The sequence below is a fragment of the Triticum aestivum genome, chromosome 2A, assembly GCF_018294505.1.
Source record: "Triticum aestivum cultivar Chinese Spring chromosome 2A, IWGSC CS RefSeq v2.1, whole genome shotgun sequence".
Classification (NCBI taxonomy): Eukaryota; Viridiplantae; Streptophyta; class Magnoliopsida; order Poales; family Poaceae; genus Triticum; species Triticum aestivum.
Window position 1 is genome coordinate 719,080,586 of NC_057797.1, and position 72,089 is coordinate 719,152,674.

The 72,089-nt window shown below is 46.4% G+C and overlaps 4 protein-coding genes across 4 annotated transcripts; all 4 read right to left on the reverse strand.

Annotated features, from left to right (window-relative positions):
- Nucleotides 1-24,671: 24,671 nt before the first annotated feature.
- LOC123186176 (BTB/POZ and MATH domain-containing protein 2-like) lies at nucleotides 24,672-26,016 on the reverse strand. The gene has a single exon (XM_044597960.1). It carries the CDS (start codon nucleotides 25,914-25,916, stop codon nucleotides 24,864-24,866), a length of 1,053 nt encoding a protein of 350 aa, XP_044453895.1. The 5' UTR covers nucleotides 25,917-26,016; the 3' UTR covers nucleotides 24,672-24,863.
- Nucleotides 26,017-31,060: 5,044 nt separating this feature from the next.
- On the reverse strand, nucleotides 31,061-32,146 carry LOC123186177 (BTB/POZ and MATH domain-containing protein 1-like). The gene has a single exon (XM_044597961.1). It carries the CDS (start codon nucleotides 32,077-32,079, stop codon nucleotides 31,264-31,266), a length of 816 nt encoding a protein of 271 aa, XP_044453896.1. The 5' UTR covers nucleotides 32,080-32,146; the 3' UTR covers nucleotides 31,061-31,263.
- A 31,742-nt stretch (nucleotides 32,147-63,888) lies between these two features.
- Nucleotides 63,889-64,410, reverse strand: LOC123190509 (BTB/POZ and MATH domain-containing protein 2). The gene has a single exon (XM_044603163.1). The coding sequence runs from the start codon at nucleotides 64,408-64,410 to the stop codon at nucleotides 64,138-64,140; it is 273 nt and encodes a 90-aa protein (XP_044459098.1). The 3' UTR covers nucleotides 63,889-64,137.
- A 12-nt stretch (nucleotides 64,411-64,422) lies between these two features.
- Nucleotides 64,423-66,550, reverse strand: LOC123190508 (chloroplastic lipocalin). Its single transcript, XM_044603161.1, has 5 exons — nucleotides 66,298-66,550; nucleotides 65,865-65,994; nucleotides 65,415-65,657; nucleotides 64,965-65,255; nucleotides 64,423-64,796 (listed from the first exon to the last, which is right to left on the reverse strand). Exons 1-5 carry the CDS (start codon nucleotides 66,366-66,368, stop codon nucleotides 64,521-64,523), a joined length of 1,011 nt encoding a protein of 336 aa, XP_044459096.1. The 5' UTR covers nucleotides 66,369-66,550; the 3' UTR covers nucleotides 64,423-64,520.
- Nucleotides 66,551-72,089: the final 5,539 nt, after the last annotated feature.

The window sequence follows — 72,089 nt, forward strand, 5'->3', positions numbered from 1 at the left end:
ATATTTCATTCATTGGATATTTTGAGTCTACACCAAGTTTTCTCTCTGGTCCAGTGGCAATTTTACACTACAACCTATTTAAATATTCTTTTAAAACTTCTACCAAAATTAGGGAGGTCAGTAGCATATATTCCATTTGTGCAAAAACCTATTGTTCTTTGAAAAAATTGAGTGAATCATCCTCTTTTTCATTCTGGTCCAGCCTTGTGATTTCTACTGCAACCCTATTTAATTTTGCTCCAAAGATCTTGTGTTTTCTCCTACTTGTAGACAGCCCTACCAAACCCCTAAATCCAGGAGCATGCACCCATTGGATTAATTTTGGTTCATGAAATAATGTCATTTATTTCCTGTCCAGAATTGTAGTTTTGCAAGACTTGCACTAACAAGTTTGTGCATTTCACCAACTAACCTCACCACCCTCTTGTGCATCCAAAGAGACCCTGATCTGGAGGATTTGGCCACCCCAAGAAATGCCTAAGTGCCCTTAGCATTTTGTCAAACACCTTATGGGCATGATCTGTTTTGACATGACTTTTGACATTGCACTGGGAGCTTGCACCCCTAATAGAACTAACATGTCCACTAGACTCCCAGTGGCTCCTGGCCTGTATCTGTTAAGTTCCAGCCTAACCCAAGCTCTGCAGCATGCACTGGCATTTCTTCAAGCACGTCCAGTGCACGCCCAGAGCGCGAGCAGAGCGTGCGTTTGGCGCACGCGTGCAACCGAGCCGCCGCGTCTCACCCTGCACCCGTTCCGACTCGTGACCACCTGCAGCTAGCTGCCACGCACTCCCCGCCTCACCACTACACGCCAGCCCCCCTGGCACCCTACAGCGCCACCGCCAGAGCACTTTTGGCGGCACGCCGGCGTCGGCCGACAGCCCTGCGCCGTTCAGCGCCGCCCAAGCCACCCCGGCTCGCCACCTGGCCCCTTGAACAGCTCAAGCTCATCCACAAGGGTGTCGCCTAGCTCTCGTAGCCGCCACGTTCCCCTGCAGCTACAGAGGGGCGGTTCGCCGGCGTCCTCATCCACCATCGCGGAACCGACCTCGTCGCGCTATAAAAGGACGCCCCGAAACCTTCCGAGCACGCAGGCGACTCTTAAGCCATCCCCTAGGACCCCTTGGGGCAGCCAATCGACCCGGGGAGGTCATCTTCCCCACCTCCGGCAGCAGCGACCGGCGCCATGGCCCCAGCTCTTCCAACGCCACCAGGGCCTCTCCCTCCCATTTCTCTTCACCAAGAACACCTCCTTCCTTCCAAGAACCCAACCCCCTACTCGATTTTGATCGGGAACCACATTCGCCCCAAAACCACTCTGCCACCGAAGCCTCCTCCGCCGCGAAGCTCGCCGCCGGCAAACTCCCTCCGTCCCCACCGGCCTGGCGACCACCGGGAGGACCGCCCTGGAGTGGCGGATCCATCCCCGCCCTCGGGGCCCCGCGAGGAGCCGCCAAGTCGCCGGCGACGATCGCCGGAGCTCCGCCTCCGCTCGGGACAGAGAAAGAAGGGGGAAAAAGAAATAGGCAAACCTGACTAGTGGGCCCCCGGGACCCACTGTCAGTGTCTCACCGCGCCGTCCACGTGTTTAAGTGAAGGCGTAATCCACCCCAGTACGTTTCTCCCGCTTCGAAAGCGTATTCCATTCTGAAACGTTTTTCTTTTTCTGTTTTATTTAAAATCAGATTTGACCCAAAACTTTGACTGGTTATATCTTTTTAAATATAACTCCAAATGAAATGATTCTTTTTCCTACCTCTCTCAAATTTCACCTAGTTTATTTTAAGATTTATTTGAAAAAATTTCAGAACAACTTTTGGTGCTGTTTTTATTTTGTGTGTTAATTCTTTTATATTGCTAAAATAGGATTTTTGAAGAGAGGAGAAATGTTTCAAGTTTTGGAGTGCACCCTGCCTTTCCACACATTGAAGGCAAGCATTCTGAACCCCGGCATAATATTTTTGTGTGTTCGATGACACGTTCATAACATCACCTCACTTTGGAGAAACTTGTTATTTCATGTGATATGATCATATGCATGGTGCATGTTATTGATTTCCATGCTGTTGGAAATGGACACACTTGTGATGATAATCACCCTCATGTGCCTTGCATGCATACCGGCAGGAACCCGGGAAAACCTCTGCCTTGGGTAGGCATGAGTTTGTCGCCGGTCTCCGTCGGGACGGTTATGTCTGGTATGGCATGGCAAGGTGATATGAGCGGTGACTCTGTTGGTTGAAATATATTCGTCATGCTAATCATGCAGGGAATACTTAAACCTCCTGAGTCGACCGTAGATCGAGTCTTGTGCCAGTAACCCCCATACTTGTTTCGTACTACCACTCGTCTCTACAGCAAGTAGAGTACGGTTCAGTAAGTTGTCAACCTCTTTCTAGCACACACCGTACAGAGAGGCCATGGTGGAAGATACCGGTTGTAGCTGGTAGGCAGGCCACCTGGTCCGGGGGCATGGGTGTTTCCGGTTGGGACCGAGAGGGGAGGCCACCCCTTAGAGCGCGCGATATAAATTTGATCCCATGCTACGCGAGGTTGTAGCCTCCCCACTTAGAGTTTGCTTAACAGGTGTCGTGGGTGATTCCAGACACGTGTGAGATAAGCTGGTGTGTGCAAGTTAGGTGTGTTTTCAACAAAAAGACCGTAGACGGAATTAGTCCCGATGGACTAAAGAAATCCGTTACTCGTGGGTAAAGAGTACACCCTCTGCAGAGATTAAACCTATTCGAATAGCCGTGTCCATGGTTAAGGATTACAGTCTGGGATGGGTCAAGTGTCGGTCTTAGTGTCGGTCTTCGGAGGTGAAACTGTTAACCAGAACTGGAACTACTACCTGTGACTTGTGATAATTATGATTATTATTATTGTTGACTAACCCGTGATATTATTGTTATTATCGAGTATCTCTGGGATGGTTCTACCTCCGGGATATTCACTATGATTGTTTATTTTAAAGCCCTTTGTGTGGTGTCGCTCAGACGCCCGACTGTGGCATTTCTTTTAAAGCCCTTTATGTGGTGTCGCTCAGACGCCCGACTGTGGCATTTCTTTTAAAGCCCTTTATGTGGTGTCGCTCAGACGCCCGACTGTGGCATTTCTTTTAAAGCCCTTTATGTGGTGTCGCTCAGACGCCCGACTGTGGCATTTCTTTTAAAGCCCTTTATGTGGTGTCGCTCAGACGCCCGACTGTGGCATTTCTTTTAAAGCCCTTTATGTGGTGTCGCTCAGACGCCCGACTGTGGCATTTCTTTTAAAGCCCTTTGTGTGGTGTCGCTCAGACGCCCGACTGTGGCATTTCTTTTAAAGCCCTTTATGTGGTGTCGCTCAGACGCCCGACTGTGGCATTTCTTTTAAAGCCCTTTATGTGGTGTCGCTCAGACGCCCGACTGTGGCATTTCTTTTAAAGCCCTTTATGTGGTGTCGCTAAGACGCCCGACTGTGGCTTTGCTTGTTATTTATTTCATAAATTTTAATACTACTATGTTATTGCAATTTTATAAATAACTTGCTTGCACGCATCAGAGATTTATTTATCTTTTGTGACTGACGTCATGAGCATAAAATATTTTCAGCACATCATTGTTATATTATACCTGTGTTCATAATGTTTGCGAGTACATTCAAAGTACTCACTGGCTTGTCCCTGGCTATTGTCTTGGCCAGATTTTCTTGCACGAAGAGGAGCGACGCGATGACAGCCCCGGAACCTAAGCAATGGAGATAGCAGCCTCGCGAAGATAGGAGTTAACCTGGTCAGCTGTTCCCGTGGGAAATGGAGTCCCATAGACACTGATGTTTCACAACCCGCTTCCGCCATCAACCACTAGAAACCATTTGTTGTACTCACAGGCCAGAATGGCCTTGTACTACATATTTTGTTTTCTGCTTGGAATTTCTGTATCAAGTTGGAGCCTCATCAGCTAACAGTAATCCTGGGGCTGATGAGCACGACGGTCTTTTCTGGAAATTTATTACCCGGAAAACCGGTCGTGACAGACTTGGTATCAGAGCCAGGCTGACCATTGGCTAATCCTATCTTAGCCAGGTCGAAAAACTTAGGCAAACCAACCCACTAGACCTTAGCCAAACCCCAGCCAAGCTTCCCGTGCAAGATAGCCACACAGTAATCCCGACACTTTTGGCAGTCGGTGCCCAACCTATCAGCCTAGCCTGTCGATCGCACACCAGTGACCGATGGCAAAAATGTCTCATTCGCAAGCGTGCGAAGGAAGACTCCGTCCCCTTTTCCTATAAAAAGGGCACGCTAGCCTCAACCCAGCACAGCACAGTCTCTTCCCCAACCTAGCCACAATGCCTGGCCCCATACGTGCACAATGAGACCACAGCAACCAACCTTGGAGGTTTTGTGACCATCCTCGCAAACCTCACCCGTCGTGCCTATGCGTTAGAGGAGCCACCAGAATATGTTGTGTACCAAGGACCCATGAGCGGTGAAGACCGTCAATTCTGGGCCACTGTACACATCTACGGTAGGGGTATAGCACCCGAGCGCCCCTACAGGTTCACCGGAAGAACAACTTCCTTTGAGCCACAAGCCATACAACTAGCTGCTCGAGAGGCTATAGTTCATCTCAGGCACTTGTCGCCCAGAGTTAACTGTCGCTCGTTCCACTACTACCCCAGACGTGAAGGGTATGGTAGACCACCCCAAGTTGCCAACGGAGATCACGAGACAGATCCTGCATTATTGCACCTGGTGCGCTATGTAAGTGCACTAGAGGAACTGTGCGATCAAATCACTATTGATTTAATTGCAGCTCGTGGAGAGCTGGTTCGTCGAGCCCCGGCGAGAGAAGAAAACGAGCCCAACGCAACCCAGTCGTGCTGTTTGGACAACCGATCGAGACCCCGAGATCAGCTCCAGCCACCAACCGAGATGCTTTGATGACCCCAGAAGTGCTTCGTCGCCTTTTGGGAGCACACTCCAACGGGGTTGTGGCCAACAATCCCCGCGATGGTCATCATCACTACCCCGACCCTGCAGTTCCTCCGCCATCTCCGACTAATCCCGGCAGTGAGACACGTGGAGAAGCCTAGACATCCACCAGGCACGCCCGTTTAGACATAAACGAGGTAGACTAAGCTGTATGAGTAGCACCGAGTTTCAGTGTATCCTCGCTTTGTAATCGTGCGACCATGTATATTAACGCAGCCTGTCGTTGTGCCTCTGTTTTAATGGTAGCCTTGCGTATTTCTTTGTCAGCGCATAGTTGCACATTTTCCGGGCACAACTACCAAAACCAACCCGAGACCAACCACAGTAACACGTCTCTTTATGAGATATGTGTATCTCTGACACTGACCTGACCTCTGGAGCTAAGCTGGCAAATTTATTACCTTCCACCATGGTAAAAATGACCCAGCTCCATTGCTATATAAAGGCCACCTTGTGACCTTACCCAGCAACCCTCACCTTGTGCACCACACTCACAACCTTTTCCTGTCATGCCGAGCCCCAGCATTCATCTGAGAACCCCAGATGCAACCCCAGGTAGCTTTGTCAAAATATTGTGGGATTTTACCCGCAGTACCATGGGTTCTACCCAGCCACCACAGTACGAGCTGTTCAAATCAAGGATCACCCCTTCCACCTCGGAATATTGGGCAGCAGTGCACATCCCTCCCGTAGACTCCAATCAAGATCCAACGGAACTTTCCTTCGTGGGGAAATCTAGGCCAACCCCACACCTGGCCATAGAAGCTGCTGCGAAAGAAGCGATTGCTCGTCTTCGATCCGCAGTACCCTATGCCCGCGAACGAGGATATTATTACTTTCCGAGCCGTGCAGCACCCGGAGAAGTAACGTCTTTTCCCGGTGGGCGTATTGAGAGAGACCCAGTTCTGGCCAACCTTATCCAGTACATCATCGCTCAAGAGCATTTGAACCAACGAGTGATGGATTATCTCCAGAATCTCACTGATCGGAATCCTCAGATTGCCATCGGTAGACCACTGAGGCCCGACCCGAAGAGACGCATACATCGACTGGTCAATCCACTTCCTCCGATAGAAGAGGAGTGTATCCCTTTACCAGAGACATTTTATCAGGACCCCACCCAGTTACCGTTTTCATTTTAGACGTCACTACTGTATTTGTTTTTGCAGCATTTATATTTGCGTGTATCTTATGCATGGTACCCCAAATTTGTGCGACGAGTCGAGTATTTAGTTTCTACTGGTATGAGTAATTTTCTTCGTGATTAACTTGTGTAACCGCGAAAAATCCTAGTATGAGTTTTCTTTTTACTGAATTGCTGCATCATTTATCCCCTCACTACGTGGATTATTATTATTTTTATTCACGCAGCACCACGGCAGCAGTCTCACAACCGCTCGAACGCATATGGAACTTTTGTTTTTCACAACGGCTCTTAGCAAATCTCGAGGACGAGATTTTTCTTAAGGGGGGTAGTATTGTAACACCCCAAAAAAATTTAACCAGGTTTTAGTTATTAAAATTTTGCCAAGAGTTTAAATTTTTGCCTGCAAGTATATTGATTTCAAAACTTTTCTTTTAATATTAAGAAATTTTTCCCAAGTGGATCCTTCCAAAATATATTGGACTTATTTTCCCTCTCATTTAAAAAAAACATCTTTCAATCAGGAGATTTATTTATTAAATTATTTCACTCTGAGCTTTATTCCTTAAAATGACTTTCTTTAAGTTTTGGAGCTCTTTTTGAACTGCAACCATTTGATATATTATTCTAAAAATCCAACCAAAATTTGGAGATGTCATGTGATGTCTCTAAATCACTTTTGTGCAATAATATATTCCATTCATTGAATATTTTGAGCTCTACACCCAATTTTCTTCTCTGGTCCAGAGAGCAATTTTGCACTACAACCCTTTTAAATATTTGTTTCTAGCTTCCACCAAAATTATGGAATGTCAGTAGGATCATATTATTCCATTATATGCAATAATCCAGGGATGATCTTTGAGATTTTTGAGAGAACCAACCTCATCTTCATTCTGGTCCATCATGATAGTTTGTACAGCAACCTTAGTCTTACTTGCCCTCTGGCCCTTGATTCTTTATCCTACTTGTAGACCACCCTACTAAACCCCTAAGTCCAGGAGCATACACTCATTTGATCATTTTTGATTCATGAAATGATGCCAATTACTTCCTGTCCAGGAATGTAGTGTTGCAAAACTTGCACTAGCAAGTTTTCCCCTTTTGTCCAAATAACCTCACCACCCTCTTGTGCATCCAAAGAGACCCTGATCTGGAGTTTTTGACCACTCCAAGACTTGCCTAAGTGCCTGTGGCATTTTGTCAAACACCTGGAGTGCATGGTCAGATTTGGCATGGATTTTAGTTAGCAGTGTGAACCTGATCCTCTGACCCCTTAAGCTTGTCCATTGATCTCCTTGCAAGCCATAGCCTAGACCTGCTAACTCCCAGCTCCAACCAAGCGCTCTGGAGTGCCATGGCATTTCGCCGAGCATCTGGTGTGTGTGCACTGGGCGCGCCCAGAGCGCGCAAATTGCAGCCGCGCACACGAGCCGCCGTGTCGCGCCCCTGTCTTGGCCCACACTGCAGAACCTTGCCACGCACTCCCCGCCTCGCCACAACACGACAGCCCGCCCTGGCGCCCTACAGCGCCACCGCCAGAGCACTTTTGGTGGCACGCCGGCATCGGCCGACAGCCCTGCGCCGTTCAGTGCCGCCCAAGCCACCCTGGCTCGCCACCTGGCCCCTTGAACAGCTCAAGCTCATCCACGAGGGTGTCGCCTAGCTCTCGTCACCGCCACGTTCCCCTGCAGCTACAGAACGGCGGTTCGCCGGCCGCCTTATCCACCGCCGCGGAACCGACCTCGTCGCGCTATAAAAGGACGCCCCAAAACCTTCCGAGCACGCAGGCGACTCTTAAGCCATCCCCTAGGACCCCTTGGGGCAGCCAATCGACCCGGGGAGGTCATCTTCCCCACCTCCGGTAGCAGCGGCCGCCGCCATGGCCCCAGCTCTTCCAGCGCCACCAGGGCCTCTCCCTCCCATTTCTCTTCACCAAGAACACGTCCTTCCTTCCAGGAACCCAACCCCCTACTCGATTTTGATCGGGAACCAGATTCGCCCCAAAACCACTCTGCCACCGAAGCCTCCTCCGCCGCGAAGCTCGCCGCCGGCAACTCCCTCCGTCCCCACCGGCCTGGCGACCACCGGGAGGACCGCCCTGGAGTGGCGGATCCATCCCCGCCCTCGGGGCCCCGCAAGGAGCCGCCAGTCGCTGGCGACGATCGCCGGAGCTCCGCCTCCGCTCGGGACAGAGAAAGAAGGGGAAAAAGAAATAGGCAAACCTGACTAGTGGGCCCCCGGGACCCACTGTCAGTGTCTCACCGCACCGTCCACGTGTTTAAGTGAAGGCGTAATCCACCCCAGTACGTTTCTCCCGCTTCGAAAGCGTATTCCATTCTGAAACGTTTTTCTTTTTCTGTTTTATTTAAAATCAGATTTGACCAAAACTTTGACTGGTTATATCTTTTTAAATACAACTCCAAATGAAATGATTCTTTTTCCTACCTCTCTCAAATTTCACCTAGTTTATTTTAAGATTTATTTGAAAAAAATTCAGAACAACTTTTGGTGCTGTTTTTATTTTGTGTGTTAATTCTTTTATATTGCTAAAATAGGATTTTTGAAGAGAGGAGAAATGTTTCAAGTTTTGGAGTGCACCCTGCCTTTCCACACATTGAAGGCAAGCATTCTGAACCCCGGCATAATATTTTTGTGTGTTCGATGACACGTTCATAACATCACCTCACTTTGGAGAAACTTGTTATTTCATGTGATATGATCATATGCATGGGTGCATGTTATTGATTTCCATGCTGTTGGAAATGGACACACTTGTGATGATAATCACCCTCATGTGCCTTGCATGCATACCGGCAGGAACCCGGGAAAACCTCTGCCTTGGGTAGGCATGAGTTTGTCGCCGGTCTCCGTCGGGACGGTTATGTCTGGTATGGCATGGCAAGGTGATATGAGCGGTGACTCTGTTGGTTGAAATATATTCGTCATGCTAATCATGCAGGGAATACTTAAACCTCCTGAGTCGACCGTAGATCGAGTCTTGTGCCAGTAACCCCCATACTTGTTTCGTACTACCACTCGTCTCTACAGCAAGTAGAGTACGGTTCAGTAAGTTGTCAACCTCTTTCTAGCACACACCGTACAGAGAGGCCATGGTGGAAGATACCGGTTGTAGCTGGTAGGCAGGCCACCTGGTCCGGGGGCATGGGTGTTTCCGGTTGGGACCGAGAGGGGAGGCCACCCCTTAGAGCGCGCGATATAAATTTGATCCCATGCTACGCGAGGTTGTAGCCTCCCCACTTAGAGTTTGCTTAACAGGTGTCGTGGGTGATTCCAGACACGTGTGAGATAAGCTGGTGTGTGCAAGTTAGGTGTGTTTTCAACAAAAAGACCGTAGACGGAATTAGTCCCGATGGACTAAAGAAATCCGTTACTCGTGGGTAAAGAGTACACCCTCTGCAGAGATTAAACCTATTCGAATAGCCGTGTCCATGGTTAAGGATTACAGTCTGGGATGGGTCAAGTGTCGGTCTTAGTGTCGGTCTTCGGAGGTGAAACTGTTAACCAGAACTGGAACTACTACCTGTGACTTGTGATAATTATGATTATTATTATTGTTGACTAACCCGTGATATTATTGTTATTATCGAGTATCTCTGGGATGGTTCTACCTCCGGGATATTCACTATGATTGTTTATTTTAAAGCCCTTTGTGTGGTGTCGCTCAGACGCCCGACTGTGGCATTTCTTTTAAAGCCCTTTATGTGGTGTCGCTCAGACGCCCGACTGTGGCATTTCTTTTAAAGCCCTTTATGTGGTGTCGCTCAGACGCCCGACTGTGGCATTTCTTTTAAAGCCCTTTATGTGGTGTCGCTCAGACGCCCGACTGTGGCATTTCTTTTAAAGCCCTTTATGTGGTGTCGCTCAGACGCCCGACTGTGGCATTTCTTTTAAATCCCTTTATGTGGTGTCGCTCAGACGCCCGACTGTGGCATTTCTTTTAAAGCCCTTTGTGTGGTGTCGCTCAGACGCCCGACTGTGGCATTTCTTTTAAAGCCCTTTATGTGGTGTCGCTCAGACGCCCGACTGTGGCATTTCTTTTAAAGCCCTTTATGTGGTGTCGCTCAGACGCCCGACTGTGGCATTTCTTTTAAAGCCCTTTATGTGGTGTCGCTAAGACGCCCGACTGTGGCTTTGCTTGTTATTTATTTCATAAATTTTAATACTACTATGTTATTGCAATTTTATAAATAACTTGCTTGCACGCATTAGAGATTTACTTATCTTTTGTGACTGACGTCATGAGCATAAAATATTTTCAGCACATCATTGTTATATTATACCTGTGTTCATAATGTTTGCGAGTACATTCAAAGTACTCACTGGCTTGTCCCTGGCTATTGTCTTGGCTAGATTTTCTTGCACGAAGAGGAGCGACGCGATGACAGCCCCGGAACCTAAGCAATGGAGATAGCAGCCTCGCGAAGATAGGAGTTAACCTGGTCAGCTGTTCCCGTGGGAAATGGAGTCCCATAGACACTGATGTTTCACAACCCGCTTCCGCCATCAACCACTAGAAACCATTTGTTGTACTCACAGGCCAGAATGGTCTTGTACTACATATTTTGTTTTCTGCTTGGAATTTCTGTATCAAGTTGGAGCCTCATCAGCTAACAGTAATCCTGGGGCTGATGAGCACGATGGTCTTTTCTGGAAATTTATTACCCGGAAAACCGGTCGTGACACAAAATTAAGTAAAACTATTTAATAGGTAAGCTTGACTTTCCTTTACATCAATTGGGAGTTTCTTTCAGAAAGATTAATCGATATTAACTACATGTTTTGCCCCTAAAAATTTAACTAACTGTTTGAACATACATATATGTGATGGACCACAAACAGATACAGTCCATTGCAGTATTTCTTTGAAAGGAAAGGAACTGCTAAAGGGGGAGTAGTAAACACAATTTCTTCATCTGGATCCATATGGGAAGGTTATTAATAGTAGCACCACCAGCAACACATAGTAAGAACTCCCCCTCTATACTCTTAACTACTCCTGCCTCCCCAGCATTATTATGCATGGACCTGAGAACATCATTCACCTGAAGCTCAAGCACTGCTAGTGCTCGAGCAAAGTTCCCTTTGTTTGTGAACCTTGCGACTCGTGTGCAGATTCCCCTTGCATCATCCTTCAAACAAGGTGTATCCATTGAATGCTGACACAAATATATGGAGACCTGATCGGCATGATCTCCATAGGATCATGCTCGACCCATCTTCTAGTTCACATCAAGAACTGATAACAAAAGTTAGAAGTCATCTCCTAACTGCAAGTTAAGGGACAAAATGGTATCATAATTTCAAGAAGAGAACTGCCAGCACTTTACAAACGAAGATGACACTGCCTGCGCTACCATGACCAGAATCAAATAGCCTAGAACACAACAACATAAAGCAACTTTCAGTATGGCACATTTCACTTTTTGGCATGTTGACTAATACATGGAAACAGAAGTGAAACAAAGAAGATTGTTTATGTTGCTTTGGAAGCTAGTAGAGGAAGAAACATCTAGTGAAGTGGACAGTCAGAAGATTGTTATTCCTAAAAGTGCATCAAGATAATTATATTAGAAGTGTATTAGATTTGAAGGAAGGCCAGTCATTGATCATGCCATTTTCGATGAATGTGTAGAAGGAAAACGGAATCATATGACAAGAAAATGAAATTGATGTATATCAAACCTGCCGTAATTGTTTTAGTGATTGCGGTAGGCATGGCCGCCTGCGCCGTTAGGGCATGAAAACCCTACCATGATTAGCAAAGCGAGATGATGTTCTCTGAGGGTGAAAACCCTTGCAATGAAGACACCAAAAATAATCGAGTGACTGCATCACACAACTTGATAACCTTTTCGCCCGACCTCACCATCATCCCAATCCTGCCCGTGGGCAACCACCGCATAGCGACCTGCCTCCACTCCGATATTGATATATTAAACAATTATATAAATCAATTTTCATACATCATGAAATAGTATAGTCAAACAAAAGGAAGATCATTGCCTCACATACGGATGTCATCAACATTTTCTCAAATAAACAGCAGGTCACATAGATTGTATAGCAATCTCACAAAAATCTATCAAAACTCATAAGAAATCTAGTCTCACATATATGTACATCTCAACAATCTCTCACATTATCATTGGACAATCTCACAACAATCTTAGAGCTAGATCACATAACAATCTCACATCTCAACATTTTTTATCATTTATCATCTACATGACCAACAAAGTGACAACAAGCAATCTTGACCAGAGGCTGGTGGCGAGAAAGATCTTGAACAGAGGAGAGCCTCACCTGAAAGAAGGACGTCGGGAGGAGTTGGAGAGGCCAGCTTGGTGCTCGACAACACCTAAACAAAGAGGGGAGCTTCTGTGCTGCTCCTGCTCGGTGCTCAGCGGTCAGTAGCACAACGAAGCTAGTGCTCCTGCTCGGTCCTCTTGCGAGGGATGGAGGGGAATGACAACGATAGAGGGAGGAGCTCTAGCCCCTGCTCGGGCGGGGGCGGAGTGGCTGAAGGAAATATGCCCTAGAGGCAATAATAAAGTTGTTATTTTATATTCCCTTATATCATGATAAATGATTATTATTGATCATGCCAGAATTGTATTAACAAGAATCTTGATACATGTGTGAATACATAGACATAACACCGTGTCCCTAGTAAGCCTCTACTAGACTAGCTCATTAACCAAAGATGGTTGAGTTTCCTAACCATAGACATGTGTTGTCATTTGATGAATGGGATCACATCGTTAGGAGAATGATGTGATGGACAAGGACCATCCGTTAGCTTAGCATAATCATCATTCAGTTTTACTGCTATTGCTTTCTTCATGTCAAATACATATTCCTCCAACTATGAGATTATGCAACTCCCGGATACCGGAGGAATGCCTTGTGTGCTATCAAACGTCACAACGTAACTGGGTGATTGTAAAGATGCTCTACAGGTATCTCCGAAGGTACTTGTTGAGTTGGCATAGATCAAGCATAAGATTTGTCACCCCGAGTGTCGGAGAGGTATCTCTGGGCCCTCTCGGTAATGCACATTACTATAAGCCTTGCAAGCAATGTAACTAATAAGTTAGTTACAGAATGATGCATTACGGAACGAGTAAAGAGACTTGTCGATAAGGAGATTGAACTAGGTATGATGATACCGACAATCGAATCCCGGGAAAGTAACATACCGATGACAAAGGGAACAACGTATGTTGTTATGCGGTTTGACCGATAAAGATCTTCGTAGAATATGTAGGAGCCAATATGAGCATCCATGTTCCGCTATTGGTTATTGACAGGAGATGTGTCTCGGTCATGTCTACATAGTTCTCGAACCCGTAGGGTCCGCACGCTTAACGTTCGATGATGATTTGTATTATGAGCTATATGCTTTGGTGACCGAAGTTTGTTCGGAGTCCCAGATGAGATCACGGACATGACGAGGAGTCTCGAAATGGCCGAGAGGTAAAGATTCATATATTGTAAGGTTGTATACGGACACCGGAATGGTTCCGGGGTGGTTCGGGGATGTATCGGAGTACCGGGAGGTTGTCGAACCCCCGAGGGAAAGTTAATGGGCCTATTGGGCCATACTAGAGAGAGGGAGGCTGCCCCATGAGGTGGGGCGCGCCCCCCAAGCCCAAACCGAATTGGAATAGGGTTGGGGGGCGCGCCCCCCTTTCCTTCTCCCTCTCCCCTCTTTCCTCTTTCCCCCTCTACATTGGAAGGAAGGTGGGGGCGAATCCTACTTGGACTAGGAGTCCAAGTAGGACTCCCCCCATGGCGCGCCTCCTCCTAGGGCCGGCCTCCTCCTCCTCCCTCCTTTATATACGTGGGCAGGGACCACCCCAAAGGCACACCAAGATTTGGCTTAGCCGTGTGCGGTGCCCCCCTCTACAGTTTGCTCCTCGGGTCATAGCGTCGTAGTGCTTAGGCGAAGCCCTGCGTGGATCACATCACCAACACCGTCGCCACGCTGTCGTCCTGATGGAACTCTCCCTCGACCCTCTACTAGGTCAAGAGCTCGAGGGACGTCATCAAGAGGAACGTGTGCTGAATGCGGAGGTGCCGTACATTCGGTACTTCGATCGGTTGGATCGTGAAGACATTCGACTACATCAACCACGCTAACATAACGCTGCCGCTATGGGTCTACAAGGGTACATGGAGACACTCTCCCAGTCTCATTGCTATGCATCTCCTAGATAGATCTTGCGTGAGCATAGGAATTTTTTTGAAATTGCATGCTACGTCCCCAACATTGCCATCATGAGCCAGGTCTATGCGTAGATGATATGCACGAGTAGAACACAAAGAGTTGTGGGCGATAATAGTCATACTCCTTACCACCAACGTCTAATTTTGAATGAAGCGGCCCGGACCGACATTAAATGACCACGCTCATGAGACTGGTTCTACTGACGTGCTTTGCACACACGTGGCTGGTGGGTGTGTGTTTCTCCAACTATAGTTGAATCGAGTTTGACTACGACTGGTCCTTGTTGAAGGTTAAAACTTCACACTTGACGAAAAATCATTGTGGTTTTGATGCGTAGGTAAGAACGGTTCTTGCTAGAAGCCCGTAGCAGCCACGTAAAACTTGCAACAACAAAGTAGAGGACGTCTAACTTGTTTTTGCAGGGCATGTTGTGACATGATATGGTCAAGACGTGATGAGTTATACATTATTGTATGAGATGATCATGTTTTGTAAATTATCGGCAACCGGCAGGAGCCTTATGGTTGTCTCTTTATTGTATGAATTGCGAACACCATGTAATTGCTTTACTTTATCACTATGAGTTAGCGATAGTAGTAGAAGCAATAGTTGGCGAGATGACCACGACGCTACGATGAAGATCATGGTGTCAAGCCGGTGATGATGGAGATCATGATGATGCTTTGGAGATGGAGATCAAACGCACAAGATGATGATGGCCATATCATGTCACATATTTTGATTGCATGTGATGTTTATCTTTTTATGCATCTTATTTTCCTTAGAATGACGGTAGCATTATAAGACGATCCCTTACTAAAATTTCAAGGTACAAGTGTTCTCCCTGGGTATGCACCATTGCGAAAGTTCTTCATGCTGAGACACCACGTGATGATCGGGTGTGATAGGCTCAACGTTCACATACAATGGGTGCAAGACAGTTTTTCACATGCAGAATACTCGGGTTAAACTTGACGAGCCTAGCATGTACAGACATGGCCTCGGAACACTGGAGATCGAAAGGTCGAATGTGAATCATATAGTAGATATGATCAACATAGAGATGTTCACCATTGAAGACTACTCCATCTCATGTGATGATCGGACATGGTTTAGTTGATTTGGATCACGTGATCATTTAGATGACTTCAGGGATGTCTATCTAAGTGGGAGTTCTTAAGTAATTTGATTAATTGAACTTTAGTTTATCATGAACTTAGTCCTGATAGTATTTGCATATCTATGTTGTAGATCAATAGCTCAAGATATAGCTCCTATATATTTTTGATATGCTCCTAGAGAAAAAATGAAAGATGATAGTAGCAATGATGTGGACTGGATCCGTGATCTGAGGATTATCCTCATTGCTGCACAGAAGAATTATGTCCTTGATGGACCGCTAGGTGACAGACCTATTGTAGGAGCAGATGCAGACGTTATGAACGTTTGGCAAGCTCGGTATGATGACTACTTGATAGTTTAGTGCGCCATGATTTACGGCTTAGAACCGGGACTTCAAAAACGTTTTGAACGCCACGGAGCATATGAGATGTTCCAAGAGTTGAAATTAGTATTTCAGACTCATGCCCGTGTCGAGAGGTATGAGACCTCTGAAAATTACTTTGCCTACAAGATGGAGGAGAATAGCTCAACCAGTGAGCATGTGCTCAGAATGTCTGAGTACTACAGTCGCTTGAATCAAGTGGGAGTTAATCTTCCAGATAAGATAGTGATCGACAGAGTTCTCTAGTCACTATCACCAAGTTACTGGAACTCCGTGATAAACTATAATATGCAAGGGATGACGAAAACGATTCCCGAGCTCTTCGTGATGCGGAAATCAACGAAGGTAGAAATCAAGAAAGAGCATCAATTGTTGATGGTTAACAAGACCACTAGTTTCAAGAAAAGGGCAACGGAATAGAAAAGGAAACTTAAAAAAGAATGGCAAGCAAGTTATCACTCCCGAGAAAAACACCAAAGCTAGACCCAAGCTTGAAACTAAGTGCTTCTACTTCAAAGGAAATGATCACTAAAAGCAAAACTACCCCAAATATTTGGCGGGTAAGAAGGATGGCAAAGTGGACAAAGGTATATTTGATATACATGTTATTGATGTGTACCTCACTAGTGTTCGTGGTAGCCCCTGGGTAGTTCATACCTGTTCGGTTGCTAAGATTAGTAACTCGAAATAGGAGTTGCAGAATAAACGGAGACTAGTTGAGGGTGAGATCACGATGTGTGTTGGAAGTAGTTCCAATATTGATATGATCATCATCGCACACTCCCTGTACTTTCGGGATTAGTGTTAAACCTAAATAAATGTTATTTGGTGTTTGCGTTGAGCATGAACAAGATTGGATCGTGTTTATTGCAATACGATTATTCATTTAAGTCAGAGAATAATTGTTATTCTATTTACATGAATAAAACTTCTATGGTCATACACCCAAGGTGAATGGTTTATTGAATCTCGATCATAGTGATACACATATTCATAATATTGATGCCAAAAGATGCAAAGTTGATAATGATAGTGCAACATACTTGTGGCACTGCCGTTTAGGTTATATTGGTGTAAAGCAAATGAAGAAACTCCATGCTGATGGACTTTTGGAATCACTTGATTATGAATCATTCGATGCTTGCGAACCATGCCTCATGGGCAAGATGACTAAAACTCCGTTCTCTGGAACAATGGAGCGAGCCAATGACTTATTGGAAATAATGCATACCGTTGTATGCGGTCCGATGAGTGTTGAGGCTCGCGGCGGGTATCGTTATTTTCTGACATTCACAGATGATTTGAGCAGATATGGGTATATCTACTTGATGAAACACAAGTCTGAAACATTTGAAAAGTTCAAAGAATTTTGGAGTGAAGTAGAGAATCATCGTAATAAGAAAATAAAGTTTCTACGATCTCATCACGGAGGCGAATATTTGAGGTACGAGTTTGGTCTTCATTTAAAACAATGTAGAATAGTTTCGCAACTCACGCCACCTGGAACACCACAGCGTAATGGTGTGTCTGAACGTCGTAACTGTACTTTATTAGATATGGTGCGATCTATGATGTCTCTTACCAATTTACCACTATCATTTTGGGGTTATGCATTAGATACATCTGCATTCACATTAAATAGGGCACCGTCTAAATCCGTTGAGACAACACCGTATGAACTATGGTTTGGCAAGAAACCAAAGTTGTCATTTCTTAAAGTTTGGGGTTGCGATGCTTATGTGAAAAAGCTTCAGCTTGATAAGCTCGAACCCAAATCGGAGAAGTGTGTCTTCATAGTATACCCAAAAGATACTGTTGGGTACACCTTAAGGCAAGATCTTTGTTGCTAAGAATGGGTCCTTTCTAGAGAAGGAGTTTCTCTCGAAAAAAGTGAGTGGGAGGAAAATAGAACTTGATGAGGTAATTGTACCTTCTCTCGAATTGGAAAGTAGCTCAACACAGAAAACCGTTCCCGTGATGCCTACACCAACTAGAGAGGAAGCTAATGATGATGATCATGAAACTTCAGATCAAGTTACTACAGAACCTCGTAGGTCAACCAGAGTATGTTCCGCACCAAAGTGGTACGGTAATCCTGTTCTGGAAGTCATGTTACTAGACCATCACAAACCTACGAACTATGAGGAAGCGATGATGAGCCTAGATTCTGCAAAATGGCTTGAGGCCATGAAATCTGAGATGGGATCCATGTATGAGAACAAAGTATGGACTTTGGTTGACTTGCCCGATGATCGGCAAGCCATAGAGAATAAATGGATCTTCAAGAGGAAGACAAACGCTGATGGTAATGTCATTGTATACAAAGATCGACTTATCACGATAGGTTTTCGACAAGTTCAAGGAGTTGACTACAACGAGACTTTCTCACCCGTAGCGATGCTAAGTCTGTTTGAATCATGTTAGCAATTGTCGCATTTATGAAATCTGGCAAATGGACATCAAAACTATATTCCTTAATGGATTTCTGAAAGAAGAGTTGTATATGATGCAACCAAAAGGTTTTGTCGATCCTAAAGGTGCTAACAAAGTGTGCAAGCTCCATCGATCCATGTATGGACTGGTGCAAGCATCTCGGAGTTGGAATATACGCTTTGATAAGGTGATCAAAGCATATGGTTTTATACAGACTTAAGGTGAAGGTTGTATTTACAAGAAAGTGAGTGGGAGCACTACAACATTTCTGATAAGTATATGTGAATGACATATTGTTGATCAGAAATGGTGTAGAATTTTCTGGAAAGCATAAAGGACTGTTTAAAAGGAGTTTTTCAATAAAATACCTCGATGAAGCTGCTTACATATTGGGCACCAAGATCTATAGAGATAGATCAAGACGCTTGATAAGACTTTTGATTAGTACATACCTTGATAAGATTTTGAAGTAGTTCAAAATGGATCGGTCAAAGAAGGAGTTCTTGCCTGATTTGTAAGGTGTGAAGTTGAGTAAGACTCAAAGCCCGACCACGGCAGAAAAATATAGAGAGAATGAAAGTCATTCCCTATGCCTCAGCCATAGGTTCTCTAAAGTATGCCATGTTGTGTACCAAACATGCTGTGTACCTTGCCATGAGTTTGGCAAGGAGGTACAATAGTGATCCAGAAGTAGATCACCAGATAGTGGTCAAAATTATCCTTAGTAACTGGAGGACTAAGGAAATATTTCTCGATTATGGAGGTGATAAAGAGTTCATCATAAAGAGGTATGTCGATGCAAGCTTTGGCACTAATCCAGATGACTCAAAGTTAATCTGGATGCGTATTGAAAGTGGGAGCAATTAGCTAGAGTAGCTCCATGCAGAGCATTGTAGACATAGAAATTTCCAAAATACATACAGATCTGAATGTGACAGACCCATTGACTAAACTTTTCGCACAAAGCAAAACATGATCACACCTTAGTACTCTTTGGGTTTTAATCACATGGCGATGTGAACTAGATTATTAACTCTAGTAAACCCTTTGGATGTTGGTCACATGGCGATGTGAACTATGGGTGTTAATCACATGATGATGTGAACTATCGGTGTTAAATCACATGGCGATGTGAACTAGATTATTGACTCTAGTGCAAGTGGGAGACTGAAGGAAATATGCCCTAGAGGCAATAATAAAGTTGTTATTTTATATTCCCTTATATCATGATAAATGTTTATTATTCATTCTAGAATTGTATTAATAGGAAACTTGATACATGTGTGAATACATAGACATAACACCGTGTCCCTAGTAAGCCTCTACTAGACAAGCTCGTTAATCAAAGATGGTTAAGTTTCATAACCATAGACATGTGTTGTCATTTGATGAATGGGATCACATCATTAGGATAATGATGTGATGGACAAGACCCATCCGTTAGCTTCGCATAATGATCGTTCAGTTTTACTGCTATTGCTTTCTTCATGTCAAATACATATTCCTCCGACTATGAGATTATGCAACTCCCAGATACCGGAGGAATGCCTTGTGTGCTACCAAACGTCACAACATAACTGGGTGATTATAAAGATGCTCTACATGTATCTCCGAAGGTACTTGTTGAGTTGGCATAGATCAAGAATAGGATTTGTCACTCCGAGTGTCGAAGAGGTATCTCTGGGCCCTCTCGGTAATGCATATCACTATAAGCCTTGCACGCAATGTAAGTAATGAGATAGTTACGAATGATGCATTACGGAACGAGTAAAGATACTTGTCGGTAACGAGATTGAACTAGGTATGATGATACCGACGATCGAATCTCGGGCAAGTAACATACCGATGACAAAGGGAACAATGTATGTTGTTATGCGGTTTGACCGATAAAGATCTTCGTAGAATATGTAGGAACCAATATGAGCATCCAGGTTCCGCTATTGGTTATTGACCGGAGATGTGCCTCGGTCATGTCTACATAGTTCTCGAACCCGTAGGGTCCGCACGCTTAACGTTCGATGACAATTTGTATTATGAGTTATGTGTTTTGGTGACCGAAGTTTGTTCTGATTCCCAGATGAGATCACGGACATGACGAGGAGTCTCGAAATGGTCGAGAGGTAAAGATTCATATATTGGAAGGTTGTATACGGACACCGGAATGGTTCCGGGGAGGTTCGGGGATTTATCGAATTACCGAGAGGCTATCGGAACCCCCACGAGAAAGTTAATGGGCCTATTGGGCCATAGTAGAGAGAGGGAGGCTGCCACATAAGGTGGGGCGCCCCCCCCCCCCCAAGCCCAAACTGAATTGGACTAGGGTTGGGGGGCGCGGCCCCCCTTTCCTTCTCCCTCTCCCCCTTTCCTCTTTCCCCCTCTACATTGGAAGGAAGGGGGGCCGAATCCTACTTGGGCTAGGAGTCCAAGTAGGACTCCCCCATGGCGCGCCTCCTCCTAGGGCCGGCCTCCTCCTCCCCGTCCTTTATATACGTGGGCAGGGGGCACCCCAAAGGCACACCAAGATTTGGCTTAGCCGTGTGCGGTGCCCCCCTTCACAGTTTGCTCCTCAGGTCATAGCGTCGTAGTGCTTAGGCGAAGCCCTACACGGATCACATCACCAAGACCGTCGCCACGCCGTCATGCTGACGGAACTCTCCCTCGACCCTCTACTGGATCAAGAGCTTGAGGGATGTCATCGAGCTGAATGTGTGCTGAACACGGAGGTGCCGTACGTTCGGTACTTGGATCGTTGGATCGTGTAGACGTTCGACTACATCAACCGCGTTAACATAATGCTTCCGCTTTCGGTCTACAAGGGTACGTGGACACACTCTCCCCGTCTCGTTGCTATGCATCTCCTAGATAGATCTTGCGTGAGCGTAGAATTTTTTTTGAAATTGCATGCTACGTCCCCAACAGTGGCCACCACCCACCCAGCAGATCAGAGATGCCAATGCGAGGAAGAAGACTCTGGGGACAGCACACGCAACAGCAAGAACACCGCCGCCCTCTCTGCGAAACAAAGAAGAGGGCAAGCCCGCACAGCCGCCGCCGCCTATGCAATCTCTGGAGGGCACGACGGAATAGGAGGAATCAGCGACACGTAGGGTAAACGAGGCCTCACATGCCATGAGTCAAAAAGCCCATTTACAACTGACCATACCCAAAACAGGGCCCACATACCGCCTTAAACACCGCGATGCACCAGATCGCTCCATTTCGAGGGAGCTTATTATCTGTAGCGATATCCCGTTCAGACAAATATATGTAGCTTATGATCGCTCCACTCGTGACGTCGTCGTCTTACGTTTCTAGGCAACTGCCGCGACGGGGCAGGTTTCTCTGATCTTTACGTCAGGCGGCAACGACGAGTATGTTTTGCCAACTGATTTTTCCACCACGGACGAGAACTGGCGGAGCATGAGGACAATGCATGATTGCCGGAGTGTCTTGAAATTGGGATTTTGACAGCGACCTTCGCTGTTTGGAGCCATTCGTGGCAACCGGCTCTTATCACTGCTCGACTGCCTGCTTGTGCGAGCATGGTCTTCACTTACATGGCATCTCATATTGTGACTGTTCTACACAAGTGGTGGTGGCAATACAGGGTGACTTCGTTTTGGTTGTGCTTCTCAAATATCATTCTCGAGCTTCGAGATGAAAACCCGATGTATGACTCTAACTGGTTCTATCTGGCAATGGCAAAGTTTTTTGCGTTGTTACCTTGTTAAAGACATTGCTCAAATTTGATCTTCAAGATGAAAACTTAATTAGGATTTAACTTTCGGTGGTTGGTTCTGGCGATGGTAGCACTTGAGCGTATTTTCCTTTCTAAGGTGTTGTTGTTGAACAATCTCTCTCGTTGTACTTTTCATATCAAGAGATCATTGGTGTGGACATGGTCGCTGTTGTAGCTTGAAGATCACTATTTGGATCAGGTTGGAGTTTGTTTTTACTCCACCTAGCCATAGCTTCAATCTGCAAATTATTTTTAAATGATTCCACTGCCATAAGTTATATTCTACTCCCTTCGCTCGGTTGAATAGGCCCCTCTTGTTATTTACGGTACCCTGGTACTCCCTAAGGGCCCGGTGGAGTACCAACTAAATTCATCCGCTGATATTAAAAGGTACTATAGAAATTTGTTTTTGATTAACTTACGCCTGCTCAATTTCTGAAACCCCCACAACGATCCAATCAGCCGCCGCCCGCTTCACTCTGAATCGGCTATCACCGTTACGACGAATCGGCCGGCGCCATTGCGATTGAATCAGCCGCCATTGCCTGTTACTTATTACTAATTCCCATTTTCAATCAAGGGTGTTGCGACGATAGAATCGGGAGTATTGATCGCAGCTGACCTGATTAAGAAATACTTATTTTGGATTGTTCCTGGCTGCATGATTTTGTGTTTCTCTAGACCAATGAAGCAAAGAAATAGGGATTAATCAAGTCGAATGATGCTAATTCCAAAATCAGGTCGCTCCCAGATCTGCCTGATAATGGATGAATCAATCGGAACGAGATCCTCTAACATCACGAAGGGATGTAGGGAAGCTACAGTACTCTAACATCCCTTCTTCACATCCATATGATTAAACCTAAAATGACTTGAATTAATTTGCAAATTACAAATCTACTGTATACATTTACAAAAATTACATACAAACAAAATTATGGTACAATAAAATTAATTTCAGATTTTATTTTTATGAACAGTAATTGCGCGTAGTGTCTTTGCTACAGTGCCCGTGACATCCCTTCTTTGTTTTGCACTGAAATTACACCGTAGCTTCATGACATCCCTTCATGATGTTAGAGGATCCATCTCCAAATCATAACTCTCTCTCCCCGGATTTACTCTCACCCACGCAAATAACTTGCCACAATTATCATATCGGTGCATGCATGCAAGATAGATCTGATTGCAAGAATAACATATCATAGTCATTCTCGCGGCAGGGAGCGCCATGGTGGAGGTGCGCTGGAGTCCCGCGTGAGTCCCTGCGACTGAATCGCGGCAGCGGCTGGCTGCCAGGAGCGGCAAGTCCAGCCCTTGCCTGCGGTGCCTGTGGATCTTGGTGGTGCTGGTCTGGAGTTGTCTTCTTCGACCGTGTAGGAGTTGGATGGTGGTCTGCGTGCTCTCGGCCGTGCGAGGGGTCGGTGTTCCATGGCGGTTTGATCATGACAGCGAGGTGCTGCGGCTGCGGCGGTGCGCCCCTACATCGACTATGTGGCCAAATCCGGTGGTAGGGGTGGGAGAGGTGCGACGGTTTGGATGAAAATCCTGCTCGTCTTCGGTCGGAGCTGACGACGACGGCGCCCGTGGTGCCGTTTTCCTCCTTGGAGGCGTCGTCAAGGTGTGTCGGCATCTCCCCTTCTTGATCAGGTTGGGGTCTCCGGGCGAAAGTCTTGGTCCGTTGCAGGATCGGCGATGGCGGCGTTTGGCGTCGTTACTCTGTTGAGAGCATCGAGGGTGGAGACTTGGCCTTATGGTCATGTGAGGTGGTTCTCCGGTGCTTGCTGCTGGTTCGAGTTGATCTTCATGGGCGCTAAGTACACAGCTGCCGGTGCTCCAAGAGGATGGCTTTTTCCGGTCCTGACCGAGTCCCGATATCCACTTGTTGTCTCCTTTTAGGCATTCAAGGGTGGATAGTGCGTTGGCAAAGTATGGCCGGCTGAAGTTGTTGCTCTTTGTAGTGTTTGGCGTTTGTGTGACGCGGCTAGATGATTGGTTTAGGACAGGCCCTTTGCGTTGTGTTTGTACTTGTTGTGGTGGCTAATCTTTTGATTAGCTTGGGTGTGGAGTGATTGCTACACTTGTTGTTCAATAAGTTGTGGTGTCTTGTAATTCAACTTCTGCCTTCTATAAAAATATGGTACGCTTAGGCGTACTCTCGAAAAAACATATCATAGTCATTAATTTATTTACAAAAATACATGAATCCATATCCTGAGTTTGACTCTCCTAAATGACGAATCTACCCTTAGAATTAGGTACTCCCTGATTTTCAGTTGTAGTACTCCTTAATGCTTACAGTGGAGTACCCTTTAAGTATATCCGTCGGATCTGAGAGAACGGATGGACCATATTAAACTAAGGGTACTGTAAAAGATTTTTAAATTTAAGTGACAGTAAAATGTAAGCAATTATGTGACAAGAATTGTACCAAGGAAAATCTCTTTTAAATACAAATCCAACAATGTAATTTTTGTAACATATAATATTTTATATTTTGTTGGTTATATAGATGGTTAAAATTTGACGCCTAGTATGAGGGTGTACAATAAACATGGAGTGCGAGAGTAGTTCTATCGTAAATCATTTGTTCTGTTTGTAAATTCGGGAATTGCAAGCTAAAAGTATATTCAACTTTCTTCATTTTCTTAGGACTGGAGCAATTTTAGTGGCAGGATTAGTGCGGGAACTAATATATGGTAAATATGACAAAATGTTCTAGTACTCTACCTGTCAACCAACCTCTACAAGAGATGATTTATATTTACAAAAAAAAAAAATCTGCTCCATGGAAACTACTTCTGGCTTTGATTACTTCCTGGCGAGGTCCTCGGGGCTCTTTTCCAAATCAAGCATGGGGAAACTTTTGATGAGGTGTTTGAACCTGTCGGTCGCGATGACTGCAATCATTGATTCCTCTGACGACAGAAACTCGAGGCAGGCATCCTTGAGCCGCTCACATATATACTGATCCGCCAGTGCCAATGTGGCCATGACGGTATTAGCATCAATGCGCCCGCACAACTCTCCTTGGCACATCGCCTTCAGCCTGCCTAGCCCGTACCGATCAGCTGCGGCCAGCAAGTGCTCCACTGCGGCGGTGCTATAACCTTGGCCGTCGCACGGCGGCAACGAGTCCGTGTAGACGTAGTGAAGAAGGATCTGGAAGATGTCCGGCTCCATGTCGGCGACCTCCATCGTCGGACCAAAGATCTGAGCGTCGAGAAGCGGCGCCCGCATGGCCAGCATGAACCTGTGCGCCCTGAACCGCCGGCCTCCCACGAGGATGGTGACGTCCGCGCCTATCCCGTCCTTGAGGGTGCGCTCGAGCTGGCCGGGAAGCTCCGTCGGAGGGGCCGCGGCAAGGCTCGTCCTGCACTCCGCGGGCGGTTCTTTGATCACGGCGACGACGCACCTCAGCGTCAAGAGGTGAGACGACGATCTCAGCTTCGATTTCTCGACGAATTTGTTAAAGCCAAAGCCAGTGGAGGATTCTGGAGAGAAGACGTGACTCCCTACCTGCCTGGTCTCTTGTACATGGCCTTGATCGTCCAGCATGGTTAATGTGAACATTGCCCTCACCTCGTACTTGGCCAGCTGGCAAAGACAACACAAGTAGGCCCCCGCGTTGCCGGCAGCGTCCTCCTTGCCTCCGTCCGGGTAGAACCTGATGTTCCAATCGTAGCCGCCGACGGTGAACGTGCTCGACCTAATGTACCTCCCGAAGCCCATGCCGTCGAGCAGCGGGTAGTTGGTCACCACGAAATCGTGCGTCGCGCCCTCCGTCACGCACCTCGACGACGTCTCGGCTACCCGGAGGCCTTCGCCGTGATCAACCGCAGCGGCCGCGTTAACCTGCGCCATGGCTAACGTAAACGCGGGTGTTCCTGCTGTTGATCAACGATCCTTTTTCCGGGAGTCACCGTATATATACATGGAGAGGATTGTTAGTGGTTGGAGTACTTTACAGTAGAAACATGTTTCCTTTCGGAAATCATCCCGATTAAGCTAGTCGTGTCGTAACCTTCCCCAACTGACTTTGCGTTTGCCTTCCACGATTGATGTTGGACTTGGATTCCTCTCGGAGTTCTAGTTTAGCACGATTGTTTACCGCTTTTCCAACCGGGCATTAACACACACACACCCTCCATTACTTTGCAATAAGCACGCCACGCTGGGTTCAACGTGCAAGACGGGCGTACGCACTAGGCCCCGCGCGACCGCCTCGTTCCCTACACGCCTCCATCCCCTACCTCCAGCCGTATTTCTCCACAGGCGCCGCATCCCCATCTTTTCCCCGTGTTGCGACCGAGCCACCACGAGCTCTTTCGCCGTGCTCCCATGGCGGTGACCACATGCTGCAACCACGGCGGCCAAGTGTGCCTGACGGCGGTGACCGAAGGTGACCATGGGGGCTGCAAACATGCCGGGAAATTTTGGAACCAGCAAGGATATGCCATGCCTGTCTGCCACCATGGCCGGACCCGCGCATATACAAGTGTTGCAACTGTCATCTAAAACAGCTTCAACAGTTGTTGAGAAAAGCTTCAACCATAGATATAGAAAGCTTTAACGGACACTGCTCAACGAGGAAAAGCTGCAACCATAGCTGGATTTTGCTACTATCTGTGAAGTTTTTTGCTACATCCATCAAGGTGGAGCTGCGGCCTCGCTATGGCGGCGACGATAATTTGTTGCAACCATAGTTGGATTTTGCTACTATCGACCAAGTTTTTTGCTACATCCATCAAGGCGGAGCTGCGACCTCGCGGCGGCAGTGACGACGATTTGGTGCAACCTTAGTTGGATTTTGCTACTACCGGTGAATGTTTTTGCTATATCCATTCAACGGCGTTGACTGGCTGCTGGCCGTCGTCGAGGCAATTCCGTGTAGCGAGCATCAATAGCGAGGGGCGGTTGCGGAGCTACAACCTTCGCCGTTGAGAGTTGGAACCGCAAGTGCAGTTGTAGCATGTGTCAAGGCGACGACGAGAACGGCCGGCAAGGGTGGGGACCTGCGACGAGGATGACCAACGAGGGAGGGGACCGATAGTGAGGACTGCCGGCGAGGGTGGGGACCGACGGACAGTCGGGAAGGGTGGGGACCAGCGATGAGGACGGCCGGCGAGGGTGGGGACCGGCGACGAGGACGACCGACGAGGGTGGGGACTGGCGACGAGGACGACCGACGAGGGTGGCGACCGGCGATGAGGATGGCCACCAAAGGGGACAGGAAGAGCGCCGCACACCCTGAGTGGGAGATGTGGATCCAGCCGAGGAAGAAAAAGCTGGCTGGCGAATATATTTTTTTGGCCCGAATCCAATGGCCACGCGGCTCACATCCAACGTCTGGTGCGCGACCGGCTGAAACTTTGGCCGACGCCTAGCAGTTGCCTAATGGAATACGATCTAGTCCAGATATATTATAGCTAAAGATAAGAGGGAAAGAGGGGAGAGAGCTGGAGCAGGACTAGAAAACCTGTTGCGGTTGATTTGCCATCGAGAACGACCATTACAGGGAAAAGAACTAATGCCACTAACAGAAGTGTTCAGAGTATTTTTTTTACATTTTTTTGCTGGTAAAGTAGAGTTCAGTGTAATGTTTTTTCGATAAAAGATGATTTTATTAACTCAAAATGTAGCATCAAGTGGATACAAAGCATTATGAGTAACACCCGACCTCTGCATAACTAGGTTGCACACAGCCGAACACCAAAAGTCTGACAACCAGAAGAAAACAAAAGCCGACAAATCGGCAATAGCAGAGTCCTATAGACCGACATTGTGCCTATGACGAAAGGTGAGATGGACCAATCCGAAGGTTATGCTGCCATCCATGTTGGGCAAAAACCTCCGGAGCCACCTACTCCAACCGCGTCCACACCGCCTTGAACAATAGTTGGACCTCCGCTCATTGTAGTATAGACCACGTACAAAGCGAGTATGTACAACAGAAAATAGCCTGCAAAGGAGAGGTATTTTTGTCATTAAAAACAAAATCATTTCTACATAGCCAAAGCGATCATAGTAAGGCATACGCTCGCACCCTTAGCGTTTTGGACCTATTTGATATACCGTCCAACCAGTGACCAAAAATATTGGCAACATGTGAGGGCGGATATAAACTTGACGTTATTTGGATGATTGACCACGTAGGATGTGCAAAGTTACATTGGAAAAAGAGGTGTCTGGTTGTCTTATCATGAGTACAAAAGCAACACTTCTTACTCCCTTGCCAATTGCACCGTGCGAGGTTGTCTTTGGTTAGGACAACTCCATTACGGAGATATCACATGAAAATTTTAACTTCTCATGGTATCTTCGACCTCCGAATTTTCTTCTTGTTACTCACCGGTACCTCAGAATGCGTGAGTATACGATACATAGAGTCTACAATGAAAGACCCTGATTTTATAAGGTTCCAGCGAAACACATCCCGACCTTGTGTGAGGCTAATTGCATCCAGACGAGACAAAAGGATTGGGAAAGTAGTGGTTGAACCCTCTCCCGGTGCCTCTCCCGGTGCACCGACGAAAGAAAAGATATCAAAACATTTCAAAAAAATCTGAAACTTTCTGGAAATGATAATCAACAAATGTTAAAGAGGCTCACCAAGTTCGGTCATCGAACGACATCCGAGGGAAACTGTACAAAAAAACAAAATTACAAATTTTGGTCAAACAATGCACGTACATTTTGAGAAATTTTCAGTAATTTTGTCTTTTTGTACAGAGCTCCTTAGATGTTATTTGAACACCAAAATTGGCAAGCCTCTCTAACATTTGTTGATGCTGATTCTCACAAAGTTTTAGATTTTTTTAAAAATATTTTGATATGTTTTCTTGGGTGGTTGCATCGTGGGGGCATCAAGGGTGGGTGTAGAAAAACCACACTTCAAAAGATTATGCGATGACATAAGTCGGGGAGCCAGTCAAATCCCGCCTGAACAAAATATTCGGAAGGATGAATTGAGCACCTGCGCAATAGTATTATTCTTATCACGAGCAAATGTTGTACAAGGCTGAATATTATTTTCGGAGACTGGCATCGCCTAGCCAGATGTCTTCCCAAAAACGAATCGCCGACCCATCCTTGATCGCGAAAGACCCAAAGCGAAAGAAATGTTTCTTTACTGCCATCAGGCCAGCCCAAAGTGTGTGTTGCCGGGTTTTCAATATGCCTGAGACACCACCTTTTAGCCTAGATACTTGTTTAACAAGAAGAAAACACAGTCTACAGCAGTGAACAAACAACACACATAAAAACCATCCGGAGCAACAACCAAACACGAGCCGCACTAAACACTACGCCTGCGGATGCGCAGCACCACCAGCAGTAGCTTCCATGAGCGAGACCAAAGTTGTTTTTCGATCAATGATGCTTTTTTATTGACTCATAATGTAGCATTGAAGAATACAATCATAATGAGTACAACATCCGGCTTCTGCATAATTAAGATGCACACAGCCAACACTAACACACATAAATAATCAGGTCCGCGTGGAGCAAAGTCATACAAGACCGAAGCTATGGCAGACGGAGTGATAAAAAGAAAAATTCCTGAAGCAATTCGACAATATATGGTGGTGACCATCGGCACCCATCATCTATTGACAACACAAGGAATACGAGAAAGGTTCTTCAAAATCGACGCCTCCAGAAAGGAAACGACACATAAGCGTCGCCGTCGCCGGGTTCAACCACCAAAGGTCAAACCATGGGTTTTCATCCTGAAGATCAAGTTCGAGCAAACTCCAAACAATGCCTTCATCAGAGTAACGACGCAAAGAACGCCGTCATTGTTAGGTACAACCAACTAGGGTTGAACCTAGGGTTTTCACCCTGGAACTCGAGAGCGGGTACTCGAGAAGTACTACCCAATCAAAGTCATCCTTTGTTGTCTCCTCCATTTTTCGCAATCCCTGCAACAGCATATGTGCAAGAGCCGCTCACCATGACGAAGCCTTTAACGGGGAAAGGACATCAGCACCATCAAAATCCTGAGATTCTCTGGTGGCGCCGCATCATCCTCACAAGTGGCAGCTGATGGTTGATCTGCATCAGACGACACCATCATGTGACGCCACTAATTCCACCGTCCTCGCCTGTGGCAGCATGACCGCGAACGATCCAATGCCGGAGTGACATGACGCTCCAGGCCACAATCAACAACAGCGAGACCAAAGTTGTAGCTTCATTCATCAGCGTCTGCACCCCCTTGCGCCTTTCAGCAGCCTTGCTTAATATTTCACAAACATGCATATCTTAAAAATAACTTCAATATAGGATACATCACCACGGGAAAGGCATTGAAGCACCCGGGTGCCACACACCCCTATATAAAAATAACATTAAAAAAATATCTGAAATTTTAGGATATGAAACTTGAGTCCTGTTGTACATCCATGTTCATTTTCATGGGAATGGTTGCCTGTGGTATCCGCGGGTAGGAATTACGGTCCGACATGCGTTGCATTCAGTTTTTCTCTACACATATAATTTTTTTTCTTTTTTACTGACATACATGCATTGCATTCCTGTTCGCTTCGTCTCCCTTCGTTGCTTCACCTCCCGCCGCAGCCTCTTCGCGTCCTTCTCCTGTGTCTATATAAGAGAGGTCGCTCCTTTCCATAAAGATACAACAGAAGCTTCTCTTTCTCTCGCCACAAAGTTCCGATCACTGCGCTGTTGCTACGTTCTTCCCCATCCCGTCTTGCAGCGTGCACCGCAGGTCGGGACAGTAGGCCTCCGGAACCGCACCTTTTGAGTCCTGTACGGAAGAAGGGTGATAAGGTTTTTGGGGAGCGCTCCGCGCGACTACTGGCTTCTTCATCACGGACTCCGACGACTACTTTCCCAATGACGACTTCTTCCCCGATCTCCACGACCTCCTCGACGACATGGCAGGCGAGAACACCGACCCCAAGTCCAGCGCTTCTGCTGCTGCTGTCCCGTACGTATTCTTCTCCTTTCTGTTAGAGGCCCTGCTGCAGTTCCTTGTTCTAGTATTTGCCCTACATATGTTAGACTCTATTTCATATATGCAACTTGCTATACTGGTTGCTCTAGATATGTTCAGTTACAGTTCATATATGAAGATGTTGTTTACCTTTTCTTTGTCAAATTGCATGGCTTGTTTTGTCACTGTTATATTAGTCATGTTTTATCTAATATTTCTACTAATAAAATCATTTGGTAAATTGCTCATGTTTCAACACAACCTCTCCAGCCCGTACCGGTCCGCGGCGACTAGCAAATGCTGCATCGTGGCTGTATCGTAATTGTCTTCGCCACACGGCGGCAGTGAATCCGTGTAGATGTAGTGAAGAAGCATCTCGAAGATGGCCGGCTCCATGTCGACAACCTTGATCCACCGCATGTCCTTCTGCGCCATCGGGCCAAAGAGCTGAGCTTCGAAGACCGGCGACTGCGCGGCCAGCATGAACTTGTGCGCGCTGAACGCCCTGCCGCCCACGAGGAGGGTGATGTCGGTGCCTCTCCCGTTCTTGAGGGCGCGGTGGAGGCGGCCAGGCAGCTCCGGCGGAGGGTCCACGATAAGATTGCTCTTGCACTCCGACGGTGGTTCTTTGATCACAGCGAGCACGCACCTTATCGTTAGGAGATATGACGATCTCAGCTTGGATTTCTCGACGAATTCGGCATAGCCCCAGGTTTCCTTCTCACCGAAGATGAATCCCGGTTCCTGCCTGATTGCATGTACGTTGCCTTGATCGTCCAGCATGGTTAAGGTGAAGCTTGTCCTCACCCCGCCCTTGGCCTGGCTGAGATAACACAAGTAGACTGACGCGTAGCCGGCTACTTCCACTCCGTCCGGGTAGAACATGATGCTCCAATCGTAGCCGCCGACCCTGAACGCACTGGAGATTACGCAGTTTCGGATGCACATGCCATCGAGCAGCGGGTAGTTGATCACCACGAAATCGTGTGTCGCGCCGTCCACGACGCACCTCGACGACGTCCGGATGCCTTGGCCGTGATCAGCTGCGGCGGCCGCGTTGTGAGCCATGGCGGACGAGAACGCGGCGGCTATACGTACGTGTTCCCGGCCAATATCAATCCACGATCTCCCGTCCAGCACGCACGGGTATTCCTTTTCTGATGTCGTATATATCATCGGCGGTTCTCGTATGATTCTAGGTGTGGTGCGCCGTACGGGTGCTGGACTTGGCACCTCCCCGGAGTTTTACTGTTATACGATTGCTTCCATGTTTCTTGATTTATTAAAACTGCAGCTTCAGCGTGGAGAACCTATCAACGATCGGTGCAACAGCGGATGAGTTTGCGTTTATATTTGACTCATTCCAGAAAACTTGCATTCACTAATGATTTCACTTTATTCAGATTTCACTCATTTTAAATTCATCAAATTTCACTCAATTTAAAAGTAGATTTCCCACATTTCAAAAAACAAATTAACTCATTAAAAATGGTTTTGGTGAATTTTGAATGCAGATTTCACTTATTCAAGAGAAAATATTTTACTCATTTCAAAACTGATTTCACTCATTTCAAAATATATGTCACTCATTCAATAAATAAGATTTCACTCATCCTATATATACCTAAGAAGTTCATCCGCACTATTTTATTTATCTTAACATGTTGTTGACGTATAATGTGCTGCCTAGTCTCTTTCATCAGATCGGGCTTTTGGTTGCATTGACTTGAGCGTGCACTTCTACATGGCCAAGAGGTCTTGAGTTCAAGACCCGGCTGGCGCAATTAAATTGCAGCCCACTTTCGGTCCACGTTTAGACCCGCGGGAGCTACACGTGAGGGGGAGTGTTGACGTATAATGTGCTGCCTAATCTCTTCCATCAGATCGGTCTTTTGGTTGCATTGGCTAGAGCGTGCACTTCTACACATGCAACCTATCCACCTCATCACATATGTCTCACACATGCCACCTCCCATTTAAATGCACATCTCAGCCATCCACATCATCAAGCGCATGCAATCAATCAGCTTCCACAACATGCACACCCTCCACAGCATCAAGCGCCCACGTAACCATTTAACTTTCTACTTTCTACTACATGCATGCCCTCCGTATCCTCAAACAACATGAAAGTCATCAACATCATTAATTGTTTTTACTTTTCAACAAAAAAATAATTGAACTTGAATGTCACAAGACAATACAACATGCAACCACCCTCCATTTACCCCTAGGTAGTGCGGTACTAGTCTCATTTATTCTAAATTTGTTTTTTTATAAGTTCATTGCTAAAAATATCCACAGGAACGCGCAGGGAGTTATCTAGTTTTATAAATATTTTACTCTTATTAAAAAATGGTTTCACCCATTTTGGAAAAAATTGATTTAACTCACTTCAAGAAACTATTTTCACTCATTTAATGAAATCGGTTTGACTCATTCCAAAATGTACACTTCATTTATTTTACAAAAACAGAGTTCACTTATTTCAAAAACTAATTTCACTCATTTTAAAAGTATATTTCACAAAAAAACACTCATTTGAAATATATGATATATGTGAAATTATTTATTTAAAATGTAATGTACCTTCATTAAACTCAGTAAGTGTCGCATGAAGGGGGGCCAACCAGCTATGCCACATGGTGCAAGCTGGTTGGCCGCGGTGAGAAATCTTTTGGATCTTTTTAGATGAAGGTGAGGATTATTTTTTAAATGTATTTTTTTAGATGGATGTGAGGACCAATTGTATTTTTTTAAATGGAGGGTTATGCAAAGTGACGCTCGCTAGTAGCCTGGGGTGGTAATTTTTTTCTTTTTCCTTTTTTACTTCTTTTTCTAGATGAAGGTGAGGTTTTTTCTGAGATGTTTTTTTCGATGGAGGCAAGGACTCTGTATTTTTTTAAATGAAAACGTGCGCACAACTTTCTCTCAAGCGGCGCCACATGGTAGCGCCCCAATCACTAGTATGGATGCATGCATGGCATATATTGATCGGGCTAGCTTAGCTAGCCAAGTTCGAGATATATAGAAACAAGGGTTGGTTGGAAAAATGCAATTGCAACTTCACCTCTGACAAAAAACCACTGCAATATAATTGTGCAGATATCCATTAGATGTCAATTAACCCTAGAAACAAGAGACGGCGTATCGCGTCAAGGAGCCCTAAGAGGAAGGCGATGCCGGGCCGCTCCACATTTGTCCTTGGTCAACCCACAGGCAATTTAGATTCAGGCCTGGCCAACGCTCATGAAAGAGTGTAGCACATCTCTAAACACACATACCTATGTACATGCATACAGTGGCGGAGCTTCACGGGGCCAAAGGGGGCACTTGCCCCCCCCCCCCCTCCCCTCTCTGGGAAAACTACCCCTAATTATTAGGTTTGAATACCAATTATTTCTCAGAGCTCATGCATAACATATCTTCTTCACCCCCTCAACTCTGATTAGCCCCATCATGGCTATTTTCATCACCATTAATGAGGGTTTTTTTTCACTTACCAGTCAAAGGTGTATGACACTGCACCTGGAGCAAACATGATTGTGACCGCAGCCGCAGCGCGACACCACTCTAGGTGCCAGGGACAAAAGTGAGCCTTGCACCATGTCTTCTTTTCTCACTAACTGGATCGATCGAGCTGCACCTGCATAGGGTCAACGAATTCCACAACATTCATCCAAACAGTATCTAGTCCTCCGAGAGAGTACACATGGATATAGCCATAATAAGCTACCAAGAGTAGATTAGCACGTACGTAATTAACCATGGTATATATTGGTTTCTAATAGAACATTATCAACCAAAGAACATAAAACATAACCATGATCAAAAAGTGCTACATATCTTTTTAGGCTTTAACGAAATCCATTAGAGCTTGATCAGGAACTTTAGTAAGTAACCATACTGATTCGTACGTAGTGGAACACATTAAATCATAAGTGATCCCAGTCCAAGAAGGCAACAGAGAGCTAATCATTAAACCTAAGTGGTCCTGATCCCCTTTATATTCTGATCTGATGAAGCAATATAGTTTTGAACCAGACCTTTTGATCTCGAATATATGTAATAATCCAATGGACTGCATGCTGCAAAGTGAGCTGACCTGGTGAAGCGTCCAATGTCAACAAGGTAGAACTCGGAGGCTAGCGTTGGGACGTCAGAGGAGGAAGACGGGGCTCTTCTCAGTGGCGGAGCTTGATGAAGATCGCTGAGGAGGCTAATCAGAGTTTTCCTAGTCCGGAATTAGTTGTCACTAGAATGGATGTATCTAGACGTATTTCAGTGCTAATACATCTATTTGAATGACAAGTAATTCCTGATGGAGGAAGTAATTGCAACCATTTTTAAAACATGTTCCACCCATTTTGAAAAGACGAATTCTCTCATTTTATGAACAGAAAATTCACTCACTTCAAAAACTAATTCACTCATTCAAAAATAGATATCACCCGTTTCAGAAAAAAAAAACATCCACTTCAAAAAAGAGATTTCACTCATTTCAAAACGCATGTCTCAATTTAAAGAATTCACTCACTTAAAAAATTATTTCACTCATATCAAAATATATACTTCCCCAATTGCTATAACACTGATTTCACTCATTTCGAAAAAAATTGCACACATTTGGAAATACATTTTTCACTCATTTTAAAATTTCATTTCTCTCTTAAAAAATGCTGAATTCACTCATTTTGTAATCATCTTCAAAAAATATGGCTTAACTCAAAAAATATTTCACTCGATGATTTTTTTATTCCAATTAGTTTATACAAATATATTTCAAGAACTTACTCATTTCAAAAATAAATTTCAGTCATTTAAAAAAGCAATTAGAAAATTTTATTACTCATTTATAAAATGATTTTATACATCATAAAATCTTGATTTTTATCCTTTAAAAAACTGATTTCACTCATTTCAATTGAAAGAATTGTTTCAGTTATTTCAAAAGCTAACTTCACTTGTTTAAAAACATTAATTTGTTTTTTAAGGACGTTGGTATATGTAAAATATAAGTTAAATTGAAATGAATGGAATAAGAAACATCGCCAAAAAACATTGAAGTAAGGAGGTTCATAGATATCATATTTCATTTTCAGTTTATTTCAGAAATATCAGATTCACACACTGAAGTACCCAGCTTGACAAATAAGAAGTTTCACACTGAAAAGGTTGAGTGAAATAAGGGTTAAATCTCACATTTAAAAGTGTTTTAAATATATCCAAGACTTGTCATTTTTTTAAATATGTGAAACATGTTGTTTTTCTCAATATATGAAACATATTAATTTTAAACTAGTTGAAATATATTAAAGATTGATCTTATTCTATAGGTCATGTGACAAGGAATTTGAATATATAAATAATTTCAACAACAAAATTTTAGTGTGAGAGATATTGACCATCTAAATTTGTAAAAAAAAAATCGTGGATTTCTTTGGGATGGATAGAGAGGAGATATGTTGTGAGAACGTATCAGGTGCACCTGGTCCTCCAATAGATTTTTGGGCCATTAGATGAAAAAAATGCAAGGGGCCAGATTTTGCCACTATAACGTATTTACAGAAGCAATCATAGGGTTTATTACATTTGACCCACACTCCACATCACATTCCTCCATCAGTAAATTTGTGTGTTTAATTTTTTGGCCAAATTACAATGGTTATATATTTTGAACCGAATGTTTGATTTTGAATCCATTTTGACTTTCAATTTTGTCTTGATGAGATGTTTGAAACAAGATCAATGTTGAATATGTTTTTCAATGATTATTACTTTTTTTATTAAACTCCACTTGATATTTAATTTAAGCATGTGCACGCGACATGTGGATGGATTGGCAGAGTACGAAAACATATAGAGTACATCTATGTTTCAATAGAAAACATATACATGGTACGGTTATGTTTTTAAATAAAAAATTCAAAAAAATAAAATGTATTCAACATTGATTTTTTTCGAACATCTTGTCAAAACAAAAATGGCACTCAAAGGAAAAAACAAAAATGTTGAAACTCCACACCGACTTAATGAAGGGAGAGGAAAGTGTGGAGTGCGCATTGTTTTTAACAGAGTATGAGGACCATTTTACAAATGTTCCACCAATCCACGTTCAGCCTACTCCCTCCCTCTGTTTCGTATCCAGCGACTCAAATGCTATTGGTGCATCCGATGCACCAATTAGTATGGTGCACAGGATACGTTCTGGAGATGATGCATGCATGCGTATCCTCGACTCGCAAAAAATAGTACTCTATTGCTGACGCTGATGTTGATTTGACTAAACATGGCTCATATTGAGCTGCGCTAAATTGACTAAAATCAAAGGTGCAAAAAATCAGCCTTTTGTCCCAAACAAGTTGAATAGGCTAGAGATGAAATATTAAGATCTCGCAATCAATTCATGACTCTAACAAAAGGATAGCAAACTTCCACGCAACCCTGACCATAGCGAGTTATTTGGTGATACTCCAATCCTTCATGTCTCTCTTAACGGGCTCCTCTCGTGTCAAATTTGGTCTATACCTCGTCCTTTTTTGATATTCTCCGCACGCTTTAGCCATCCGCTATGCACTGGACCTTCTGGAGGCCTGCGCTGAATATGCCCAAACTATCTCAGATGATGTTGGACAAGCTTCTCTTTAATTGGTTCTACCCCAACTCTATCTTGTATATCATCATTCTAGACTCGGTCCTTCCTCGTGTGGCCACACATCCATCTCAACATACGCGTCTCCACCACACCTAACTGTGAACATGTCGCTTTTTAGTCGGCCAACAGTCAGCGCCATACAACATTGCGGGTCGAACCGCCATTCTGTAGAACTTGCATGCGTATCCTCGACACGCAAAAAATAATACTCTATTGCTGACGCCGATGCTGATTTGACTAAACATGGGTCACATTGAGCTGGCGCTAAATTGACTAAAATCAAAGGTACAAAAGATGGGTTACTGCAATATAGTGGTATACATACGGTGTGGGCCTCGTAACACACGAATCTCAAAGCTATTGTAGGGTGGATCCGTGGATGCCACACCACTAGGTACTAGCACGCTTTTGACGTTGAAGCTCAAGCCAGAATGGTTTGTTTCATCTTCAAGGAGCGGAAAAGAGGGAATTGATAGTGACTTAGGTTGGGTTGTCTGAATCAATCTTACAACGAATAGCTCTTTTCCTTTCAATGGAACACTCAATAGATTTTGCTAAATAAGGATAACTGCAAAGATAAGCTGAGTCATCCAAAAATCCAGGAAATATTTCCTTGATTTTCTATAGGGTCGTGAGTGGAAAATATATATTGGTTTTTGCCCCAAAAAAACATAGCACATTTTGAACTATAAGGTTACCACCAAAAAATGATGGACCAGTGCATTACATTTTTTAAGTTGATGGACTAAAATGTTTCCACCAAGCATGTTCATGGATCCTACTGCAATTTCCTCACCATACTAAATATTTAAACTGATCATAAGTCATCGTGAAAAAACATTACTATTATGTTGTCCACACATTTGTATGGGCTATAGTATTTAAAGTAGATAAGAGTAATCCTATATACATAAGAAGTTGATCCCCACTATCATGTTTATCTCAACATGCACACATACCACCTCATCAAAGGCCCACCACTACATGTATGAGGAAAAAAATCCATTATTAGTTGATCTCATGCACTCCATCCATCTCAGCATACATGCCACCTCATTAAAGATCCACTCAACATGCATGAAAAAGGATTTCCATTACATTATGCCACTTGTATTCAAAATATTTTTTGACTACAATAATCAAATAAAGTATATAATATTTATTTTTAGCTTTAGTTCATACTCCCTCCATTTCAAAATAAGTGTCTTAACTTTGTGCTAACTTTAGTACAAAGTTGTATTAAGGTCAAGACACTTATTTTAGGACGGAGGAACTATATTATTAATTCAATGATGGAAGCTTAATCAAATCATTGAAATATATTGCAAATAATTCCGGCAACAACGCGCGAGGTATTCTCTAGTTTTAACAATAAGACCATCATAGAAATTAGCATGTGTTAATTATAAAAAGAAGGCTTCATTGCTCTACCAACCTCATGCAAGAGGTGATTTACAAAAGAAATTAAAATCATCTCACTGAAAAATTTCAACTTGACGGATACTTCCTCTTGATGGGTAATTTTTGCCCGAGACTCTTATCCAGCTCCAGCATGGGGCAACTTGCCATTAGGTGTTTGAACGCGTCGGTTACCACGACTGCATCCATGACTTCCCGCGACGACGATATAAACTCTAGGCATGCATCCTTGAGCTGGTCAGAGTTGTGGTGAGTTGCTAGTGCCAATGTGCTCGTGACTGTGCTCGCGTCGATGTTTCTGCACAACCTCTTTTCGCACATCACCTTCAACCTGTCCAGCCCGTACCGGACCGCGGCAACTAGCAGATGCTGCAGTGTGGCTGCATCGTAGTCACCGTCACTGCACGGTGGCAGTGAATCCGTGTAGACATAGTGAAGAAGCATCTCGAAGATGGCCGGCTCCATGTCAACGATCTCTATGCACGGTGTGTCCTTATCCATCATCGGACCGAAGAGCTGAGCGTCGAAAACCGTGGACTGCACGGCAAGCCGGGCAACTCCCTGCCTCCCACGAGGAGCGTGATGTCGGTGCCTCTCCCGTTCTTGAGGGTGCAGTGGAGGCGGCCGGGAAACTCCAATGGAGGGTCCACGATGAGATTGCTCTTGCACTCCGTGGGCGGTTCTTTGATCACCGCGAGAACGCACCTTATTGTTAGGAGGCGAGGTGACGACGATTTCAGCTTGGATATCTCCATGAATTTTCCAACTATATCGGGAGCGCGCCTTGGCGCGGAGTGCCGGTTCCAACGTTAATTTCTTGCTTAGTGGTAGCCCAGACTTAGCATATGCATTCAAGCATTAATTTAATAGATGCTCAAAGAAAGCAAGGTACACACAGGTCTATTACTGATGGTATTGGCATAAATCCAAAGACATGACAGAGCACATAACATATACAGGAAATAAAATATATGATACGACACAGTAAACGGATTAGAAAACCGACATTAGAGCCATAGCTTAACTGGTTCAAAATTACATCAACCACGGAGTAGTTAATCCATCAGAAGCACCATCTCATGGCACTGACTATACATCGTTAGCAACCAAGAGCTAAACAAACACCACACAAAATAGAAGGCCAATGCTGATCATAGTACCAACGGTAGCTGGTCTTTCACAAGCACCATATTAAAGTTTCCTGGGGTCGGTGTAACGTAACATTGCATTGCAAGCAATACGGCACGACAAAAGGACGATGGACCTAGGAAGAAGCTTCACCATCTAACACATGTCGAGACATCCATTCGCTAGACTATCAATGCGAGAGCACATCTAACCAACACACTGTGGTCCTGCAATAACACAAGTTCAAGTAAGAGCCAAATCGTGTACAACATAGGAGGCGACCGACGATATAAAAGGTACCTAGCTGGCACACCAAAATAATGATCCGCCTAGGGCCGTTTGGACTAAAGCTTGGCCCTTTTAGTCGCGGACGTCTCGTCTTCATCCGCCGCCAGGCTTTCAGTTGATTTGCTTCAAGAACAAATAACAATTATGTACAAGAAGTAGAAAAATTATGCATATATTGTTAAACACTCGTATCAACCCACACCAAGATACCTCAACGTATCATCAAGCTCACCACCGAGACCAGCAGAGCATCATCCAGTTTTTTGAGCCCCTAGCAGGCATAAACGAATATTCCTTGTCAACTGACCATCAAACAACCATGTGAATAGGTTTGGATGTATTTTCACCAAGCAAACGAAAGGAAATACCTGAGCACGGCCATCGGAAAATAAGGGTTTACACAACACAGACTTAGGTAGACCACTTGCTGGCACTCTCTTTATACCGACACTGCAGGTCACAGACCCAACAAATTCACATCACATATCTAGAATCGTTTGTTTACGCCATCTTGGATCATTTTTGTTGGAACAGCTCATACCTTTTGTTGACTGAGGCCGGGGAAGAATTACTCTTCTTTCCTTCAGGGGTGGTAAGTTCATAGAAAAAAAATACATGCGGTAGTAGATCAATACGGTCAAGGAAAATGCATAGCTGTTGTCTGTCTCTGGAGGACAATCTTTTCTACAGGAGAGAACTTGCCCTGGAGCCTTTAGCAATAAGAGCAAGAACATAAGCATATGATCAAATCAGGCAAAGGACATCACATAATTAGTGCGGAGATAAACGGATAACATGTACCTCTTATGGAAGTCTATCATCTCAGAAGTGTCATCATTTATGTACCACCGACACGCTGCACTTCCTCTCACACCCCTTCGACCTACAGACCACAACCAAAGACATAGCACGTCACATAAACAGACATGGGCAAAAGAGTAGCCATCTGGTTAACCTAACAAGAGTTCTTACCTTCATAGGCCTTCACCAGAGTTCCAACAAATAGTGCAACCACTGGTTCAATCGAGCCCAGCTCGATAATGTAGTCTCCCTGAAAGGTTGTAGCACGTTCGCCCCAGAGCACAACAGTTATATGGCACCCATTGCACAAAATATAAACAAAATATACTGAAAGCAATGGCAGGCTAATAGAGACAACAACACAAACAACAAGCACCTGACAGGGCAAGATGGCATACCTTAGGTCCATGATACTGATACAACGCTTTGTGGAAGGCTCGCTCCTGTTCGAGCTATGATACTGAACAACATCGGATACACCAGTGATGACGTTGAGCACATATAGACAACCAAAGAAAAGGAAAACATCTTACGGGCACACACAACAAACAAACGAAGACAATGATCGTAGGCAACACACCTGTGAAGAATTCAGGTGTCTCGAGAGGTGCGGGGAGGCGTGACAGTTTAGTGAGTGAGTAGGTGCAGAAGGGAAACTGAGCTTCTGGATCAGTATTAGGATCGGCCGTACTGAACCTATTGAACCTGAAACTGAGCTTCTGGATCAGTATTAGGATCGGCCGTACTGAACCTATTGAACCTGATCATGTGTATCGCATAGATAGGCTTGAAACAAGGTTTGTTCAGGAACACCAAGAACTGTGAAATGTCATATGCACATCCTGCCTTCATTTTGCCCATAAACTTAGGCACAAGCTTCTCACCAATCTCACCATAGATGTGGTTTCCCTGCCAAGAAACAACATGCATCAATTACCAAGCATAGAAGGCTGAAGAAAATTACAACCAATGCAGGCGCCGAGGCTGGAGAAATCATATACGTACTTGGGCATCCAAAAGGACCATGTCAGTGTGTTTAGTAGGACCGTCATCAGCGTCCCCACGGTGCTGCCACAAACGCGAAACATACACACGGATGGTCAAGTTCCTGTCCCGACAACAAGAGACTGCAGACCAGCCATCGCCATCTACAACAAAAGGGTCATCACCAAAACACACGACCACCGTTAAACTAAATAAACCAGTATGACATAAGCCACGCCAATACATGCAAACACTCAAAATATCAACCCCACCATACGGAACACACTTATTCAGCCATCGCCAAACGCCGTGTAACAAGATATCATCCAACTCACAAAAGCATGCCACTGACTACCAAAATGAAGACATGTGTCGTATACAAACCTAGGTCATCCCTGCGGCCCGAAAGACCTCAGGAAAAACAATGTTTTTGGTCTCAGAACCACAGTTGCCATTAGCATCTAATATAAGGATTTTCAAAGAAGCTCTTGAAGTAACACGAGACACTGCCACATACAGCTGCCCGTGCGTAAAAAGAGGACCCTTAAGATATATGCCAATAGCAGACAGGGTCTGTCCCTGGCTCTTATTGATTGTCATGGCATAGCACAAACGAACAGGAAACTGGCGTCGCCTAAGCACAAAGGGTGCGTTTCCTTTCTTCGCCAATAACTCAATCCTGGGGATATAAACGGTATCACCCACATTGGAGCCAGTCATAATAACAACCTTGATAAGCCGGTCGCCCAATTCTTTTACGATCAGCCGGGTACCATTACACAAACCATTTGCCTGGCTAAGGTTTCTAAGAAGCATAATTGGAACACCAACCTTAAGAGTCAGCCTATGGTTTGGGAAGTTTATAATTTTAGTTGCATTCAGGTACTCAACTGGATAATAAACTTCTTTGTCTCTAACAGAATCTGCAGAGTCGTCAATAGAATCAGCACTTAAATAGTCCCTGCTATCAGTAGGAACCAATCTAATAATATAGTCATTAATATCCTCAGCATGGTCGTTGGTAGGAGCTAAAATGGCTCTCTCTTGCAAGTAGCCAGAGTTTAGGTAGTTGAGTAAAAAATCACCATAGACAGAAGAAACAATAGCAGCTATTGGGTCACCGGTCGTACGAACCAAGAGGTCGTCCGGTATCTGTATCCAAGAAGCCTCGACATCATCACCTCGCTTTGTAACAGGCAGCTTCCCCTCCCCCAGATCTAGAACCCATCTGCTAAACAAGGCAACATCTTGCCGCGCCTGAATATCTGCCCCAGGGACAAATAAGCGCATGTTAATAGAAAGCAATAATTTCCGAACAGAGCGCCACAGCGGGGAATTTGTGATCGCTTCATCAATAATCTGAGGCCTAGTACCTCCCTCAACGACCGGTAAGATTTGTCTAAGGTCACCATCCAAGACCATTACTATTCCACCCAACGGAACATCTGCAAGATCTGGATTACCCATAGAGAGGACATCATGCAATGTTCTATCTATGGCCTCAAAGCATTTCCTGTGTGTCATAAGCGCCTCGTCCCAAATAACAAGCGAAGATACCATCATCAACTTACAAAGCCTAGAACCTCTTTTAATATCGCATTGTGTATTATCCTCAAGAAGAATATGTATTTTAAAGCGAGAATGAGCAGTCCTCCCACCAGGCAACAACAGCGACGCAATGCCGGACGATGCAACAGTAAGCACTATCTTCCTCTCATCCCTAAGGAAAGCACATATTGCACTCCACAGGTAAGTCTTCCCAGTACCGCCGTACCTAGAGACAAAAAAAGCCTGGTTCCCCCGCCTGTACGCACCCCACAATCGTCTTATAAGCAAACAACTGGTCCTCATTTAAACTATCAAACATAACTAAGGACTGTTCTGCTAAAGCACATGCATCATAAGACAATTCCTCACGGATTAGATGATTATCATCAGAGTGGGGCGGTAAATTAAAGTTTCTTATATCAGAACCGTGTTTCAAAAAAACGTCGGCCAGCTCATCGAGAAGCATATCTCTTAGTCTCTCAGGAGGAACAACATAATTTCGATTACCCAGGGCGTGACGCAACCTATACTGGATATCATCGTACATGCTAACACAACAACGTTCAAAGAAACCCAGTTCATCCCTGATAGAACAATGCATGAGCATGGTCACAAACAGCTGCCTAAGCCAATGCCCAAACCCCCAGATAACTGCTTCATCAAATGTTGTGTACCACTCACTATCATCTCCTAATAAACCACGCATAGCGCAAGCCTCTTTAAAGGTGTGATAAAGTCGACCAGCATACGTTCGGAGATCTTCGAAAGACCTAGCCCCCTTAACAATCATCAAAAGCATGCGTAAATAATACAATCCACCACTCAAAGGATGCACATAATATACGCGGCCAATCTTTTCACCCCTACCCCTTGGATGCCATGACCTACTTTTAACATCCCATGTCCAAGAAATTGGAAAATCACAGTATGTCAATGACCGAGCTTCTTCGAACATCTCATTCGCAACAAACCATTCGGTAAGCATAGTCTTTTGCAAGAAGTCAGAACCAACAATTTTCGTGAGGTCAGCACCAGCACGATAGTAGACAGTATTCATGCCAGGCATATGAACAGTGAGCCTTTGAACCGACGGCATTTTAAAGTGTATCTCAAACCCAAATATGCGCCATAATGCATCATACTCACATATATAACGACATATCAAATACTCCTGAACATCGTCCACTGTACGACAACCAGATTTAGTCAATTTTTTTAACCTTGCTAACATGACCTTAGAGTAATCAGCACCCCTGGTGACGTACTTGAAGAGGTATTTCATCACTTGTGTCTTATTACACCACTCTACATTTATATGACCCTGAAATTTCTTGAGCATCGCCATATTATAAGGAACAACATGCCTATTGTCAAGAAAGTGACCATTTTTATAAACCCTTCGACCGTCGTTGCGACGTCGATATAAGACAAACCCGTTATCGTCAATGACAGTAGCATCTCTAAAATCCTTTGGAAAATATTTAGAACAAACACCTTTTTTCATGCAGACACATTTATCGTTCATTTCACCACATGGACCGTGCATCATAAACTCGGAAACTAAAGCATACCCTAGAGGATCAAGCAACGCATCGGGTATCTCAGCAGATATTAATGAATTAATATTTTCAACACCAATCTCACCGTTGCCCCCTATCCACCAGACAAGTATATGCGTGTGTGGCAGCCCACGCTTCTGGAACTCAACAGTATATAGGACTGAAAAGGAAATAAAAAAGATAAGTCAGCGACTTGCAAGCAAAATAAACAAAAGGCCGGTGAGAAACACCGACCACACACAAAGCACAGCAGCACATAGTACCAGCTTTAATGGGGCCAAAAGCCCGGCCTGACTTGATCTCATCCAAGTACTCGGCAAGCTTCATGTGATAGACCCTAACAACAACATCTGCCCTATCAGAAGGTGCCTGCCCTGGCTCTAATGCAGTGGTGATCTTGGGCCACTTGGGATTACAAGTGAAAGTGGTAAATACGTCTGGTGCATCATGCACCCGACAAATGGCAATGCCATCATGGAAGTTCTCATTAAAATAACGACGACCACTCATGTGACTGGAGGGCACAATGGTCCTCTTCCAACAGCATCGCCATCTACACACCCATCACCTACTGCATCGGTGATACCCTGCATATGCTCTGATCTGAACATGTCCTGATTTCTTATGATATACCACAGTCTACTCTCATCGATGCACGCGCATGCATCAACAACGGACTGGGAGGAGAGGAGACCATAGCATATATATGGATTGGGTTGATCACCTTTGTAATGGCACATAAAACGATAGTAATCTTGCATGGTCATCCTATTCCGACTATTCGTGTCCGAGTCACCACCCCCAGAAGGATACAAAGAAGACGCCTCAACAAATGGACTTCCAGGTGCAGGATCAGGATCTACGGCCCCATCATCATCACCTTCTTCAGGAACAATCAGGTGAGGAACATCAATCTGGAACCCCCTCTCACCATAAGGAAAAAGCAATGGGTATTGCAGAGGCATGAACGCAGCGTTCAGAGAAGATATCTGCTGCAAACCATCAGAACGACTGCGGACAACAATATCCTGGGAAGACGCCTCTAACGTGAACCCACCACCGACAACCAAAGCAGCTTTCCCATTAGTTGTAGGCAAGCTAAATTGTGGACTATCATCATCTGAAGGCCCTATAATACGAATCGAGATATCCTCGATAGGTTCATCACCGCGATCCTCTATCATCTTACTCTTCTCCCTAAAGGTCTGTACCAATGGGTTAGACTCATTAAGCATATCTCTAAGGCCAACCACAATACTCTCATCGACCCCCCAGTAGGTTTATCGTCTGGATTTAAAGCATTGATCCTATGTATAATCTCATTAGCGGGGTCATGTATGTACAACTCAGCAAACTTAGGAGCATCATCACCGTTGGGCACCAGTGAACCAATACGATGAGACACTTGACCACTGATCTTGAAGATCTTAGGCCCACGGCTGCCACCAAAAGAGTGTTCAACGGTAGCACCCATCGAAGTAAAAGCGAACATACAATTGTACTCACGTATAGCCCGGATGAATTTTTAGCACGAGAAGTACCATCAAATCAAAGGAGCTCCCGGAGATAGGCCGGGTGAGGGAGTCCTGGATTAGGGGGTGTCCGGATAGCCGGACTACACCTTCGGCCGGACTCCTGGACTATGAAGATACAAGATTAAAGACTTTGTCCCGTGTCCGGAAGGGACTCTTCTTGGCGTGGAAGGCAAGCTTGGCGATACGGATATGTAGATCTCCTACCATTGTAACCGACTCTGTGTAACCCTAGCCCTCTCCTGTGTCTATATAAACCGGAGGGTTTTAGTCCGTACACTACTAGAAAAAGGGCTATAGATGGGATTGACACTAATGGCGCACCAGACAAGCGGTGCGCCATTAGTATATACTAATGGCGCACCACCTTCTGATACGCCATTAGAGCTGAAACTACTAATGGCGCACCTGGCCCAGGGTGCGCCATTAGTATCAAAAAAAAATTGAACTAGTGCGCCTGTCCAAACATACTAATGGCGCATCCAGACACAGTGCGCCATTACTAGTTACAACTAGTAATGGCGCACCTGTCGGAAAGTGCGCCACTAATGTTGTTTTTTTAATTATATTTTTATTCCTTTTTTTGCAAAACTACTAATGGCGCACTGTTCCACCGTGCGCCATTACTAGTTTAAACTAGTAATGGCGCACTGTGGAACAGTGCGCCATTAGTATGTTTTTTTTTGCAAAACTACTAATGGCGCACCACCAGAAGGTGCACCATTAGTAACCTGGATTACTAATGGCGCATTTAGAGTTGGTGCGCCATTAGTAAGTGGGCAGCAACAAGATATTTTGGACATCCATCCATCCATCCATCCATCTCTCTCTCTCGCTCGAACCCACCCAAACCCTCGTGGCCTCCTCTCTTACCCCCAAACCCCTCTCTCCCACGCCGCCCGGTACCGGCGAGCTCCGGTCGCGCGCAGCACGCCGGCAAGATCCCCTTGGTCCGCATCTGGCTTACCTCCATGCAGATCCGCAGCTCCCCCACTGGCTAGGGTTTTGCATCCCCTTTTGTTCGCCGGGATCCGCCATGGCAGGCCACGGCGAGGCCATAGGTGACCGGATCCGGCACTGGTAAGCCCCTCCCCCTCCTTCTTCGCCCACCATCTCCTCCTCACCTCACCTCATCTTCTCTTCCTTCTCTGCAGGTCGCCATGGGCGTGCCGACGACGACGGCAGGAGGGGCGCACCTCCGTGGGGCGGGACACCGCCATGGAGATGGATTCCCTTGTCCGCCACCACGCAGTGGCACCATGGAGCCTCCCAGCGCCCCAAACCCTAGCGGAGAGAGAGGAGCTGCTCCTAGTACAGCACGCCATGGAAGGGATTTTTTTGGTATTTTTGTTGTTGTTTCTCTTCCCGATCTAATCATGTGGAAGGCCCTTTTCCTCACCATGATTTATTCATCTCCCCTTCCTCTATTTTGTGCAGGTTGCTCTAATGGCGAAGCTTCTTCTGCAGGACACCCTCCACCCCTCCCCTGCATCCACCTCCTACCCCCATACATGGTGAGCTACAACCTCTCTTTCTAGCCCTTGCAAATCTGATCTGGAGTGGACATGAATTGCAATTGTCATGGACACTACATAACAGCAAGTATTGGTTCAGTTTTTGTGTGAAATTCGATTGTCATTGTGCTTTTTGATGCTTGCTTCAGAAAAATAAAATCATGGATAGATACAAGATGGAAACGGTGAGCTTCCTTTCAAGTTAGTAATACTAAAAATCATTTGGCTCATCAATTTTTCATGTCTTGTGTTAAATCCACTCCATTGCAATCTGGCTATGTATGGATGGTTTGGTACAATTTTCCATGGATGAGTATAGTAGTTACGTACACATGTGCTTTGTAGTTTTAGTCCTTCTTGTGTTGCTGCACTTAGTCTAGAGATACAACAACATTAGTTAGGTCATGGATGGATGGATCAATACATACAGCTAGCACTGCTAGCAACAACAACAAAATAACCTTGTGATTGATTCTGTTGACGCTAGCATGCTCTATTAGTTTTGGAGCCCAACCATGGACTGTATGTACTAAGCTAGCTCAAGCACACACACATGCAGCTTGATTTATTTCTGTAGATACTAGCAGCAGCACGCGTGTCTCCTATACTAGCTTGCTTAATTTCTGTACTAGATCAACGACACTAGCACTTACTTGTTTGTTAGATTTGGAGCAGCAGGCATCCTCCATGGACGATGACGACAACCAGGTCATCCACCGCCACGACGACACCCCGCACATGGTCCAACTCGACTACAACATCCACCGCGTGACGGCGGCGTGGTCGTGTGCGGCATCGACCAACCTCCTCTCCCTGTGAATCCGTCTCCTACTTGTAGCTCCCGCTCTTGTGCTGCTATATTAGTACCTTGCTCTGTTTCATGCGTATGGGTGATTTTGTTTGTGCTTGTGTCATGGAAAAGATCATTCCTATTTATTTGTGCTCTGTTTTCTTTATTATCACGAGTTGCAAAATTAGTAGTGGGAAGTAAACTTTTGTTAACTTGTTGGTTGAACCAATGGAACTACTGTTATATTTGATTTGTTGCTCAACTAGTGCTGCAATGATGGGATCGAATGATTGCATGACCCTAATGTTGGCCTATCATTTCAATTATCTTGGTCTTATAGATGTTATTGTTCCTGTCATATAGCACATGCTAGTTTCTTTATTGGTTGGCTGCTGGTTCTGTTTGTTCATATGCATAAGTGCTACTGTTTCTTTGTTATCTTATAAAGGATATAGTCCTTCATTTGTATATAGCCGTAACTCTCTTATTGATCAACATATACTGATTCATCTCTTTACTGCAATTACTCTGTGTACTTCATGATTTGCTCCTGTAGTGGTATAAAATTATAGTTTCTCTTTCAAGCTGGTATCTGTGTTTGATATATACTAGTCTTTATCTAAATATCATGTATTGGTATTTCTTGTATGGTTTAGTACATCATCTACTGGTGGTTTAGTTGTATATTGTACAGGACATAGTCCTGACGGTTGCATGTAGTGATAATTCTTTCTTTGCATTAGCTATTTCATATGTTTCAGATAATTTAGATGCATGCTTATACTCCTATCTATACCAGGAGCATGTGTTGTGCTTGTGTACCTATATACAGAATAGTACCCATGTGTAAGTGGGTGTATGTGTTCTGCTTATAGCAGATGTTTAGTAAATGTGCTATCAATGGCCTATTTCTTCTTGCAGGTTATGGACTATATCTTTCCTTGCCAATTCCCTCTCTCTTAAATCTGATTTGAACAGATGCTGCACTGGTCTCTTCACTTTCTTTCTTTCTCTCCTACTCTTACTGATAAGAACAGGTGCTCCTTAATCTTGCCATGCCAATGATGGTGTCCTGAGGCTCTCTTCGTTACTTAAAGATGTTGCACTACTTGATCCAATGATGCAATAGTCCTAGCACTACTAGGCTGCCTGAGGACAATCCCTACTTCAAACCCTACCTCTGGGCTAGTTGATTAGTAGTGGGTTTGTTGGATTTCATCTGAAAACTAACCCAAGCTTAATTGAGGGATCCCCTAATCATGGAGTTAGTTCTAGTTTGAGTTGATCTTTGGGTTTGGCTTTGATCTATACTTTGCTGGCTCTACTTCTGTCTTTTGGGTTATTGGCTCCATTTATGCAGTGTTGGCTCTCTTCTACTATTTCTTTGATCAACTTAATCTGATTGGGGTTTGACTAATGTTTCCAAACTCGTAAGTGCTAGCTCCTACAACAAAGGCATTTTGCTAAGGGGGATGCTACATTTAAACCTTGATCAAGTTTTTCATGTTTGTTGTTTCTTGTTTTGCAGGTTGATGAACTGGAAGAAAGAAGCAGAAGATGAAGAACTAGATAGTTTAGTATAGGTTTAGTTTAGGACTTTTTCTAGATACGCCCGCTATCTAGCGGGAGAGGGGAGGGAGCATTGGAGGAACCGGATGAAGACGAGTTTCATCGTGATGATGCTCATCGTGATGACCGCAGCTCTCTTCTATGTGATGGTAGTTTAGATGATCGATATCGACTTGTAATGTGAAGACAAACTCGCTACTCATGGTCTCGAGACTTGTAGTATAATGTTCTATCTTTGTTCGGTCTTTTTAATTCAGAGACTAATATGATGAATTGTATTCGGAGACTAATATGATGAATTGTATTCAGAGACTAATCTTCTATTGTATTCGATGAATCTGTTGTTGATGTGTGATGTCTATATTTTGTCCAATTATACATTTTGTAACCTGTGCAAAAAACAAAAAAAAACCTAATATTCATACTAATGGCGCATCACATCACAGTGCGCCATTAGTATGCCAAAGGATACTAATGGCGCATCATTAAACAGTGCGCCATTAGTATGCCGAAGTTACTAATGGCGCATCTTGTTGTTGTGCGCCATTAGTATGCCAAATCACCTGAGTATACATGGCCCCCTAGGAGGCATACTAATGGCGTACTGTTGTATATACTAATGGCGCATCTGAGGTGCGCCATTAGTATACCAGATACTAATGGCGCACCTGTGGTGCGTCATTAGTAAAATATACTAATGGCGTGGCACTAATGGCACACCACTAATGCGCCACTAATGGCCAAATTAGGTGCGCCATTAGTAGGCCTTTTCCTAGTAGTGGTAGGACGAACAACAATCATACCATAGGCTAGCTTCTAGGGTTTAGCCTCTCTGATCTCGCGGTAGATCTACTCTTGTACTACCCATATCATCAATATTAATCAAGCAGGACGTAGGGTTTTACCTCCATCAAGAGGGCCCGAACCTGGGTAAAACATCGTGTCCCCTGCCTCCTATTACCATCCTCCTAGACGCACAGTTCGGGACCCCATACCCGAGATCCGCCAGTTTTGACATCGACATTGGTGCTTCCATTGAGAGTTCCTCTGTGTCATCACTTTTAGGCCCGATGGCTCCTCCGATCATCAACGACGATGCGATCCAGGGTGAGACTTTTCTCCCCGGACAGATCTTCGTATTTGGCGGCTTTGCACTGCGGGCCAATTCGCTTGGCCATCTGGAGCAGATCGAAAGCTACGCCCCTGGCCGTCAGGTCAAATTTGGAAGTTTAAACTACACAGCGGACCTCCGCAGAGACTTGATCTTCGATGGATTCGAGCCGCAGCCGAGCGTGCCGCACTGTCACGATGGGCATGATCTAGCTCTGCCGCCGAACAGTGCCCTGGAGGCCGCACCCGCATCAGCTCCGACCCTTAATTCGGAGCCAACTGCGCCAATCGAGGATGGGTGGTTGGACACCGCCTCGGGGGCTGCAATCTCTACGGCAATTGAGCCGAACACCAGTCCTATTCTTTGCGAAGCCCGTGACTCCAAGGAGCCGGACTCCTCTCTAGACTCCGAGCCCTCCGCGCCCTTACCGATCGAACCCGATTGGGCGCCGATCATGGAGTTCACCGCCGCGGACATCTTTCAGCACTTGCCCTTCGGTGATATTCTGAATTCACTAAAGTCTCTCTCTTTATCAGGAGAGCCCTGGCCGGACTATGGTCAACAAGGTTGGGATGCGTATGATGAAGAAATTCAAAGCCCACCCACCACCCACTTTGTAGCCACTGTCGATAATTTAAACGACGTGCTCGACTTCGACTCTGAAGACATCGACGGTATGGACGACGATGTAGGAGATGAACATGATCCAACGCCTATAAAGCACTAGACAGCCACCTCATCTCATGATGTATACATGGTGGACACACCGAAAGGAAGCGACGACGAGGAACACAGGGATGCAACGAGGGATCGTTCACTCGAAAAGCAATCAAAGCGGTGATGTAAGCGCCGCTCCAAGCCCCGCCTCGACAGAGACAGCAGCCATACAGACCCAGCCATAGAGCAGGACGAGCCGGCGGACGACGAACATGCCTTCGAGCAACCGTCCGAACAGGGCAACTTGGATAAACAAACCGAACACCCCGTCCCCGGCGAAAGCAACAGTCCGGACGACCTTACGCCAGATAGGCTCATGGAGCAAAAGAATCTCCACGAAGGGCTCGTCGCTACTGCGCATAGCCTGAAAAAGCAGAAGCGGAAGCTCAAAACTGCGGAAGATGCACTCAGAATCAGATGGAGCAAAGTACGCAACACCGCAGACAAATATGGCAGCAGTCGCCACACAAAAAGCTATTCAAAGCGAAAGCTACTGCCTGAATTTGACGAGGAGGCCTTAGAGCCCCCGCAGTCAAAAAATAGGAAAGCCACCCTGTCGGATAGACGACCGCATGGCCAGCATGGAGCGGCAAGCGGCGACGCACACAAGCCGGCACGCGATCCACCAAAGGATCTGCATCAAAAAGATGGCCCAGCCAGATCTATCTACGGGCCAAGGAAGCAAGCTCTAGTAAGCAATGCAACACAACAAATATCTGAACATCACAGCACACCCAAATACAGGGGTGCCACACACCCCCTATGTTTCACCGATGAGGTGCTGGACCATGAATTTCCAGCGGGGTTCAAGCCCGTAAACATAGAGGCGTACGACGGAACAACAGACCCTCGGGTCTGGATCGAGGATTATATCCTCCACATACACATGGCCAGAGGAGATGACCTCCACGCCATAAAATACTTACCCCTCAAGCTTAAAGGGCCAGCCTGGCATTGGCTCAAAAGCCTTCCTGAAAACACCATTGGAAGTTGGGAAGACCTTGAGGATGCTTTCCGGGAAAATTTTCAAGGGACCTATGTTCGCCCTCCGGATGCAGACGATCTCAGTCACATAACTCAACAGCCCAGAGAGTCAGCCCGGAAATTCTGGAACAGATTTCTTACTAAAAAGAATCAGATAGTCGACTGTCCGGACGCCGAAGCCCTAGCAGCTTTTAAGCATAACGTTCGAGACGAATGGCTCGCCAGACACCTCGGCCAAGAAAAGCCAAGAACAATGGTCGCATTAACAAGCCTCATGACCTGCTTTTGCGCAGGAGAGGACAGCTGGTTGGCAAGATGTAGCACCAGCGACCCAAGTACATCCGAAGTTAGGGATGGAAATGGAAAACCCCGACGCAACAAGGACCAGTGCCGGAATAAGAGAAACATCCCAAAGAGCACGGCGGTCAACGCCGGATTCAAAAGCTCGCGGCAGAATCAGAGAAAGCTGCCCCTCAAGGATAACAGGGACGAGCTATCCAACTTAAACAAAATCTTGGACAAGATATGTCAAATACACAGTACTCCCGGGAAGACTGCGAACCATACCCACAGAGATTGTTGGGTTTTCAAGAAATCCGGCAAACTCAATGTCGAACACAAGGGGCTCGACACACCAAGTGAGGACGACGATGAACCCCACAAGCAGAGCACCAGGAAACAAAAGGATTTCCCACAAGAAGTCAAAACAGTAAACTTACTTCACGTGACGAACAGAATGGCGCCAACAGAGATACGCGCCATACGACCTATCCCAAAGGAGTCTCGCCAATGGTTGTTAAAACTGATCATCTTCGACCATCAGGATTACTCTAGAAGTATCCGGAACGCATGCTGGACTGCCTTGGTATTAGATCCAATAATCGGCGGACTCCACTTTACAAATGTCCTGATGGACGGCGGCAGTGGTCTAAACCTGTTATACCAGGACACAATCCGCAACATGGGGATAGACCCAACAAAAATTCGCCATAGCAAAACCTCCTTTCAAGGGGTAACGCCAGGCCCGGATGCCCGTTGCATGGGTTCTCTCCGGCTAGAAGTTATGTTCGGCTCCCCCGATAACTTCCGTCGCGAACAGCTAACTTTCCACATCGCCCCATTCTCAAGTAGCTTTCAAGCACTGCTGGGACGCGAAGCTTTCGCCCGCTTTAAGGCAATACCGCATTATGCATCTCTCACGCTTAAGATGCCCAGTCCATGAGGTATCATCTCATTAAAGGGAAAATATTGAGTGTTCCCCCCGCGCGGAGGACAGTGCGGCTGCCTTGACAGCCCCACAATAAAGCGGCTTCACCAGCCAAAGCACCTAGACAGGTCGTCAAGATCACGGACACGGCTAGACGAGTCCGGCATAAACATACAATTGATAAAGGATTAATAGCCGTATACCCCTGTACTAGGGGCTCCGCGCATATAAAACAAGAGACAATAAAGCTCAATTTTACCCATTTCAATTTATACTTGTTTATTTAGTATAACTCATGTTCGGCACGATCTTTCCTAAACTAAGTTCCTCTCTTTTACAGATGAACACCATGCTACGCCCGTCCAGGATACGGCACAACGGAGACACAGGCGCCGACGTGCAGCAGGGACCCGTTCCAAGGATTCTTTTCAGATTAAGACCATGTGTAAACCTTTTTTACTGTCTCTTGTTGATACACATCCCCTGGTTTCTTGGTATAACCAAGGAGGAGGCTAGCGTTTTGGCATGTGGCCACGTTAGAGTTTTGCGCGTACCTGGACACTAGGGGCTTATTACTAAGGGTGTTATCCCGCCCGCCCTCATAAAGACCGAATACCTTAGGGAGTGTTCGGCGTCACGAGTTTGGCCTTATATGCATCAGCTCCGAATCATGTCCTTGGTCAAATGTTGGGATTGCCCGGCTCTTGTGTTTTGCTACCTTACGTTCCGCTCTATCGGCTAAGGCGGCACCAGAAGAACTACTGCGATTGTGCCCCGGTTCGGCCAGGCGAGCACCTCAGTAGAGAAAGCCGAAAACTGACTGTCATGATATAGCGTGAGACTGGCCAACCACTCGGTGACTTACCGGAATCTTTAGGATTCCTCCGCATTAATGAAGGGCCGCTTCCCGGCCAGGCACATACGCGCCCCGGGTTCGGGCGAGCGCAGGCGCCACCAGGGGCTATATAAGTAGCCTCACTGTCAAACTCCTATGGCTAAGTGAAAGTGATAAAGCATCATAGTCCGATTGCCTAGTTCGTTGCACTATCACCTCCTTTGTAGGACCAAGACGTTGGATTAAGTGTGAAAATGCGCCTTCTACGAACACCTCCGCATTATGTGCGTGGGGGCTGAAGCCGACGACTACCATCTTTCAGATTATATATACATATATGTTACACGGCCGCACAGGAGGTATTATAATACTTGCAGGCACAAGTATAACAAGCTTCTACAATTTATCAAAATATTGTTTTACAATAATATATGCTATTCGAATATAGTATCCTTCGAGCACTGCATCTCTATTAAACGAGCGCCTTGCAGAACTTCCTGAAAATAGTGCTCGGCAGGTACTCGGCTTCCATCCGAGTCTGGGGATGCAACAGCGGTGGCCTCCATTTCCGCCCAGTATGTCTTCACATGGGCAAGAGCCATCCGCGCACCCTCTATGCACGCTGACCTCTTCATCGCATTGATATGCGGCGCCGCACCAAGGAACTGCTGCACTAAGTTGAAATAAATTTTCGGCTCTGGCCTTTCTGGCCACAGATGACTCATGACATACTTCATGGCGAGTCCGGACAACCTATTTAGCTCAGCCCATTCGGCCAAACGATCGGCTAATGACAGTGGACGCTCCGGATTGTGGAACTGCGACCAAAAGAGCTTTTCCACTTCGCGATCTTCTTGATCTCGAAAGTGTTCGGCCGCATCTGTGGCACTCGCTGCCAAATCCAGATAGGTGTCCGCCGTACTCCACATCCGGTCTAACGGAGCATGTTTCGGATCATAGAACTTCCTCCGCAGCATAAAGGGCTTTCCAGCCGCGATCTCTCCGGCCTGACGCAGCTCCTCCTTCATAGCTCTCATTGCAGAGCAAGCATCCTTGGCATCGGAAACGGCCTTCTCCAGGTCCGTCTGTTCCGCCCGATCTTCTTTTTCAAGAAGCTTGCAACGGTCGGCAGCGTTCTTCAGCTTCACGGCCATCTCGGCCATTTCCTTCTTGCTTCGGCAATGAGCAGCTTGTTCGACTTTCAGCTCTTCAATTGCCTTTCCGGCAGCCGCATCACTTTTCCTGGCTTGCTCCTTGGCTCGGGCAAGTTCCGCCTGGAGATTCTCAATGGCAGCAGCACCATCTGCATCAAGCACACACATTGTAAGATACTGGCATAAAGCTCCTCTTACCAGGTGCCGCCGGAGGAATTACATACCTTGTGCCTCGTCAAGCCGCTTGTTGACAAGCGCAATGTCGGCATCTTCCACGTCAAGTTGCCGCTTTAGCTCGGCAAATTCGTCAGTCCGGCTTGCCACCGAACACTTCGCCACCTACGTATGAAGGCGGCATATTAGACCTGGGATTATGATCCTCTGCGCGCCGTCACTTTTGACAACGCACAGAGTCTCAGGGGCTACTATCTACACAGGGCGCATCTTATTTATGCGCAACTGTCCAAAAAGGGTACATTATTTCGCGTACCTCAAAACCTGTCAGCAAACTCCTGACGGCCTCGTGCAATCCGCTCTCCACGGATGAAATCCTCTCAATCACCGTACCCATCAATGCACGTACGGTGCTCCTCTGAGATAGATGCTCGCCCTAGCAGATCCTTCAGCTCCTCCGACCGCGCACCAGACGGCGCCGGACTCGCCCGATGGCCCCTTTCGAAGGCCGGACGCGGAGGGATTTGCGGGGCCATATGACTACCTTCCGGCCCTGCCGGATTCAGAGAAACCCTCCACGATGATACCTCAGGGTCGCCCGCCTCGCAAGGCGGTACGGCAGGGGGAGGCATTCCGCTCTCCATCATCTCCGAAAGAAGATCCCCCGAAGACGAGCTCTGCTGAGAAGGGCTAAGGCCCGAGCTACAAGGTAAATTTTCGATTACTTTTCTCAGATATAAAGCAAGGATTTCTCTCGTTTCTTAAAAAGAAAACTCCTCTCTACTTACGGCTCGATGGAGGGCTGATCCCCTTGAGGGCATAATTCGGCCGAAGTATCCCCCAGCACAGGACCCTCTGGCGAAGATTTCTTCCCCCGCTTTGAGGTCATGGTCTCCGGGTCTTCAGAGGCGGTCCTCTTCTTCCCCTGAGGAGAGGAATTTTCGATTCCTCCCTTCCGGACAACCTCCTTCAAGGAGGCTGTAGCTTCCTTGTCCCCTCCCTCGCTTTCCTTTGAAGGCACGACCTCCAACATCCTGACTAGCACGGGACCCGGCATGGTCTCGGGGAGGGGGCCGGACACCTGATTAGCTTTGCTTTCGCTATCCACTCATGTTTAAAGGACAACTCTTTTAGGGGCAATTTTATGATAAATATACAGATAGCGAGTCGGGCACAAGGCTACTTACTTGAGTATCCGGACGATTGCAGCTCAGACCTGCGTCCTCCGTAGAATCCGGACACACTACTTGTGGTCCAAAGAATAATTTGTACATCTCCACGGGCATCATGCCAAGAAAATGTTGGAGAACTCGTGGTCCCTCCGGGTTGAAATCCCACAGGTGGAGGGGCGACGTTTGTAGGGCAGAACTCGGAGAATTAACATAACCTGCGTCACCATGACCAGACTGATGTCTCTTTCTAGGAGATCTCGGATGCGGCCCTGCAACAGGGGCATGTCCTTTGCCGACCCATAGTCCAGCCCCTTATTGACCCATGACGCCAGTCGTGGCGGGGGACCCGAGCGGAAAGCAGGCAGTGCCACCCACTTGGTGCTCCTGAGAGATGTGATATAAAACCACTCTCGTTTCCATAAGCTGGGCTCCCCTTGAAAAGAGCCCTCGGGCCATGGAGCACCAGCATTCTTGCTTATAAAAGCACCTCCGCACTCCGCGTGCCGTCCCTCAATCATCTTCGTCTCTACTTTGAAGGTCTTGAGCCATAGTCCAAAGTTAGGAGTAATATGGAGGAAGGCTTCACACAGACGATGAATGAGGAAATATGGAGGATGGACTCCGGAGCTAAGTCGTGAAATTCCAGCCCATAATAAAACACGAGCCCCCTCACGAAGGGATCCGTCGGGAAGCCTAGCCCCCGAAGGAAGTGAGACATGAACACCACACTCTCACCAGGCTTGGGAGTGGGAATGACCCGCCCTTGAGCAGGCAGCCTATGCAAGATTTCCCCGGTCAAGAACCTGGCCTCTCTCAACTTCAGCACATCCTCCTCCGTGACGGAGGAGGGCATCCATCGGCCTCGAAGGTCAGAACCGGACATTGTCGAAGGTCCGAAGCGCCTAAAATCTGGAGCCTTGGGTGTTGGAACTCGAGGCGAAGGGCGAACTTGTTTGAGATTGAAAGAAAGGAGTAAGGCCTTGGTCTCTTTATAAGAGGTTGAATACCAAGGGCCCTCCCCGTGACCGTTTGGGACTCGCCTTTGATCGAGAAAACATACCAACGGGTACGGTTGGGTTACCCACGCCCGTATTGATGAGAATCCCGAAATAAGGGGACACGATCTCTGCTTTGACAAGACGTGCCAAGGAAACCGCCTCGCTAAACGCGCTGAGGTGGGATAGTAAAATGATTCGAATAAAGACTTGGCCGTGGTGTGATGTCACGCTACGGAATACGTCAGCAGATTAGATTTGTGTAAATATTATTCTCTCTATGGCAATATGTGGAAACTTATTTTGCAAAGCCGGACACTACCTTTCTGTTCAAAATCTTCTATGAAGTACTTGGAGGAGGAACCCGCCTTGCAATGCCGAAGACAATCTGCGCGCCGGACTCGTCGTCATTGAAGCCTGGTTCAGGGGCTACTGAGGGAGTCCTGGATTAGGGGGTGTCCGGATAGCCGGACTACACCTTCGGCCGGACTCCTGGACTATGAAGATACAAGATTGAAAACTTCGTCCCGTGTCCGGAAGGGACTTTTCTTGACGTGGAAGGCAAGCTTGGCGATACGGATATGTAGATCTCCTATCATTGTAACCGACTCTGTGTAACCCTAGCACTCTCCGCTGTCTATATAAACCGAAGGGTTTTAATCCGTAGGACGAACAACAATCATACCATAGGCTAGCTTCTAGGGTTTAGCCTCTCTGATCTCGCGGTAGATCTACTCTTGTACTACCCATATCATCAATATTAATCAAGCAGGACGTAGGGTTTTACCTCCATCAAGAGGGCCCGAACCTGGGTAAAACATCGTGTCCCCTGCCTCCTGTTACCATCCGCCTAGACGCACAGTTCGGGAACCCGAGATCCGCCGTTTTGACACCGATACCGGGGGATCCTTAAAAGGAGGAATATAGACCTTAGCGCCTTTACAACAGCGATTGTAAACCTTCTTACGTTGTGTCCAGGATGACCCGGACTTGGAACACTCAGCAAACCAGAAGGAGGCACCACAATACCGGCATAAGAAATCCGGAGGGCCACAGTATGACCTATCTGCATAGCAAGCTAACAACCACCAAAGCACAAGACTATCAGGCACAAACCATGCGTAAAGGAAAAAACAACAATGACACGACCAGGGAAATAATGATTTTTAGTAGGTACCTTTAAGAGACTCAGCAAACCCAACCGAGAAACCTTGCCAATCCTTCGGCAAAGGCCCTTTGACAACAACATCTAACCAGACACGTACGACCAAATAAGAGACTACGTGGAAACAACAAAAAGCAAGAAGAAATCAAGGAATTCCATGCACCTTCTTGTCCAGGACGACGCAGTCTAATCGACACTTTACGCTTTTTCCATTTGTTGCGATCCACCCCGGTAACCTCCAAGCTCACATAAACCGAGAAACCATGCCAATCCTTCGGCAAGGTGCTGTCGGCGACGCGTTCTAACAGAACATGCAGAAACAGGTAAGGCACCACACACCCAAACGACAACAACTAACAATAAACTAAGAACTCGCACGCACCTTCGTAGTGAGCACGCCGAAACTCAATGCACCCTTTCCGTTTTCTGCGATTTGTAGCCGCCATGGCCGAGCTCAGATAAGGAAACCAACCATCACCTAACACGTCATAAACAACACCGAAATGAAGTAATTGGTAGAGCACCCTAAGAGACAAGAAGGAAGAAAAACTACGGACAGAGACTTACATGTACTCCTGCGAGGAGGAAACCCAATAGGCTGACGCGGCACGTAATGCCTAGCAATCCCAGCGCCAGACACCCGCCGAGCAGGGACATCAGCCCCAAGTCCAACAACACGGCCGGTGCCAGTCACCAGCCGAGCAGCACCCCCACGCCCGGCAACAGGCTGGTCTACAGCGGCAGGCACCCACCAAGCAGCACACCCACGCCCGGCGACAGGCTGGTCTACAGTGGCAGGCATCTGCCGAGCAGCACCCCCACGACCGGCGACATGCTGGACCCCAATGTCAGTCACCGGCCAGGCAGCACCCCAGCGCCCCGCAACATGCTGGGCTCCAGCGGCAGGCACCTGCCGAGCAGCACCCCGACGCTTGGCGACAGGCTGGGCTCCAGCGACAGGCACCCGACGAGTAGCATCCGCACGTCCAGCAACACAATCAGAAACAGGGGCACACCCAGTATTACAACCTCCACGGCCGCTGGCACGTACACGACCAGCAGCAGCCCGCCCACGGCCACGCCCACGACCACCTACCAACCCAGCGACAGCTTCAAACGCGCCTTGACCACGAGCCGCAATCGGGGCACGTGCCATGTCAATGACCAGACAACGTCATATAGGAATGCTAGGAAAATAAGAAGCAAGACACATAACATTAGAAGAAGGACCGATATAACCCTACATAGCATAACATCAGGCATTCAAGTGCATAAACCATCTTACATTATACCCATGTACCAATAACATGGTCAGACAAAGGATAAGATACACATTGAATAAAAAAACAATGAATATCCACGAGTTATTACAACCAGCCACTAATCATAGTATACATGCACACCAACCTGAATGCATATCAACCTGACTCAGGAGAAGACGACCATCAGATAACCACCCCGAAGAGAAGACACCCTATCCAGAAAGTACATCTAAAAGCTACAGGCGATGGAGATCAACCCAACATATAGCATCTGCCGCCGTAAAGCAGATATTTAAATACAACCAGATGAAGATGTTTTATATTTTCTAAGTTTCTGATTCAGGATTGATAACCAAAACCAACCAATATTGTCACATTATTTTTAAAATATGCTGGATATCTCCATCATCGTAACGGAATATAAGAACTCTTATCCGTGTGCAATAACCTAGATATGACATCTCCAAAGCACCGATTCAACTTCACTGAATAGGTAAATCAAACACAATTAGATCCTGATGCTCATCCTTGCCTTAACTAAAGTCAAACTCGATTTTTAAGATACCTAATAAAACCAAAGTCAGGCCTATATTCATTTTCTGCATCTTGATGTTCATCTGTGCCTGAACTAAAAAACCACTGACGATAAAATCTGCACAAGATCGCCTAACCTACGAGAGCCATGCCCTTTGCACACTTTCTCTGTGATATGCTATAAGAGCTACGCCCTCTGAACACTTTCTTCGTGAACCCAACAACCTTGAAAGACATAGAGGAGGCTAGGCGAGAGTAAAGAATCACCTTCAAAGAGACGAGTGAAGCAACCTCGAGCACCAGCAATGGCACGACATACCAGCCCAGCAGCCAAGAGCTGAAATAGACCCCGACCAAGATGGACCAGCAAGCAAACTCTAAATAGATCCCTGAAAAACAACACAACCCTGGATGAGTACCTGCACATCAGAAACGGCAAAAACTGCTCTGCTGTATTCATATTCAGAAATATTGAGTAGCCATCTTTTGAAGTTCATAGTAACAAAAATACTCATGGGAATCAAGTAAATGGAGTTGATCTACGAACTATAAGATACCAGGTAGCCATACCATTGTATAACACCAATTTATGAACCCTCAAATATCATGAAACACTATGGACAAAAGCTATGAGAAAATTACTGCTTTGCAGAAACAGCAAGCAACTTGTTTTTATCGCCACGGCTAAACGGCTAAACCAAATTGAGTGAATGACCACTCAACACGATCGTGGGAACAACACATACAAAACATTCCACATGCCCCTCCTCTCATTTTGCCATCTAGGAACTCGAAATCGCTGATTTCTGAATCTGAATACCTAAGAACAGCAACAACAATGATTCCCAGCAACTTGTTTTTATCGCCACGGCTAAACGGCTGAACCAAATTGAGTGAATGACCACTCAAAACGATCGTGGGAACAACACCTACAAAACATTACACATGCTCCTCCTCTCATTTTGCCATCTAGGAACTCGAAATTGCTGATTTCTGAAGCTGAATACCTAAGAACAGCAGCAACAATGACCCCCCCCCCCCTAGTTCCCTCACCTAGGGCTCCTAATCCTAGCCCTATTCCCCAAGAATCATCACTTACAAAGGATAAGAGCTCATAGATGATGGGGAATCTCACCTTTATGATCAAGTCACAAATATTTGGTGAAGGGGGAAGTTGGGGATGCTTTCTTGTTCTCCTCTTCTTGTGCCCTCTTCTTCTTCCTCCAGATCAGGTCCAGGCTGCCTTTGAAGGTGGGGGAGGGCGTGGTGCAGCAACGAGGGACATGGGAGGAGTGGGGAGGGAAGGGAGGAGGGAGTAGGCTGGCTGGAGAGGGGTGGGAGGTGGCGTGGAGGAGGAGAGGACGCGACGGCGAGCGGAGGAGGCGGCGGCGGCGCACCAAGGGGGCGTGGAGGAGGAGAGGACGCGACGGCGAGCGGAGGCGGCGGCGGTATGGCAGGGACCATGCCAGCGCGGGGTCAGGGTTCGAGAGAGGGAGAGGAGGAGATGCGACGCGAGAGTGCGGAAGGGAGCGACGGCTAGGCTCTCAGCCCTATTGGATATTTTCCTAACCACGTGAAATGTCTAAAATACCCTCGGCGGCCACCCAATTTTACAGGCAGTGGCGCGATCTGGAGGGCGCCGACGAACCACACTAGCCACACTCGCAGCCATAGACGCTGACCAGCGCGGCCCACCAGCCAGGGTCCCCACACGTCAGCGAGGCAGCAAAGTAATTCCAGAGTAAGAAAAGTCAGTAAGAAAAATCGAATGGAGGTTACTATTCATTGTAGCAGTGATCCGGGCTTGATCCGACGACCGAGGTCATCCGAAGGCGAGATCCTACGGTCCAGAACGCATCAAAAAACTGATCCGACGGCCTGGAATCCCGAGCGGGGAGGAGCCTGGGTGGGCACTGTCATGCTTGTTTCTGGATGCCCCAGGTATCATTTTCTTCCCCTGGAGAAAAGGTGGCCCCCGATAACTGCCCAGTTGCTTGCACGTTGCCTTGATCGTCCAGCATGGTTAAGATTAGTTTGTCATCACCACGTCCTTGGCCGGGCTGAGGTAACACAAGAAGGCTGACGCGTGGCCGGCAGCGTCCTCCCTGTCTCCGTCCGGGTAGAACCTGATGTTCCAGTCGTAGCCGCCGACAGTGAACGTGCTCGAGCTAATGTACGTTCCGACGCCCATGCCCTCGAGCAGCGGGTAGTTGGTCACCTCGAAATCGTGCGTCGCGCCCTCCGTGACGCACCTCGACGACTTGGGCACCGTCTCCGAGATATAGTTTTCATGGTTTTTCATGGTTTCTCGACGGACTGAAGCCACTGAAGGGGCCTACTTATATTTATCAAAGTGCAGCTTCCGTGTGGAGAAGCAAACACCGACCAGTGGAACAGCGGATGGGTTTGCGTTTACTTGAAATACACTTCGGCGAGCTTCTTCAGGGTCTGGGTCACGCTCGTGAACGGGTCGAACGCGACCGACGACTTGAGCTTCAGGTCCGGGAACTGGTTCGTCAGGGCCTGGTCCATCCCGGGCATGGACATCATCTCCGCAAGCTGGTCCGAGGACACCTCGCAGTCCTGCGGCGTGTCCCTGATCTTGCTTGGGTCGTAGCCGAAGCCGGCGGCGTATGACTTGTACTTCTCGATGAACTCCGGTCCAGGGTTTGGCGTCCTTGAGTATATCTGGTTCAGTGTCAGACACAAATTATTTCAGATCACGAGTGCATCAGATAGTTAGGTGACTTCGACAACACAAAGTACTACCCTCTAGAATCTACATTAAGATGGCTATATGTTCTCAAGATGGTTAGACATGAGTAGTTTATAGTACGAAGAAATTCAGTTCCCCACCTGAATAAAGCTGGTGTCCTTTGCTCCAGAGACGACGGCGTAATTGTCGTAGTCGGTCGCTAGGACATCATAGGGTAGCTTGGGTATGAACGGGAGTGTCGGGAACCGCAGGAAGCACTTGCTGCTGATCATCTCCTCCCTCTCGAGATCAGTCTCCGCACCAGCCATGTCCTCTTGAGACAGGCATTGCACCTTCCCCCGGATACCGGTGATGTATCCGTCAGGTGAACCATGGACACAGAATGTCTCCACCTTGATCGCGCCCGCCTTCTCATCAAATGTATACACTCCCTGCAGCACCAGCAATTTTCCGATCATACCATGCAAATAGCTTGCTTACGATAATTCAGTTGAGAAATATATTTTTCAGACATATAATACAACTATTCTGTCTTCGTAAACCAGAAAAAATTCAGATTATTCAGTATGAGGCTGCTGTAATTGCAGTACCTGAGTACAATGGCAGTCTTCTTGTCCCTGACCAGCGAACCCGCCTTTGCGCGATGCCACCTCGAACCACCTACCGGAGTAGCGAACTGGATCGAAGTTCTTGGCGGTCATGCCCTTGGTCATCATCATCATCCCATCATCGGAAGGGGCGTCGAATTTGAGAGGGACGGCGCCTTTGTCGATGGCGGCCACCACCGCAACCTGGCACAAGCTGGGCCGGGCAAAGGTGTCTGCAGGAACAGCCTGGTCAACAAGAAGAGCGCATCGATACCATGTCGCGGGTCTCAACTGGTGGTAACCTTACTGACTATCTCTGTTTTTTTTCTGTCTATGAATCAACATTTTTTTTCTTGCTGAAATGGATAATTTGGCAATGGCCAAAGCAGATTTGCTCTCTGAACCGGTTTAAGACGTGCATCTGATGATAGGTTAGAAGAGCACCACAGCTACCTGACTAGGTGGGGAGATGAAGACGAGGGAAGCAGCAAGGCACGAGAGCAGATGCTTGGATATCCCAGTGTTGGCCCTCTCTCCCGCAGAGCACCTGAAATTCATGCGCGCCGCAGGGCCACATTTTCGCCTGCCAAGAAGAAGCATCGGAGAGGGAACAAAACATACGGGTTAGGAGCAGAAATCCGAGACCAATCCCACGCCTGCCTGTAACTCTCTAAGCATCATTTGCTGAATGTGAAATTCGTATCATGTACAAAACAGAATGCAGCAACACCAATCCAAAATCCAAAAAGCAGCACACATTGCGGCGAGGCGACCGCAAACTCGCCCTGATCTGGTCGCGGCGGATCCATTCATCCAGCAGTTAAAGCGAAGAAACTAACCGAAGGAAGGAGCTGGCACTGCTGCTACTGGTGGTCGGCGGTGGTACCTGGACGGGCGGGCGGGGCGCGAGGCCGGGAACGGGAAGGAGGGGGAGCCCAGAATCGGCAGGAGGGCCATGGCTCCGGGCGTCGGCGTCGGCGTCGGTGTCGGGTCCTCCGCGTTGTCGACGGACGGGGACGTTTTGTTGGGGTTGGTTTCGCGGTGGATTTCCTTTTTCCCACCATGATGTGGGCAGGTGGCATCGGCAGCTTTGCTCGGCGAAGACGGTCGGTGGACGGGACGAGTCCGCCCGGGAGCAGATCAGAGCGTCGTCATCCGGTGCCGCCCAATGGGCAGCCCCCACGTCCGCTCCAACGCCGGCCCCCCTTCCAGTGTGTATCGAGCCAAGTGAGTGGCCCGTCGAATTAGCTCGACTCCTTACAGCATCTTCAATATATGGTTTAAATTTTGACGGTGCAAAATTGAAGATGTAAAATTTGGACCGTAAAAAAATGTGTTTTGGAGCTCCGAAAAAAGGTCAACTCCAACAGATGGTCCAAATTCATGGTTCAAAAGAGCAACTCCAATAGATGGTCCAAATTCATGGTCCAAAACCGGCCAGCAGCCGCGCGGCTGCTGTTCAGCCGCTGTCCAGCCACTGTACAGCCGCACATATTGCATAAAACATGTTTTAAAACAACATAAAAAAATTTCATGTCCACAACATCAAATTATTACATAGTTCTTCAGATACAGGAGATGAAATGCAACACAAATACAACATAGTTTTGCACAATACAACATAGTTTTGAACAAACAAATAATGAATCTATGCGGATCTTTCGCCATGCCATTTCCAATGCTCTTCCATCAAATCTTTCTGGAGTTGGTCATGCACATCGCTGTCTCTAATCTCGCAGTACACCTTCATGAAACGTCTGATGCGCTGTTCTTTTCGGATGGGGTTAACAGGAATGCCCATCAAGTGATATAAGTTGTAATCTAAATCTTTTCCAAGCTCGTTCTCAATGGTCATGTTATGCATGATCACGCAAGCGGTCATGATGTACCAAAGGATCTTTTGATCCCAAAATCTAGCTGGTCCTCGCACAATAGCAAATTGGGATTGCAAAATCCCAAATGCCCTCTCAACATCTTTTCTAGCCGCCGCTTGTGCATTATGAAAGACAAGTTCTTTCTTACCGTGAGGTGTTGCAACCGGCTTGACGAATGTACTCCACCTTGGGCAGATCTCATCTGCAAGATAGTACCCATAGTTGTAGGTGCGGCCATTTGCTTCGAAGGTCACCGTGGTGCTTCTCCATTTGCTAAGTTGGCAAAGAGAGGTGACCGGTCGAGCACGTTGATGTCGTTGCAAGAACCGGGCATACCAAAATATGCATGCCAAATCCATGTTTCATAATCAGCAACTGCCTCAAGAATGATAGTGGCATCCTTCCCACGCCCCTTGAATTTTCCATGCCATGCTTTTGGACAGTTCTTCCATTTTCAATGCATGCAATCTACAGACCCGAGCATACCTGGAAACCCTCGAGCTTTGTTCATCTCCAAAAGCCTCTGAGTGTCCTGAGCATTGGGTGCTCTCAGGTACTGTGGACCGAACACTCCTACCATAGTTATTGCAAATTGCTTGACATAGAAGATAGAAGTGCTCTCTGCCATCACCAAGTTGTCATCAATGTAATCTGCCGGAACACCATATGCCATAATGCGCAAAGCGGCAGTGACCTTCTGCTCAATGCTATGCCCAAGCAACCCCGCACAGTTCCTTCTCTGCTCGAAGACTGGGTTATGCTGCTTCACTTCATTGCAAATGCGAAAGAACAAGTCCTTCGACATTCTAAAACGACGTCGAAAGTAATTCTCCGGAAAGACAGGTGATGATGCAAAGTAGTTGTGCACCAACCGTTTGTGCGCATCAATCCGTTCTCTCTGAATGAACGCACGACCATAAACGGAACCACCGTGCTTCAGTTTCCTCCTCTTGTGCATGGCCACTAGCATAGCAATCTCCTCTTCTTCATGGAAATCAAATTCCTCGTCCGACGATGAATCATCCACGAAAGAGGAGTCAACCGAGCTCATCTACAATGCACACGACCACCGTCAAACATACTATCTAATCCCGAGTTAAATCATCAAGTTTTGTCAATTTTTTTACCTTGAGGAATTCCGCCGAACACCTTGTGGGCGCGGTGGGGGAAGATGGCCCCCGGTTGGATTGTGTAACACCCCGGATGTAACTTTCCCTATTTGTACTCCAACTCTTGCCGTTTCCGGCGTTAAGTTATTTTTATTTTCTCGGGTTCGGGTTTTGTCTCCGTGTGTTGTTGTCGTTGTCATGCATCTCATATCATGTCATCATGTGCATTGCATTTGCATACGTGTTCGTCTCATGCATTCGAGTGTTTTCCCCGTTGTCCGTTTTGCATTCCGGCGCTTCGTTCTCCTCCGGTGGTCATGTCTAGCTTTCTTTCGTGTGTGGGGATTAAACATTTCCGGATTGGACCGAGACTTGCCAAGCGGCCTTGGTTTACTACCGGTAGACCGCCTGTCAAGTTTCGTACCATTTGGACTTCGTTTGATACTCCAACGGTTAACCGAGGGACCGAAAAGGCCTCGTGTGTGTTGCAGCCCAACACCCCTCCAGTTTGGCCCAAAACCCACCAAACTCTGCTCCATCATCTAGAGCGTTCAATCACGATCGCGTGGCCGAAAACCGCACCTCATTTGGACTCTCCTAGCTCCCTCTATGCCTATAAATAGGTCCTCCTCGAAAATCCCGGATCCCCTCCTCCTCAAACCCTAGATCCAACCCACCGCGCTGCGCCGGACAAAACAGCACCGATGGACACGTCCGGATCCGCCCCGCCGCGCCACGTGGCGTGCTGCCATTCGCCGCGCCGCCCGCCCCACTTCGCCACCGCCGCCGGCCCGGGAGGCCCAGGAGGGGCCCCCGAGGCCCAGTCCTCCGCCGCCGCCGCCCGAGGCATCGCCTCCGCCCCGCCGCCCCGGAAGCCCGACCCCGCCACCTTGCTCCTTCTCGCCGGCGAGCCAGAGCCCGCGCCGGCCACCTCGTCGTGGGTGCCGCGCCGCCGCCGTTGCTCCGCCTCGCCGCCCCACCGCTCGACGCCGGCCGCCGCCGCCTTCCCCTCACCGGCAAGCTCCGGCCGGCCTCTCCCTCAACTCTGGCGAACTCTCTCCCCCGCCGGTGAACAGTACCCGCCGGCCGTCCTCGATCCGCGTGCAGATCTCAGATCTGGAATTGTCGGAGGTTGACTTCTCTCAGAAACCCTAGCTCGTGTTGCATACTTTGACCTACCGTAACTTTGCATCCATAGCTCCGATTCATGCATATAGCATATGAAAATGTTCATCTCAGGGAGTACATCATTTCATTCCATTGCATCATTTTCATTAGAGTTCATCTTGATGCTCAAAATGCTGTTTGAAGAGGGCTACTTGAGTTAATTGTCAGATCTGTTACTCCGTTTAGCACTTTTGTCATTTTTGTCATGATTAATGTGTGCATGCTATGCCCGTGAGTTCTACATGTGTTTTGTTAAGGGTTTTGTCATCTTTCCAGAGGTGGAACCCATGTTTTTTTAGGATGTGTGTGGTGACTTGTGCAAGCTCGCAAAGTGGTGCACTTGCTAATTCTGTTTTCAGGGACAGTAATTTCACTAAGTCCTGGGATTTTTTATCTCACGATGCCATATGTTCTTGTTGTTTCCTAGTGATCCGTGCCTCTTTTGAGGATGATCAGTAAGGGAGTTTTGTTAATGTTGTAGTACTCTATCCATCTATGTCTTTGTTTGCAATTATGGAGCACCCTAGCTTGAGTCAATCGAGCTCTACTTTTGCTTCGTTGTGAATCTGGGCAGATCGTCAACTTGTTTGCGATTTTGCCGATATTATTGTAGTTGACCCATGCATGCTATGCCATTGTTCTTGCCATGTCTAGCTTGTATTTTGTGCCTTCTTAAGGGACGTATGCTGGTCTTTCCATGACTTGCACCGTGGTGAGTGCATCGAGCTCGTAAACATGCCTTCGTGAGTTATATTTCAGCATGTGCCAGTTTTCACTAAGTCTGAAAACTGATTATGTTTTTATTATGTTCGTGTGCTTGTTAGTATATTTTGTGATCCCTTTTGGCTCAAGGTCACTAAGGGACTTTTGTTAAGCTTGTCGAGTAGCTCCATGCCATGTCTTTCTTTGTCATGTTCAGGTCCTGTAGCATGTTGTTTTGTTGCTCCGAAGAGGGCTATATGATCTGAAATTCCAGACAAGTGTTAATTTCACTAAGTCTGAGATCTGTTTTACCATTTGCGTTTTTGCCATGCTTGTTTGAACCTGTTAATGGATGAATTGGCCGTTGCTCAGTGCTAGACTTTTGTTAAGCATCTTGAATGCTTCCCTGCCATGTATTTTGATGTCATGTTTGGTTGCTGTAGCATGTTCATTTCATTGCATTTAGATGCCTACTTGCTGTAAATCGCAGACCGGTGCCATATTTGAATCGCTTGCCATTTCCAAACCGTAACTCCGATTCCGGCGTTCTTTATATCGTTTCAAGCGATTTCATCTCATCTTTCCAGTGGCACACTTGGTTTTAGAAGTTGAGGCCAGGTTCATGCTTTTCCTGTCATATCTTGCATTTGGCATCCCGCATCGCATCCCGCATAGCATATCATCTTTGCATCGTGTTGATTGAGTTTGCACGTGGTTGATTGTATCCTTGTTGCTTGTTTGCCTTGTTTAGGTAGAGCCGGGAGTCGAGTTCGCTAATGAGGAGCCCGTTGAGTTTGCTTTTGAGGATCCAGTCAACTCTGACAACTGTGCAGACAAGATGATCATACCCTCGAAATCACTACTATCTTTGCTATGCTAGTTTGCTCGCTCTTTTTCTATGCCATTGCTACGATGCCTACCACTTGCTTGCAAGCCTCCCAAATTGCCATGTCAAACCTCTAACCCACCATTGTCCTAGCAAACCGTTGATTGGCTATGTTACCGCTTTGCTCAGCCCCTCTTATAGCGTTGCTAGTTGCAGGTGAAGACTGGAGGCCGTTCCTTGTTGGAACATTTATTTACTTGCTGGGATATCATTATATTATCTTGTTATCTTAATGCATCTATATACTTGGAAAAGGGTGGAAGGCTCGGCCTCTCGCCTAGTGTTTTGTTCCACTCTTGCTGCCCTAGTTTCCGTCATATCGGTGTTATGTTCCCGGATTTTTGCGTTCCTTGCGCGGTTGGGTTATAATGGGAACCCCTTGATATTTCGCCTTGATTAAAGCTTTTCCAGCAATGCCCAACCTTGGTTTTACCATTTGCCACCTAGCCTTTTCTTTCCCTTGGGTTCTGCAGACTCAAGGGTCATCTTATTTTAACCCCCCGGGCCAGTGCTCCTCTGAGTGTTGGTCCAAACTAGAGCCCCTTGCAGCGCCACCTCGGGGAAACTCGAGGGCTGGTTTTAGTTGTACGGATTGCTTATCTGAGTGTGCCCTGAGAAAGAGATATGTGCAGCTCCTATCGGATTTGTCGGCACATTCGGGCGGTGTTGCTGGTCTTGTTTTAACCTGTCGAAGTGTCTTGAGTTACCGAGATACCGAGTCTGATCGAAACGTCTTGGGAGGAGGTCTATTCCTTCATTGACCGTGACAGCTTGTCATGGGCTAAGTTGGGACTCCCCTGCAGGGATTGAACTTTCGAAAGTCGTGCCCGCGGTTATGGGCAGATGGGAATTTGTTAATGTCCGGTTGTAGATAACTTGAACCTTAACTTAATTAAAATGAATCAACCGAGTGTGTACCGTGATGGCTGTTGGGTAACGT

Bases quoted from the DNA above. Each gene is read 5' to 3' on its own strand.
- LOC123186176 (XM_044597960.1), bottom strand. From the start codon at position 25,916: ATGGCGCAGGTTAACGCGGCCGCTGCGGTTGATCACGGCGAAGGCCTC.
- LOC123186177 (XM_044597961.1), bottom strand. From the start codon at position 32,079: ATGGCTCACAACGCGGCCGCCGCAGCTGATCACGGCCAAGGCATCCGG.
- LOC123190509 (XM_044603163.1), bottom strand. From the start codon at position 64,410: ATGAAAAACCATGAAAACTATATCTCGGAGACGGTGCCCAAGTCGTCG.
- LOC123190508 (XM_044603161.1), bottom strand. From the start codon at position 66,368: ATGGCCCTCCTGCCGATTCTGGGCTCCCCCTCCTTCCCGTTCCCGGCC. The intron at 65,658-65,864 runs GTAGCTGTGGTG...CTTGTTGACCAG, and splicing joins TCATCTCCCCACCTAGTCAG to GCTGTTCCTGCAGACACCTT. The intron at 65,256-65,414 runs GTACTGCAATTA...CTGGTGCTGCAG, and splicing joins AAGACTGCCATTGTACTCAG to GGAGTGTATACATTTGATGA.